The sequence below is a fragment of the Condylura cristata genome, unplaced genomic scaffold (assembly GCF_000260355.1).
Source record: "Condylura cristata isolate star-nosed mole 26May11 unplaced genomic scaffold, ConCri1.0 scaffold00002, whole genome shotgun sequence".
Taxonomy (NCBI): Eukaryota; Metazoa; Chordata; class Mammalia; order Eulipotyphla; family Talpidae; genus Condylura; species Condylura cristata.
In genome coordinates, this window is record NW_004567103.1 from 45,355,891 (window position 1) to 45,420,816 (window position 64,926).

A 64,926-nucleotide genomic window follows, 5' to 3' on the forward strand; every position below is an offset into this window, starting at 1 on the left:
AAGTTTAATGCAACTCAAACTCTCCCTTCTTTGTCAGGTTCCATTTTCCCCTCTGAAAGCACATGGGTTATTTGATGTTCTGAGATCTGAAATTATTTTAATAATTAAACCTACATTAGATCTTTTTAAGTAGTGGATTACGTAAGAGGCTAAAAACCCAAGCTAGTCACAATGCCTAGGCAAAAATTCTAGTTCTGCCACTTAACTAGCTGTGTGACTTAGATAAAATTACCTCCTTAGGCCTCACTTGAGCATAGCATGTGCTTGTAAAAATTGAGATGATTAAATACTTACATAAATGTAAATCCTTAGTAGTTAGCAAATGCTTAATAAGAATTAGTGATGATTTAATCTTGCTCAGCCTTCAATGACTCTTCCAATTTGAAGATTCATTTCTTCAGCTCTGGGGGACTACCCCCCCTTTCTTTGACAATGTCCTGTTTGCTTTGCTTTTCTGAAACAAAGTAAGTTGGTCATCATATTTCCCAGACTGATCCTCTGTTATAGCTTTTTGATATTCTGGGAATTTTCTTTACACACTTTCTGCTACTTGAACTAGAACAATTATTTTTAAATTTCTAAGAACTCTTAGTAACCGATTGCTGTTTTTCATAGTATTTTTTCCACATGCACAATCTTTCCCAGTTTTTTTAAAAAAAAACTTAGATTAAAAGAATTATACAGTAAATACCTGCGTAACCTTCCACTTAGATTCAATAATTTAAAAACACTCACAAATGCTTGCTTGCTGTTTATGTACACATCTTTGTATGTATGCGTGTATGTATGTAGATCTATTCCACCCACACAAATGTTCTTTTATTCCAGACCATTTAAATGTAATTTGCAGATGTTATGACTGCTCCTAAATATTTCAGGATGTGTCTCTTAGGAACAAACAAGTTCCCTTATACAGTTACAACCTTATTATTGCAACTATGGAAATTAACACGCTTCCTTAATATTTAAGTGTCCAAGTAGACATCTGTATTCTCAATGTGTGCAGTGGCAAAACCTACTGAAATGTAAAAAACCCATATGCTTTCTCTCAGAACATCCATCTCTATCTGCATATGTATTCCCACACTTATGAAGTATATATATAAGGTTAGTCACTGCAACAATACTTAAAAGAGCCAATGATAGAAAATAACCTAAATGTCCGTTAGTGTAGGATTCAAACACATTGAAATCAAACACCTGTTTGAAATGAAGCTTACAGGTAAAAGTTTTTACAAACGAAATTTTCATACAAATGAGTTAAATTTAACTGGAAAAAATCTGCATATTGTTTTATTAAAACAAAAAATTGGATATTTGCAGTTAATTGAGAGATAGAGAAACTATTGTAAGCAATTGCCTCTGGAGAAGTGAATTGTGACTAGGTCTAAGGGAGAACAACTCCTCATTGAATACTCTTGAATTTTGTACTATGTGCGTGACACATAATAAAAAAGGTGTTTAGTGTCAGTGAACATTAAATCTCATGGAGCAATGATTCTCAACCCAGCGTAACTTTTGCCTCTTAGGGAACATGTTAGTGTTGTAACTGGAGGTGGGGATAGTGCTACTGGTGTCTAGTGGATAAAAGCCAAGGTTGTGTTAACCTACTGACAATACACAGGTCAGCCCCACACAACAAAGTCTCCTGGCCCAAAATGTCCCTACCCAAATAGTGCTGAGGTTGAGAAAAGCCTGCTGTAGAGCATTTCTTCTGAATGTTAAAATGTGGGAAGTGATAAATAAGGTTAAAGACAAGTCACAGTGCATGTACCTAAGCATTCAATCATTGTGCCTTTACTTCTACCTGTGAAGGGAGGTGGTTGGATAATCCAGTATACTTGGTTTGCCTCCTGGATTTTTGTAGTTTTGTACACTACTGAGTTTCTGCAACCTTAGTTCAAGCTAATAATTTTAATTACTGTAAATTTAGTATAGTCACTGCAGAGCTTTTTTTTTAGATTTATGTAATTTATTTCTAATTTTAAAAGTTTATTTTTTAAAGATTTATTTATTTATTCATATAGAACTGGGGTACAGGCCAGAGATGCGAAGGGTGAGAGGATTCACCAGAGACAGAGTGGGGAGCAGAACAGGCAGATCGACGAAGTACACTGCTGAGGGGAGCAGTGGGCAGGTCAGGAGAGGTCTGCCACGCCCTGTGGTCTCCTCCAGGGCAGGCGGAATCGAACTCATGCGGAAGTGGCCTAAGCTTCTTAGTGCTGTGCTTTAACCCGCTGTGCCACAAGGGAGGGCCTAAAAAAGTTTTTTATATCATTTTGTGTCTTTTTCCATCTCAGTTGTAATCCCTGTAAATTTCCCACCACCAGTTCTCCTGTGTGCCATCATCATAGTCTAGTACACTGCCCCCTCCCCCATTTTTGATCCCATTCTCCACTCCACCCCTGTAATGTCTCTGGTATATAATTGTTCATTATTATTATTCTTTTCTCCCCTGGTCTGAGAGGAGCTTTTTAATGGGTTGGCTCTACCCACAAAGACTTGGCTGGCCTTGATGGATGATGACATGGTACAGTGGAAGTCAGAAGTCTACAGTATAGTTCTGGCTTTGTCACTAACTCATAGTAAGTGAACCTCTCAATCTCTTGTCTATAAAGTATAGACCCCAAAAGGCAAAATTTAAAAAAAATAAAGTGGGTAATTTATGAGGGAAAGTATTTCATAAAAACATGAAAATATTTAGCCTTAGTAAAAAGGAATATAAATTTTGATTTTGTACCTATTATAACAACAAAATGAACAGCCAAATGCCATGAAATATTGTTAAACTAGTATAAACAAACCATTCTGGAAAATATGACATGTTCATGTAACTGAGCCATACGCTCCTACTTTTTGACTTAGTAACTGCATTTCCCAGAAATTTATCTTAAGGAAATTACAGTATAAAAAATACGTATGCATAAAGTTACTTATTCATTTGAATATTGTACACTGAGATAAAACAAAAATATAATTTAGAAGAATTATGGATACATTATTTAGTGCTTGATCTTGTTAAGCTGGCTTTTTTTTTTTTTTTTTAAAGATTTATTTATTCATTCATACAGAACTGGGGTACAGGCCAGAGATGCGAAGGGCGAGAGGATTCACCAGAGACAGAGTGGGGAGCAGAACAGGCAGATCGACGAAGTACACTGCTGAGGGGAGCAGCGGGTGGGTCAGGAGAGGTCTGCCATGCCATGTGGACTCCTCAGGGGCAGGCGGGAATCGAACTCATGAGGAAGTGGCTTTAGCTTCTCAGTGCAGTGCTTTAACCCGCTGCGCCACCAGGGAGGGCCTAAGCTGGCTTTTAAATTCTAAGAAAGAGAACTTGAAGATGAATTTAAGGAATAAAACCAATTGATCTTTAAAGTCTATGATTCTAATAATTCTCTGATATGTATTCAGTGTTCTGCTATTAGCTTTCCTCTATAGGCAAAAATGTGGTAATGGATCAATCTTTGGAATATAGACAATGCTCTGATACATACATATCCCTCTCACACAAACTCACATAGTTTATAAACTATCAATTTTGTGTGATTTATAAAAATTCCTGATTTTAGGCCCTCCCTGGTGGTGCAGCGGGTTAAAGCACAGCACTGAGAATCTAAAGCTGCTTCCGCATGAGTTCGATTCCCGCCTGCCCCGGAGGTGACCACATGGTTTGGCAGACCTCTCCTGACCCGCCCGCTGCTCCCCTCAGCAGTGTACTTCGTCAATCTGCCTGTTCTGCTCCCCACTCTGTCTCTGGTGAAGCCTCTCACCGCCCCTGAGCCTCTGGCCTGTACCCCAGTTCTGTATATACAAATACATCTTTAAAAAAAAAAATTCCTGATTTTAGACATACCCCATATCTATCTTCATATCTGAATATAAGACTTAGAAGATGTAAAAAGGGTAAGCACAGATCTTGGAACAGGGAAATCATTCTAGTACAACCTCATTTTACTGATCAAAAATTGATGCTCAGAAAGTATGGTATTACATGTCGAGAAAATGAAATTTGGAGAGTATGAGAAAAATAAATATGGGGGGGGAAATTGAAAAGGAAGGTAAAAGCAACAAGTAATTATAGTTCATGTATATTTGGGTGATAAGTGGGAGCAAGCTTACTTTATTAGGGACTAGAAAATGGCCACTAAGCCCTAAAGTGTGGCTGTGTTGGGTTCAACACATTGTCCTCCCAACCTGTCCTGTTATTTATCATACACAGGTGTACATCAACTATCATGCCTTTACCATTTTAAGTCTAACTGAAGGTAGAGCCTTTTAAGTCCCTAAGATTAACACTAAACCAGATCTTTATTCACAAATAACAGGGAACATTGTTAACAACAACAAAAAAAAAGTAGAGAAATTGGTGTCATACTGGTTTTTTCTATTTTCCACATAAAATGTATCTTTATTACTCCCTCCCTCCACTTCGAGTTCATCACCTTAGATATTGTTTTCAATAAATCTTTAAAAATTACTAGCTAATTCAGAAGGAAAACAACTGGCTTCCATAGTTTCAGAAAGAATTTTAAATGAAGTAGTTCATTTTATCTGTAATGTGTGTGTGTGTATACTCTCTCAGAAATCAAGTTTTATCTTTATATAAGCTTCTGAGAGGAGATTGTTTGAAAATTTTGAAACACATTTATTTAGAATGAGGGGAGGCTTGGTACCACTGGCATGCTGGTACTCCGATTATTTTGTTCCCAGAGGGTACCAGTTATTTTGTTTCTATGTTGAATAAGTTTTACTGATGGAAAGCTGATCAAGGGCAAGCTAGTACTTGTCTAGATTGGGATTTTGCTTTAAGCATTAAACAAATCAGATTTTAAAAGTAAAGTTTAACTTATATCCCCTTTTTGATGTTATAAAATACCCGATCTACTGGCATACATTATATACAGCAAGCTTTTACTCTTAATAATTGTGTATCAAGCAATTTATATTCTACTTCTATTAAAATAAAATTTATTAAGTAATTTATCATTACTTTGTTTTTTTTCTTTTCTTGTTGGACTTCAACCATCTTGGTAACCTTAGAGCAAATTACATATATATGTGTATACACACACACACACACACACACACATATGTACACACACTTCATTGTACACATTTTATTTCAGTAATAGTAAATAAAATGAATTTTTGTCTTATACTATTATTTATGAAAAGTTTATGCTCATTTCTAAATTATCTGATGCCAAACATTTAGGTTTTAGATTGTATCTAGTTTATCTTCTCTCTTGCCCATCTTGTCTACAATAAGCAGTTAGTAGATAATTTAAAACAAACCTGTACTAGAAGTTCCTATTTAGAAAAATCATATAGGAAAAACAAGATTACAAGAATGTAGTACTTAAAAAGTTCTGGATGTAAAATATTGGGGCAGTGTATGAAAGGAGTAATAAAAGCTTAAAATCTAAGGTTTTGTATAAACCAGACTGGAAGAGTTTATCACAAATATTTAAGAATCATCATCACACATTAACATATCACAACTAAGCATTTATTATAATGTTTAAGAAGGAAAACAATTGCAGTGGCATTTCAGAAGCTATATCTTTTTTAAAATGTTATATATGCTTATAGACTCTAAACATTATTTTAAAATATACAATCTCTCCAAAAGAAAATATTCAACTAAAGATTAGATAACTTTTAATGTAACTGAATTGTTACAAGATTTTAAAATCAAAGTCATCAGATTTTTTCACAACACAGAGTACAGAAATTTGTAAACTTCCTGTACAGAGTAGTATAATCTCTACTCTTGAGCAAGGCGTTCAATAACACGTCGGTAATCTTCCACAAGTTCCTGAAAGCTTTCTTCCAGCTGTTCATGTTGCATGCTTATTTCTATTTGGTTCATCTGGTTTGTCAGTTCTTCTGGTCTGAGACATTTTCTCATTTTAGCAAGATCTCTCTGCTTTTTCTAAACAACAAATACAATTACTGGTTAGACTAAGAAAGCTGATATGCCCAAATCTGTCTCATAGTTTTCTTCAAGGAAGCCTAAACATAATGTTAACCATGAAAGGGCTAACCAAGAGATCTGGTATGCCTATCAATGAACAATAAATACAGAGATGTAATTAACAACCCTCTCTCCAAAGCATAATAATGTACAGGCACTCAAATGTTAGTTTAATAATAAAATGTATTGACTAAGGAAATACAACTAAGATTAAGTGCTATTATGCTTCATTTCAGTACTTAATCAATTTTTAATTCCAAGCTGAATTTTCCTGACACTATGTTCACTTATAGATCCCTTACCCAGTGATATTTTTATGGATCATACATTAATTTTAATGTGAACTGTTAATGAGTTTCAGAAAGAGAAACCAAAAATGGTAACATTTTTATTTATTAGCACATATTAATTATTGAGCTTCAGACTATGTTGTATTATTAAACACTTCCTATTTTACTAAGATGGAAACCACCATGCTGAGGAGTTGTAATGAGGAGTCCAACTTTTAGGCTGGAGATTGTTTTACAACAATACTGTTAGTAATCCTGATGGAACTAAAGGAATATGTTAATCATTACTGTAAGAGTTCAAGTGAGAGATAATGAATACTTAGATCAAGTCAGTTAACAGCAAAGATGGATTGATGGATGGAGGAGGGGACAGGGCAGATATAGGGGAGAAAATATTGGAAGACTGGGGAAGGAAGAATGAAGACAGACTCCAAGGTTCCTTGATGGGTGGCAACACTGCACTATATGAAACTTTCATATGTTTCAGGTAAGCCATTCTAGAATATTATATCAATCCTCTTTTATTAGAGCACATGATAGCTAACCTTACACAGAGATAGGAAATCACATATATTAACTCATATAATCCTAACAATTCTAGGAGATAGGCACCATAATTTTATCAAGTTGATCAATGGAAAATAAGGAATATACGAGTTTACTAACTTATAGTAAACTGAGAAGACAGGATCTAAATTCTAAAGGTTTGAATTGAAGTCTATATTCTTAGTCCCTACATTTAACTTCCTTACAGAAGACAAAAACCCTAAAAAACTAATAAAAAAATGCCTTAAAAGGACCTTTAACAATTTTAGATTATTGGGCGAATATCATGATTGTTCCTTAAAAAGCTCAAAATCAGGCTAAATTTGTAATCACATAAATATTTCTAAAACAAGAAAACAAAATTTGGAGGTTAAGTCCTTACTGAAGTTACGACACTACCAGAAACAAACAAACAAAAAAACAGACCTAAATTCATGGGGCTAAGTAAATGAAACTAATCAGAAAGAAAAATCATTAACCTCATTGATATAAAATGTCCCCATTAAAAACTGTTTTCATTTGGAGGTTCCTCAAGTTGCTTAACATGGAGCTTCCCTATGACCCAGCAATCCCACTCCTAGGTATCTACCCAAAAGACACAAAACCACTGATTTAAAAAGATACCTGCACCCCCATGTTTACTGCTGCTTTATTTACAATTGGAAAAACATGGAAGCAGCCCAAATGCCCAAAAGTAATGACTAGATTAAAAAGATGTGGTACATATACACAATGGAATATTATTCAGCAACAACAAAAAAAAGAAACACATGTCTTTTGCAACAACTTGGATGGAGCTGGAAAAGATCATGCTTATAAGCATGGTGAGATAAGCCAGAAAGAAAAAGAAAAATACCGGATGGCTTTGCTCATAGCAGAAGTATAATGGACCTGGCGAGAAAATAATAATAATGAACAGCCATATACCAGAGACATTTTGTGGGGGTGGAGTGGGGAATGGGATAAAAAATGGGGGGGGAGGGGAAGGAAGTGTACTGGACTATAGTGATGGCATATGGGTGACTTGGTAATGGGAAACTCACGGGGATTACAATTGAGACAAAAAAAGGAACAAAATGATGTAAAAATAAACTATAAAAAAGAAGTTTTCAAATTTGATATGTATACAGATCACCTGGAAATTTTGTTAAAATGCAGGTTCTGGTTCAGTAGGTAGGGATAGGGTGAGATCTGCATTTCCAGCAAGTTACCAGGTGATGTTAACGCTGCTGATCTACTGACCACACTGAACATTAGTCCTAGAGAACTGATGGGAAGGTAGGTGTATTCCTTCTAAGTCCTGGAAGGACTCTTTGATCATGTGGATGATAAACACTTTGTGTTCTAATTTTCCTGCCAAAAGGTATAGTCAAACCTCATGGAAGAGCATCTAACTTGAGTAAACAGTCGAGTGACTAAAGGGTCAAGTATTAAAAACTATTGTGCTGTGTGACAGAAGTATAAACTATTTTTCCTACTACTAGGAGTTGTAACATTTATTAAATAACCCACCGCTTGAAGATGCCTCCAATCATATTCAATTCTTGTATGTTATAGAACTATCATATTAAGTTCTTAAATATTTCTAAACTATCGGCTGCTTCAAATAACCTTAGAATGAATTGTGCCAATACATACTGTTTTGAAATGTACTGTTTTTGTAATCCCTAAGCTTACTGCCCAGTTTACCTCCCATTCCTTACCATCTTGTTTCTTCTTTGTCAACCTTTTTCTGATATGTCAGAATTTATCTCCATTGTATTTTTATTTGCATGACAATAAATCTCTGAATTAAATTTAAAAGCTTGAAGTATACCTAGGAATAAAAATGTAGTAGCTTTATAAAAAATTGAAAACTATATGTGTATATATGTATGTAATATATTTAATGTATGTATGTATGTAGTAAGTTCCTCACAGCAAGTAAATTGTGGCTCAATTTAAAAAATAAGTTGAGGTTTTTGTTTTATTAATCTTCAATCAAGTTATCTTCAAGTAATGGGTTAAGTTACTTAATGAATGTTGTAACTACTAGTAATGTAGAAAAAATAGCTTCTCCTGTCACATAGCACAATAGTTTGTGATGCATAATCCTTTAATTTCTGAACTGTTTCAAGTTAGATGCTCTTCCATAGGGCAGTCATGCCTCTTAGCAGGAAAATTAGAACACAAAGCATTTATCATCTATATGATCAAAGAGTAAGGACTACACTGTCTGTCCTCCCAGGTCTTAGAAGCAATACATATGACTTCCCATCAGTTCTCTAAGACTGATGTTCAATGTGGCCAGTAGATCAGCAACATTAACATCACCTGGCAACTTGATGGAACTGCAGGGCCTCATAGCACCTCATTTCTACGGAATGAGAGAACCTGTATTTTAACAAAGTCCCCAGGTGTTCTGTGTGCACACTCAAGCCTGAGAAGCTGTTCTCTAGAGGGGCATATATGAGTATTATACATTTATCTTTTATAGAATATATTTTTAAAAAAGAACTTAATAAAGGGCCTCCCGTGTAGCTTAGGGATTAAGTCCCAGCACTATCAACACTTCGGCCTGAGTTTGATCCCTGACTAGGGAGCTAACCTCCATGGTGCTGCAGACCTTCTCTATCTCATTTGCTGCTCTCCTTAGCAGTGTATTTCAGAATGTCTACCTGTTCTGTTCCCCACTCTGTTTCTGATGAATTCTTTCAGCCTCCCCCTCCCATCTCTGGCTTATGTCCCACTTCTTACACACACACACACACACATAAATAAATCTCTTAAAAAAACAAGAACAAACAAACAAAAAACACCCAGATTTGGGGTACACCTCTATCCAGCAAATGACATTGAGAATACAAATGAAATACTGAAAGGTAGAACCCCGTAGTATTGTAATGGACATTCTATAGGTTTTAAAATATTTACCCCCTCCAATGTAAAAAAAAACTTAATTACTTCTAGATAAGGGCTTTGATAATTTTTAATGCAGACAAATTAAGATAATATTGTCAATTTATTAATATTAACATTTGGCTTAGATATGATTTTCAAAAAATAATCTTTTATTCATGCCTAGTTCACATTTTCCAAAAGGATTTTCAAATATAATTTCAAAAATGCTATATAACTCTAAGGGCTTATAATTTCCATCTTCTCAAATAGTTTCTTTTGTGAAGTACAGAGATAATGTTCTTTTGTAAGAATTTTAAAATGATGTGGAAATATATGATTCCAAAGACTTCTCCAAAAACATCTTTAATAATATATATACTGAACTGTATTTTTTTCCTGTTCAGTTCCTCTCTATGGAGATATTTTCATTCTATAGATGAGAAGCCTAATATCCAAATGTTAATAAACTATAGAAGCCATACAATTTGTTAAAGGACCTCAAAACTGGGTTTCTTGATTCCAAATGCAGTATTATAACAGTGATTCTAAATTCTATATTTTTAAATAAATTATGAATTTAAAATGCCTGTAAAACAAAATAGAAGCTTTAATGCTAAAACTAAGCAGCAGCATTATTTTTTAGCCAAATTGTTCAGATTTATCTTTTCTTGATGCCCTGAAAATTACTTCTGTACGAGATATACTTCCTTCTTATGCTTTAAAAAATGAGTCCAATAAATACAGGCTATTTTTATCTCTTTTTGGCACTGATACAAATTAACTATCTGTATTTAAAGAATTTTTTCAAGCAAGGTACAAGTGACTTCAATTTCTAACTAAATAATTTCTTAATGGGAGAGTATGTTTAAGTTGATATGTAAACTTGGTTCATCAAATAAATATAGCACAGAATTGGTGAGCTTTACTATCAATAAAAATTATTTCTTTCCTCAGTAGTATCAGTGAAAAAATATAATTTCTTTTTATAAAGTTTGTTAAAGTAATCGTTTTAATTTTACACTCCAAACTTTTCCCTTTGGCATACATTTTAAAGACCTAAAAATTTCTGAGCCACACTCAATATGAAACATGTTTTTTTTTTTTTAAAGATTTATTGGACGACAGGACAGGTCTCTGCACCATGTGGGTTAGCTCCCTGGCTGGTGATAACTTGAAAGGGCTGAGACTTTTAACCCCTATGCCACCAAACAGGTCCTCAAAATTAAAATATTAGTTTATTCTTACATATTTTGTATTTGACAATGCTGTGGGAACACAAAATACATGGATATTAGCTTGGAATGACAAAGTGGAGAAAATCATCTGCATACATTCAACAAAGAAATTGCTGTTATTCCTTCCATGCCTGTAGGAAATTTAACTAATCTTGGGCTTTTTTTTTTTTTTATTCATACAGAACTGGGGTACAGGCCAGAGATGCGGAAGGTAAGAGGCTTCACCAGAGACAGAGTGGGGAGCAGAACAGGCAGATCAACAAAGTACACTGCTGAGAGGAGCAGCAGGCGGGCCAGGAGAGGTCTGCCGCGCCATGTGGATCTCCTCGAGGGCAGGCGGGGATTGAACTCATGCGGAAGTGGCTTAACCTTCTTAGTGCAGTGCTTTAACCCACTGCGCCACCAGGGAGGGCCTTTTTAAAGTCTGTGATAGGTTTCCCATCTGAGGTATTTTAACTATCAATGTAAAATGTACTGGAGACACTCAAGCTTTCTTAGTTTTCTCAATGGAGTAGAATATTGGATAACTAAACTTATTAAAATGTACATTACTATAGATAGAGATTAAGCAAGCATCTGAAGTGTTGTAATGCATATGAGCTTTAGTTTAGTGTAGGGATAGTGATACCCATTTTGGCTCTTAGGGTCTTAAACACTTCAGTACCCAGTTTACAACTGTCTTTCAGATGGATGAACTTACTGGAAAGATAAAAGTAGTAATATAAAAATGTTATCATTCTTTAGGAGTGGAAAATACTTGCTTTACAAGTTATAGAAATTCTCACTATTTGGCATAAGTTGATGACTAGAATTCACATTTAACTATCATTCTCATTTGCTGTATTTGCTGTAAAAATATCATAAGTATCTGAAATGTGTAAGTCAATAAATCACTAAAAGGTTTAATATTTAAATATTGCCATGAAAAAAACTTAATTGTTCTACAAACTCAAATTTTATCATAAAGAAATTTTCTAGTAAACAATTATACTACTATTTAATAGAACTACTTAAGGATCAAAACTTCTGCCAACATTCTGATGTTTCTAAATTGATAAACACTCAGGAATAAAGTAGTACTTTGGATAATTTTTGATAAGAGAAACCATTATAATTTATTACAACCTGTTTGTTAAATACAGGTTTTTTAATGAATTGACATGAATATCCACTAATGAAAATAACACACACTATGAAGGGCTATGTATATAAATTCAAGGTAAAATGATTTATGGTCATAGTTAATTTTTTTTACATTCAGATGTGATATGTTGGCACAGGATTATGATGACAGATTATGTGCACTGAATTATCTGCACACACTATCTGCGCACTGAAAACTGGGTCATTCCTAATGAAATTCAGGTATACTGTAAGATGCAAGATGTTATAAAGGAAAAAAGTTACAATTCAAAAAGGAGTAGTGTGACCCAATGAATCAATCTGAAAAGACTTTTTATAAAATAAACTCAGTGTAAGAAAAACTGAACTATATACTTCATATGTTATTTATGCATTATTTTTCTTTCTCCTTAAATTTTAAAATAAATTCCAATTTGTCATTTATGTTTCCAATTACTGTACTGTATTAGTGTACAGATAATAGTATATATAAACATAAAGCCAGGTTACAAAATCAGAAAAACAATTCCATCTATAATCTTAACAAAAATAATATCTTAAGAATGAATTTCACCAAAGTGATGAAAGATTTGCACACTGAAAACTGGGACACTGGTAAAAGAAATAGAAAACACAAGAAATTTAAAGATTCTGTGCTATAGATTAACACAGAATTAACATAGTAAAAGTGGTTTTATTACCTAAAATAAACAGGTTCAATTCAATCCCTATCAAAATTCCAGAAGCATTTTTCATAGGTATAGTGTGAAAAATCAAATTTGGAATTAAGAAGGATTCCAAGTAGCCAAAACAATCTTATTACAAAGAAACAATAATCAGAACAATCTGGTACTAAATAACACAAAGATCAATGGAATTCAGAGCTAAGAAATAAACCACATAAGTATGGACAGCTAATTTATGACAGAGGATCAAGAGTAAACAATGGAATAAAGAAAATCTCTCCAAATGGTGTTGAGAAAACTGGGCAGCTAGAAGCAAAAGAATTAAGCTACCCAACTATCTTATACCATACACAAAATATATGATTCCAAATAAATTAAAGACTTAACTGTAAGATCTGACACCATAAAATACACAGAAGAAAACAAAAGGCAAAAACCTCCTTCACATTATGGGCCTCCCTGGTGGTACAAGGGTTTTTAAAGCGCAATACTAAGAAGCTATCAACAGCCACCACAGCACAAATTTGACCCCTGGGAGGTGACCCATATGGTACAGTAATCTCTCCTTTCTCACTCACTGCTTCCCTCAGCAGTCTTTTTCAGTCAATCTGCCTGTTCCCCACCCCTATTTCTGATGAATCTTCTCAACCCCCTCCCACCTCTGGCCTGTACCCCAGTTCTTGTATGCATAAATAAATAAATGTTTTTTTTTTTTTAAAACCCTTCACAGAAGCCTTAGAAATGTTTTTGGGCATTTGACTCCAACAGGAAAGGAGACGAAGCAAAATAAACAATGGAAGTGTATCAAACTTCTGCAGAGCTAAAGAAACAATCATTAAAACGAAAAGGCATCCTACTGAATGAAGAAGACATTTGAAAGCCATGTATCTACCAAAGGGTTAACATACAAAGTATACAAAGAAATTCTGCAAATCAACAAGAACCATCACATTAAAAAAATGTGTGAAGGATCTGAATAGACACCTCTCCAAAGACAACATACACAGGGTCAACAGCCAAATGAAACTGTGTCCATCATCTCTTATTATTAGGAAAGGCATGTCAAAATGATGAAATGTCACTTCGCACCTGTGAGAAAGGCTGTTACCCAAAAGATAAGAAATAAGGGTTAGCAAGGATGTGAAGGAAGGGAATCCTTGGTGGGAATGTAAACTGTTACAGCTATTATGGAAAACAATATAAAGAATCCTTAACAGATTAAAAATACAAATACCCTATGATGCAGATACTCACTTTTGGATATTTACCAGAAGAATACAAAAACATGAATACAAAGAGATTTATGTACCACCATTTCACTGTAGCATTGTTCACAATACCCAAGACTTGGAAACAACCTAAATGTCCACCAGTAAGTGACAAGATAAAGAACATATATTAGTAATACACAATGTTAATACAACACTATTCAGCTATAAAAATAAGATGAATTCTTGCCATTTCAACAATATGGATGGACTGGAATGCACTATACTAAGTTAAATAAGGTGAGAAAGAAACTGTATGGTTTCACTCATATGTGAAAGATAAAAAACTAAAATGAGGGCCTCCCTGGTGGCGCAGGGGTTAAAGTCAGCACTAACAAGTTTTCAGCAGCCACTGCAGCATGAATTTGATTCCCCAGCCAGGGAGCTAACTCACATGGCACAGCAGACCACTCTTGTCTTACCAGCTGCTCCCCTCATCAGTATATTCAGCAGATAACACCTACCTGTTTTGCTCCCCACTCTTGTCTTACCCGCCTGTACTTCTGGCCTACACCCCAATTCTTCCATACATAAATAAAATAAATCTTTAAAAAAAAAAATTGGTGCAAGTGTTAAAACACAGCACTGCGAAGCTGGCTGCAGCAGCTTTGGTGAGGTGTGACTTAGTCCTGCCCCAAGGTAACCCACAAGGCACAGCAGACCTCTCCGGTCTCTCCTGCTGCTCCCCTCAGCAGTGTACTTTGTCAATCTGCCTGTTTTGCTCCCCACTCTGTCTCTGGTGAATCCTCTCATTGCCCCTGCACCTCTGGCCTGTACCCCCCCTCTATATGTATAAATATTTTTTTTAAATGAAATGAATAAACAAACAAAATATAAAACTTGGACCATAAGAACAAAATAGTGGTTATAGAAGGGGAATGGGTAAAGAGATAAGTCAGGTAAAAGAGTTTAACTGTATGTTGAGGAATTAAAACTAGACCTAGAAGTGGTAAACATAATAAAATATACAACTGTTGATTTATAATGCAGTATATTTGAAATTTATATAATTAAACTTATATAATCAATGTTACTTCAATAAAAGTATTTTAAATTGTAGCAACCACATGGTAGGTGCTTGATGATGATTTGTTGAATAAATTAGAAATATTCTTCCCCATTGGCTCAAGGTCCAGCTGCAACTATCATAGCAAGTCCTGTGCACACATGTTGGCATGGAATCATCTACCTTATAATGACCAAGTGATGATGATACCAAATCTGATCTGGAAGGGGAAATTTTCTAGTTAGAGGAAAATATAAGGGATTTTAGAGAGGGGGAGTAGAAGGGCAAGAACAATGAATGTTAAAAAGGGGGGAATAAAGAACACTTATGTTGCAACTTCAGCTATGGTAAATTATAGAAGTCACAAATGACAACTAAGACTATATTTAAAAAGAAAAGACTGAAAATACATGATAAATGGGAAGACAAAGAGAAGTGGAAAAAACAAACAAGGTGATTTCTCAGGGAAAACCCCAGGTTTTCAAAAAATTCACACACTAGAAAGGAAAAGCTGACCAGGACAGACTACCCTTGGGGTTAGTTTTGAAATTAATAAAAACAGATGTATAGGTTAGATTGGAAAATGATGACAATGATAATTTTTACAAGTAACTAGAAAATATCTTCACTTTTGTAAAAGTTAACTTAGCAGTGATTGGGACTTTCTCATACAGTGGCATCTGCTCACCTTTCTTCATATTTTAAAGAGTAAAAACAATAAAACACTTAAGACTTTTGAAAGTCCTACCTTATATGGGCTAATTAGTCTTCTTTTAATATCCAGTCGATAGCTTCTGTATTGTTCAGCATCACTCATGTCAGTTACCAGTAGTCGAAGAATTTCATAAACACGTCTAGCATGTTGCTAACAAATAAAACAACAAAATGACTATTTTCAAATCATAAAACATTTTCAACAGAGATACTGTCCAAAAAAAATCCCACAATATTAAGTAATTGTTATGGGCTAGGAATTATACTAGGTACTGCTTTATACTAAAGCAGTAAAATACAGTCTTAATCTCAATTAGCTGGTAGTGAAATGGGTATCAAATGGTTGAGTTATGATTATTTTAGTGATAGAACTATGCATGAGATATTATGGTAACAAAGCCTGGAAGTTAGGGAAATGTTAGAAGGATTCTTGGGGGAGTAAGGAGCACTGTGTGTATGTGCATATATGTGTGTGTGTGAATATGTATACGTGTGTAGAACAGAAGCAGTCTGATATTGTCAGATCATAAAATAAGGAGTAGTAGTGGTGTGAGAATGACGTAAGAGCAGAAAGCCTTATCCATTGAGCTTAACAGCTGGGATTTACCTCATGAGGTGACAATTTAAATCAAGGTGTGAGTCAAATGCACAGATTTGAGGTTTTTTTTTTTTTTTTTTAAGATTTATTATATTTGTGCATACAGAACTGGGGTACAGGCCAGAGGCTCAGGGGCGGCGAGAGGCTTCACCAGAGACAGAGTGGGGAGCAGAACAGGCAGATCGACGAAGTACACTGCTGAGGGGAGCAGCGGGCGGGCCAGGAGAGGTCTGCCACGCCATGTGGTCACTTCCGGGGCAGGTGGGAGTCGAACTCATGCGGAAGCGGCTTTAGATTCTCAATGCTGTGCTTTAACCCGCTGCGCCACAAGGGAGGGCCAGATTTGAGTTTTAAGTAAAACATTTTCTCAGCTACACAGAAATAAATGGTAGCAAAAAAGGACAGTCAAACTGATTATGAAGCTAAGCTACTAAAACAGTCAGAAAATGAGGAGGATATTAACAGCATAAGTAAGAATACCCAGGGAGCAAGGATTCTACAAATAGAAAAAAGGAACGATTGCCTAGGGAGGAGGGTGCAAAATGATAACTGTTCACAGCCAAGAGAGATTTAAGAATCAGGACAATATATACAATTAAGGAAATTCTAGTCTAAGGGTAAGTATTTAAGTACTATCAGTATATAGACAAGAGTTAAAACCGTAAGGTTGGTTAAGATCACCCAGGGAAAGCATACACAGTGAAAAGTGGGGACATTGAAAAATCCTGTAGTACAGTGACAAGTAAAATGACAGACAGAGGACACAGGAAAAAAGTCAAAGAAATATTAGAAACAGGATGTTTTAGTTTCACCGAAGCCAAAGATGTAACCTGAAGTTTTTAGTTTATGTTATTTTACTTACATTTTACTGGGGGGTAGGGAGGAGAGGTCAGTTTTATCTAGGTAGAAATTAAAAGATAATATTTAAACTTTCTTGAGCTAAGCCTGAAATAAATGAGTACTATCTGTCCAGAAGAAGATGGAGAAATGAAAGAGGTATTAGGAGCAAAGGGAATAGTACATATATAGGGAAGCAAAAGGAAGAGATATATGACAGCTGGCATATGTCAAAAGGTTAAATAACGTCAGAACAAATATGAAAATGGTTGGAAGTGGATGCTAGTTAGCAAGGTAGCCAGGGTCCAGATTATGATGGGCTGTGTGTGTCATACTAAGAAGTTTGAGTTCCTTTAAGAAAAAAATGTATTTAAAAATAATATTTTCATAGTCCCATTCTCTTAAAAGCTCAGTTCTTAAAATCTCATTTAATAAAGGTACAATATAATCTGGAAATATGAATTATTTCTAAAATATGTATCTTAAAGGCATGAAAGAGAAGAAACAACTCAAATTGAGTTGTTTATAGAAAACTTTTGATGTATAGTTTTGGAATTAAGAAGGAAAATCCAGATTAGAGATTTAGATGACATTTTCCTAGTAGGAAGGATAAGTAGGATGAAAAGAAATGATGAGGAAATTTGGGAAGAATTGTATTTAGGGAACATATATTAGAGTAGAAGCCCAGTGAAAGTATCTCAAAAAAGATGATCACAGTGATGAATGAAACACCAGGCATTTTTGAAACCTAGGGAGATGTAGTTAACAGTATCAAATGTTAGTGCTTATTACTGGGGTACCATCTAGCTCACATACTTGAATAACCCAAATCCTACCCATTCCTTCAAGGTTTAGATCATGTGAAATACTTTGTTTCCCTTCCTTGCATAATAAATCCACCTCCTTTAAACTCCCATTTTTTTTCTGCACCTAATTAAAGATATTTACTGCTTTACAATTCAAACAGAGACATAAATAAAGTGAAAATTTAAGTATTTTACTCCAACCCTTCTGCCACCGGTAGAGTCAGTTTCAGGGTATTACCTGCTTTACTAGTTAAAATAAATGTTTTCTTAAAAAGCAAAAATAAGATCCTACAATTCAGCTTTGTTCTGTTGTTTTTAATATAGCCATAAAATCTATTATGTAATTAAATCGCCCTAAGTCAGAGAGCAAGTGGTAAAGTTAGATTTGAAGTCAGGCAGTCTGACTTCAGAACTTGTACTTGAAACCACTGCTACTCCCCATGTATGTATTCTTAATGACACAAATAACAGTGTTTTAAGTCATATACTTTAATGGGAAAAAAAAGTTTAAATTTAAAATGTTTTCGACCCTCCCTGGTGGCGCAGCGGGTTAAAGAACAGCACAGAGAAGCTTGAGCCACTTCTGCATGAGTTCGATCCCCGCCTGCCCTGAAGGAGATCCACATGGCGCGGCAGACCTCTCCTGACCCGCCCGCTGCTCCCCTCAGCAGTGTACTACTTCGATCTGCCAGTTCTGCTCCCCACTCTGTCTCCGGAGAATCCTCTCACCTTCCGCATCTCTGGCCTGTATCCCAGTTCTGTACAAATAAATAAATAAATCTTTAAAAAAAAATTTAAAATGTTTTCCTTCTACAAAATAAAATACCTTGTTTATTTTGTATTTCTGTTGTGCCTCTACTGCCATACTTTCATTGAATCCTTGCATTAACTTTTCCCGGGAAAAACAGGGCAAGTCTTGGCAAAGCTTCACAAGCACAAAGTCTCTTAACTTCACATAACTTTTAGAAGGATCTTCCGCTAAAGAAATAAAGCAGAATAACATTTCCTTTACCCAACATAATTTCTTACTCATTTGCAATCTCAATATATGTTGCTAGAAAGACAAATAGTTTAAAAAGATATATACATAAACAAAAGTGTGAAAGGATTATACAATATACAGTTTATATATTATATATACAAAGTGAAAAGATTATTCTTATAAATCAAAGCACTGTTATCTTTGCTAAATAAAAATTATAGCTGCAATTTGTTTGCAAAGATGTTTAAATTATTTCTGTAATTAGTTACCTCTTTCAAATGTAAAACTTCTGACTAGGGTTTTATTTTCAATTAGTTACATAAATGGCAGGTTCAAGTTTGGAAATTAATTCCAAAAGAAAGTGTTTTCTTATAGATAAGCATTCAAGGGTTCAATTTATAACTCTTAGTTTTATCTAAGAATCATTATAAACTGCTAGACTTCTTTCACCCAGTTTTATTTATTTATTTTTTATTAAAAAGTTTATTTTTACATCATTTTGCACATTTTTTTTTCCATCTCAATTGTAATCCCCGCGGGTTTCAGCCAGTTTTATTTTTTAATTTAGAAAATGAGTATATGATTTTGATGCTTTCTTCACTGCTTATGAATATAATAGATCTTTCTTTATGTTGTCTGTTATCTACATCAGCTTAAAGAGAGAATGAGGAAAACATCAAAACTTGATGGGTAAAAAGATTACAGAGAACATGACTTTGAGGTCTTCTTGTATCATTCATAGATGCACAACCTTGAACAAGTAACCTTATTCTCGAAGTCCTTGTTTTTCTGATCAATAGAGGCCTTGAAACAAAGAAATCAAAGTATGAGCTACATCCTAGCTCATAAAACTTAAACTCTTACATCAATACTTTACCAATTACTCAATGTAGTCCCTATAAAATTCTCAGCTCGATTTTTGTCCTTGTAGAAATAAACAAATACTCTAAAAATTTATGGAATCAAGAACAGCCCATGAGTGAGGTTTCCAGTATCTGCCCTTCCCTACTTCATTCATAACCACCTGACCACACCAAGTACCTATTTTTAACTCCACCCAGTGATCATTTCAAGAAACTTGTTTATTCTTCTGCAGAAACTAGGGAAAACATGGTCCACAAATCCAACTTATGTATTTGGCAGATTAACTATGATATTGTTATGGGTGAAAAAAGGCCAACTAAGTAAATAAATCAAGTTACAGTAAACTAATCAAGATAGTGTGGTGTAAGGATAGAACTAAAAATCATTTAAAAATCAGAAATAAACATTTACATTTATGGTCAATGTATTTTTTTTCTTTTTTAAAGACTTATTTATGCATTCATGTATTTTCTTCTTTTTTAAAAGATTTAATTATTTATGCATACAAGAACTGGGGTACAGGACAGAGGTGGGGGGATGGGAGGGAGGTGTGAGGATTCACTATAGACAGAGCGGGGAGCAGAACAGGCAAACTGACTGAAATACATTGCTGAGGCAAGACAGGAAAGGTCTGCAGCACCATGTGGGATACCTCCCTCACTGGGAATCAAACTTGTGCTGCAGTGGCTATGGATAGCTTCATAATGCTGTGCTTTAACTCACTGAGCCACCAGGGAGAGCCTGGTCAACAAAAGGTACCAAAGCAATTCAGTAAGGGAAAGGATAGTCTTTACAACAAATGATACTGGGACAATTGGATAACCACATATAAAAATATGAATTTAGAAACTTATTTCACATCAGACACAAAGATTAAATCATAGAAATCTCAATGTAAGAAAATGGGGATGGAGGCCGACTACAAATGGGCATGAGATTTTTTTTTAAAGATTGATTTATTTTATGTATATAGAACTGGGGTACAGGCCAGAGGTACAGGAACAGTGAGAGGATTCACCAAAGACAGAGTGGGGAGAAGAACAGGCCAACTGACGAAGTACACTGCTGAGGGGAGCAGTGGGCGGGTCAGAAGAGGTCTGCCGCACTAGGTGAGTCACCTCCTGGGCAGAGATCAAACTTATGCTGAAGTGGCTTTAGCTTCTTAGTGCGCCACCAGGAAGAGCCCTAAAAAGATGTTTTAAAGTAATACCAGATGAGGGAAAGCTTGTCAATTTTTCTAAACTGGTCTACAAAAAGAACTATTTTCTTAATGTCAATTTAACATAAAACTTAGTATGAGTTAAATTAAGTAACTAATACACCCTCAGAAAAGTTTAGGGAAAAAAAATTAAGAAAAAAATTAGAACCAAGGTAATCTAAAAACTTATGTCACAGTTGGGCCCTCCCTGGTGGCACAACAGGTTAGGACACAGCACTGCAAGCTAGCCACAGCTGCTTCAGTGAGAGTTCGATCCCCAGTCTTGGAGGTGACCTACATGGCACAGCAGACCTCTCCTATCTTGTCCACTGCTCCCCTCAGCAGTGTACCTTGTCAATCTGCCTGTCCTGCTCCAAACTCTGTCTCTGGTGAAGCCTCTCACCGCCCCTGTACCACTGGCTTATACCCCAGTTCTGTATGCATAAATAAACAAATCTAAAAAAAAAAAAAAACAAACTTATGTCACAGTTATACGTAAAATTTGCACATAAATTGAAAAATATGAAAAAATGTTTCATTTAGCTATATGTATGTGTATGTGTGTGTGATAGATCTCTCTGTGTATACATATATCTCTCTTTCAATGAAGTGCCATTAGTTTACATCCTTGTTAATTTTTTTCCCAATACAGGATTTCTCCCTTTAAGTGTGGTCCCTATAGTTCTTCCACCACCAAATCAAAGCACCCATAAATAAAACTCCGTAATAAGTCCATTGTGTTCCTCCCTTCCTCTTTTCTCCCTCCTCCTGCTTTCCTCCTGGATGCCTCAGATTTGTAGTGAGTTTTCAAATTTAGCTTTAAATAAGCCACTGGAACACTGAAAATATTGTTGATAGCTTTAAAAGGGGCAAAGTCACCACTCAATCTTTAAGCACTTTAATTAAAAGTCTCAGCCTGAAAAAGAACTTAAAATGGTGACATTCAATTATTTCTGACATCCTTCTTTTTTTCCTATGCTGTAAGGATAAGCAGTATACTTACAAGATAACCTGCTGGAATATTAATTTACAATGGTATGTGATATCAAAATTGAGTATTTGCTCATATTAAATATATCTAGCAACATAAATACTCTTAAAACATGAATGAACTGCATTAAAGAAAAATTATATTTTGAAAAGAAATAAGACAGCATAAACTCAGTATAAAAAATTTGCATATAATATTCTAAAAACTATATAACATATTCTAGAACAGTAAGGAAAATTTAAAGGACATATGTAATTAGCATTAAATATACTGCTGATAGATTTAATAATACTGAGATATATACAGATATATCTTAGTAGCCTAAGATCAATTTCTATTGCCAAATGTAATTCTTCTAGAGGAAATAATGTTTGACTATTAATTGAGATATATTCAAATGTTATATACCTTAAGATACTGACATCATAAAAGATGGTACATGATATAAAGAACTATCTTCCAGCATCTTAAAGATATGTGCTAAATAAAAAAGAAAATGGTTGGCAATTACACCACAAAAACATATCCTTTAACCGAGGCCCTCAAAGGAAGTTTAATTACTACTATATCTGACTATATGTCAAGTAAGCAAAAGGGCATCTCAGTAAAATACATCCAAGATTGCAAAGGGACATCAAATGTCTACTAAAAGGCAATAAAAGTTAAATAAATATACAAAATAAATGGAGACTAAAATAACTAAACAGTAGGAAATTCTGTAATTTTTAGAGATATGAAAACCCAAGAGAAATAATGAAGACAGCTGATAAAGCACTTTTAGTAATTTATAATACTGAGATGTTAATGTTAATACTGAAAATAAAGGTCAATACCCAGTTCTAAGATCCTGAAGTCCTTTAGTATGTTTATCCTTTTCTCTTACAGACTTCAGTTTGCAATGAATAGAGACTAACATTATGATGACTCTTTACTAAGATTTAAGAAATAAAATTCTTTATCTGCTAATCGGTACTATGTATCAAGGACTTCACTGGCTGGAGTAGTCAGAAGAAAGTGGCTAAGAGGCTTCATAGAAACAACCCCTGCTGGCACATTACCCACTAGAAAAGACAAAAGACTACTTATATGAACTCTAAATCTCCTGACTCAAATCACCAAAAAGAAAGTTGCTTCATGTAATACTAAGTCCAAGTTCTATAACAGAAGCTTAACAATTTTCAGCTTAACTAAAAAAGTGTTATCATTTGCACTGTTTTAATAATTTTACAAATCACTAAGTGAAGGTGTCACAAATAATTTATAACTTGATAAAAACTAAATTTAACTACTTTATCTCCTGAGTTTTCAAACCATTTGATGGTAGTAGGAAAGTCAGATGAAAAGATAATTCAACTCTAAACCATGAAATTTCCCTTTAAAGACAACACAACATGTTTTCCCTCCAATTAAACTACAGGGCTAGTTCAAAATCTGTTTGGAGTATTTTTATTATCCTAAGCAAGCAAAATCACTACATTCTGAATTACTATCCTATGCATATTACTACACACCCATTCAATATTTTGGGGTTTTGGTATCTTTAAACAAATCGATAAAATTCCACAATAGTACTTTTTAAAACAGTTAAAAATGTATTAAGTAAAACAGTTTTAATGACATATTAAAAATTTTATAGAATAAAATTCAATCTCTGATTTGGTCATAATAACTGGCATTTAAAAAAAAGTGACTTTCAATTTAATCAGCAAACATTAGGAGTAATATATTTGAAACAGGCAGAAGAAAATGACAACATAAATGTCTTTGGGTCACTTTATTCTGTTAATTCCCAAATTTTTTACATGGTATCATCTGTAATTCCTGAAGTGACTTCTCCATTTAAAGAGTAGTCTCCTTTCTTTACTTCAGCACCCCATTCATAATATCACTTTTATGGATAATTCATACTGAAAGACGTTTCTAAAACAAATAGATCTATATTTCATCTTATAACCTACTGACATGAATGCACGACTTTTAGAAATATAAAACACATGCTTCAATAAATGTATATTCTACCTAGGAACTACTTACTTCGGTTATTTTTTTATCAGTAAAGTCCAAACTGTTCTGCTACTATATGAAGAGAGAGCACTAGTAGTCTGCCAAACAAACTGAGGAAATAAGTTATATGGCTATGTAAAGACTTTTATCACAATATATATCCAGTTCACCATCTGCAATTTCTTCACTTTAATAAGCACTTTACACCTAGAAAAACAACCCAATCCACAAAGATTTAGGATATAATATATAACTTCAAGTCATCTTTAGAAAGTTCAAAACAGGCCCAGAACTCAGAAAGCTGCTGTTTATTGAATAGTTATTTGAGAAAAACAAAATCTATCAGGTAAGAGTTTTAGAAAATTTTTCATAACATTGAAACTTACGTACCGGTAATGTCAAGCACAGAAGGAGATGCAATGTAGTATCTGTGAACAGTTTCAAGAAGTTGAGCACCATGGCCTTGACCTTGAAATGGAGTCAATATCAGCATCTGACTATAATAAAGAAGTTATTTGAAAATTAAAATATTATAACATGACTAGCTTAAGAACTGCAAATCATTATAGTATTATGAACATTTTAAAGTTTGTTTTTTATTTCAATCAACCTTCAAGAAATCCAAAAAATTTTGAGATATTCAGAATTGGTTTAATCTTCCACACTTTCAAAGAGAACAATGAAATAAATCAGTACATAGTCAATGAATAATGGTGATTTTTTTTAAACAAATCAACACTATTATAACAAGTATTGGAAACTTCAGCAGTTCCTTCTTCTGAAATAAAAGACAAGGCACGTGTTATACTGCCAATTACCTTACACGTGGCCGGGTTTTGTCTGGGTACACATAGTAATTATAGACTGTCATGTAGCCTACGGTCGCAAAGAGCGTAGCTCCATCCTTATTATACTTCTCAAATCTGCAGATAAAACAGAAAGCCAAGCAGGTCAATTACAGTCGCGCTCCCATGCAGTGTCCATTTTCTTTTCCATTCTCTGACTGAATTTTCAGTGTCAGCAAGCTACTCTGTGAGGGCCCAATGGGTACACCTGCTATGTTCTGAATGTACAATTCACTTAATTGGTGTGCAGCAACTTGGATAAATCAGACCTCTTTACATCACTTCAGTGCACTTGCCTATTATAAAGATGAATAGGTGGCAAGTAAAAGAAAACACAGGCAAAGCTCATTTTACTGTTTAAGCCTACATTCAGGACCCTAACGGACAACAGCATTTAATTCAGCTCTATTCTCAAGGTCCCCCAAAGCATAATGAAGGAAAACTCAAGCCTCATAAACAATAGTTTTTCTTTCCTGGGAAAAATATCATTATACTGTCCCAATAATTGGGCTGCCACAATTAAAATGCTGGCTTTGTGGAGGTAATAAGGTCTACTGTTGCTTTAGAACTGTACTTACACTAGAAAGTAGTGCCATCTTTCATCATCCACGTCAATAAAGCTAGCAGTTTCAATAAACCACATCAAAAAGGTTTGAAGCCTTTCATGATATTCTCGAAAGCCTCTACATGTCATGTCAGCCTAGGGAAAAAGCCAGGAAAAGTCAGGTGAAACTTATCACAGAAGTAAGTTGAAAGTCTGTAAGACAGAAGACTGTCCTGTGGGAAATTGTTTAGAAACCTCAGATTAAGATGTGTACATACAAACACATACACATCTGTTTTTAATGCTGACAAAAACTTGTTTCTTGAAGTTAGAATAAATCACTGCAAATAATACAACAAAATATAAAACCTTTAGGCAAAAGCAATTTTACCTAAGAAATATTTAGATTTATCTTTACCTTGTATATTTGAAAGGTAAAATTTTCTCCTGTTGGGCTGAGAACAGAGTATGTATGGAGTAACATCCCAAATGGCTTGAAATCCACTTCCTTTTCCAGCAAAGAAAGAAAATCAATCGTGTTTGTGCAAAATCCAGATGGAATGATTTGTCTAATTTTGCTCTCAACATCATCTGCCTAAGAAATAGAGGTTAAAGAACATAAGGAAAAAAATAACCATTTTATGTTCAACTATTAGTTGAATATATTTAATTTCTTTAAATTAAACAACCCCATTTTGTAGTTAAACTAAAGATGCAACTAGGAAAAGATGTGTTTCATGTATAAAACATACTGCCACACAAATCTGAGATGAGCATAAGTCAAAACACTATAGAAATTTTAAAAAGGAGGTTGATAGCCTGAAATCAAGTGTAACAGTAAGGGTAGCACCACCAAAATTTCTAAAATCATGTAGAAAAAGCTGACCAGATCCTTTAAGGATAATCAGAACTGGCAAAAACAAAAGGGTACTTATTATTTTTTATGTGTCAAAAGGCCATACTATCCAAGACATGAAAGCATTAGTGAGGTGAGGCTAGAGTCTGATCAAATGAATAAGAACCTCACAATAAATAAGGAGACAGGTCATAACTCCCTTATACACTTAAAAATTAAGGTCATAATTTAAAAAATATACCTACTTAGGAAATACATAAATTATATGAATGGATGTATTATCTACTCATCCTTATAACGGTGACACAGTTTTTATATATTGAATTTGTGACGGTAAAGAGAGACAAGCCTGGACAACAAAATTAAACTCAGAGATTAAAATTACCCTTGTTAAACAACCTCGATGAATGTTAAAACTATCAGCTGAACAGACTTCATAATCCTTTTCAAAATCCCAAAGGCCACTTGATTGAATACATTTACTACTTCTCTTTAACCATGAATATTTGATGAAGTCTTACAATAAAGTATTACTGCTTCTCACCAGGCAATAAAACTTAATGAATTGGTCTCAACTTAACAAAACCTTATCCTTCAATACAGTCCCTAAAAGCCTGACATTACATTCAACAAAATGAGCTTGCATTCTATTCAAACTTTCTCCTGAACAATGGAGCCAGGTTTTTACTTAATGGAGTTTGCCGTGAGTTCAGCTGTAATGTTTGTATTGTATCTATTTCCACAAGGACTGACACAAGAACACTTTGTGTTAACTTACTAAGCAGCTCTTTCATACCGTTTACATGCATGATGGGTATTAGTTCTAAACCAAGACCCTTGCTACTTAGCATTCAAAACAGGGAAATTAAGATGCTTAGGACAAAATATACTACAAAAGGCTAATACAACATGCTACTAATTCCTGTCCTTTCAACCATCTTTTAACTAAGTAGAAGCAATGCACCTGCAGATGAATAGCACTTTATTATTATTCAGTTACATTTCAGAATAGAGAACTAAGGATGGAGTTTATCACAAACAAGTTTAATTTTCAATGCTTTGGTACCACCAACATTTATATATAACTTGTTTATAGCTACAAAAAAAAAAGTGCTATTACTTAAAACATAGCTTTTTGCCCAAAAGCTTATTTCTAATATGTATTCCAATCATTGCAATCCATTCACCATCAAGATCAAATAAAATGCATTTGATGGGACTATTTTTGCTTATTTTTAAGATATTATTTGATATTTTTTCCTAGAAAATGCTATCTAACCATCTTCAGCATATTTTACAGAATCTGTACAATTTCAATAATTACAAGAGGAAATTGTAGTAATACTGTACCATTTTAATAGGACTGCTACATGGCAAATAAAATCCAAAGTAATAATGGGTAAAGCAATCAATTTATTTATAAATGGCAAGAAATCCTATTTTTAAATAAAAAGGTTTAAAATTTATCAGTTTAAAAAACACTTCAAGACATTTATAGTGTTTATTATTTTAACCTTTAAAAACTTGTTTTCTCAACAAGGCATTGCAAAACAATTAACTTCACATATCTTATATCACATGTACTTCAAAGATTTCTTAGAAAATCTAAGTTTCAGGTTTTCAGAAGTAGCAGTTAATGGTAAAACACAGAGCAACCCAAAAATTTGAGCTGAGGCCCTCCCTGGTGGCGCAGAGGGTTAAAGCACAGCACTGAGAAGCTAAGGCCACTTCCGCATGAGCATGAGTTCGATCCTCGCCTGCCCCAGAGGAGATCCACATGGTGTGGCAGACCTCTCCTGGCCCACGTGCTGCTCCCCTCAGCAATATACTTCATCAATCTGCCTGTTCTGCTCCCCTCTCTGTCTCTGGCGAATCCTCTCACCCTCCACATCTCTGGCCTGTACCCCAGTTCCATATGAATAAATAAATCTTAAAAAAATAAAATTGAGCTGAACACTTGAAAGAATGCAAATGTTTAAAATTTTAGCTTTCAAAGGATAGCTATTTATTGTAATAAGTACCTTCAAATAATTATTTTGCACTGAGTAACTTTACATATTAATTTTTAAAAAATACTTATTTATTCATACAGAACTGGGGTACAAGCCAGAAGTGCAGGGGCAGTGAGAGGCTTCACTAGAGATAGAGTGGAGAGCAGAAAAGGTAGATCAACAAAGTACACTGCTGAGGGGAGCAGTGGGCAGGTCAGGAGAGGTCTGCCATGCCATGTGGATCACTTCCCACCTCCGGGGCAGGGGACTGAAATCATACTGAAGCGGTTGCAGCTAGCTTGTAGTGCTGTGTCCTACCCCACTGCACCACCAGGGAGGGCCCTACATTTTAATTTTAAGTGGATTCTTTAAGGGGAAAAGGATCCTATAACTATCATGTCTTAGCATTTGCACTTTTCTCTAAAAGAATAAATATATCGATTTTTTAAAGATTTATTTATTTATGCATACAAGAGCCAGAGGTGTGGAGAGGTGAGAGGATTCACCAGAGACAGAGTAGGGAGCATAACAGGCAGTTGTACCAAAATACACGCTGAGGGAGTCAGCAGGTAAGACAGGAGAGGTCTGCTGTACTTTGTAGGTCTGCTCCCTGGCAGGGGAATCCAACTCATGGTGCAATAGCTGCTGATAGCTTGATAGTGCTGAGACTTAACCCCCTGCGCCATCAGGGAGGCCCCAAGAATAAATAATTTTCTTCAGTTAAACATTGTTCATTTTTTGCACTGGATTACTGGCCAGGTAATAAAATCATCACCACAGAAAAACCAGTCTAATCTTTTTTAATTGAATGTAGAATTAAAGATTAACTGAAACCTTTTAGTTCCAAAGCTTGTGGTTGAAAGTTTGAATTCTATTTCTGAAGAGAAAAAGTTCCTATATTCAAGAGTATTATTCTAAAAGTCAATTAAAATTATATGAATATATAGTTACAGAAAGGATAAGAAATAAACTGATAGATCAAGAATCCAGAATACATGACATATTAACATACCTTGCAGATGCTGTCCTAACATTTGGCAATTTCTTTTTTAAAAAGGAAGGTAAACATAACTATACTGTGCCAGGTGAGTCATAATGAAATGTTTTAGATTATATACTTGTCTCACTATGGTGGCTTCAACTGAAGATGTTTGTATGTGGCAATTTTTGCTTCTCCTTATCACTGCATAAAGCAATATATCTGGGAATAACTTGGTAGTCTGCTGTAAGTATGTTTTCACTTATATTTGTATTTATACACAATTGAAAGCCTAATTACCTCTTTAGTGTCTTACCTTAAATAGCACCACTTGTCTAAATTTGTCTATGGTGAGTTATTTTTGAAGAAGCAATTTTAAAGGTATGTTAAGTAGGTGGTGCATGATGTCCTTTACTTGGCTAAAGTGGCAGGAATGTAGTATTAAAAATAATTCTAAGAATAACTAAAATATGCACAAAAATAAACAAATTCCATGTCTACTTAATCAAGCTATAGAAATTGGAGCACTGGCAGAGAAAATAACTGAACTTTTTCACTGCTGGAAAAGTATGTTTTATATTTACAAGAATTATGTCTTGCTAACTTGAACTCACAAACAAAATTCTATGATAAAATTTCAATATGTAATTTTAAAGCTTAAATTCAATGCATTTACATTCATAAAAAACATTACTCATTAAGAACATTGTCACAATTATCAAAAAGTAGTGAAATATTGCTAGTTTACTGAAGATTATTTTCCAAGACTAAATTTTTTAAGGTGCACAGTATTTTATCTAAGAAGCTAAGGAATTCAGAAAAAAATTCAAATTTGTTTTCATCTACTCTCAAATTCAATGCATAACAATGGGAAACAAGATAGATGACTGAAATTCACATATAAGACAAACCTTTTGTACTTCAAATTCCTCTATCCAACCTTCCCAGAAATGCTAGCAATGAGCAAAACTGAAAAAAACAATGACATTACTTCCCGGAGGGCAGGAGGGACTGCTAAAAGGTCAGTGACAACATGAGATGAACTATCAGCATCTGAATGATCTAGTTTGTATTAAAAATTTCAGAATTATGTTGCCTTTAAAGATGTCTGACTAATAGAGATATTATATAGGCATCTTAACTGTGACTAAATTTTTTAGGCACAATTAGAAAAGAATGAATGGATGTGGTGGCAAAATTCTAAAAAGCAAATTAATTCTAAGCATATTTGCCAAAGCTTCTGATGACTCAAAGGGTATTTTGTCATACACAAAAAACGCTGCAAAGCGTAGCCTACAAAACTCAAATATGACATGATAATCTCAAATCTAATATACCTGAAACAAAAATCGTGATTTTTTTCCCTCTTCTCTAATCTTTCCTATTTTAGTTAGTATTATCACTAATACTTAAGCAATAGGGTCCTCCTTGCGTGCCTTTCCCTTATTCATCACATTTAACTTAATTCAACAGCAAACCATTCAGGACTGTCTCCAAAATATTGTATCTCAATAAAATAAATAATACAGTATTGCCTGTAACTCTACAATGTTCTGTCTTCTTCTTTCACTCCTGCTCCTTATAGTGAATTCTCTGCCTAACAGCTAAGAATCAAATTTTAAAAATGTAAATCATAACACCCCTAACTACTTAAAACACCTAAGGCTATCACCAACTTTACCCCACAAGCTAGAACTTCTAGTTCTGCAAACCCTTTCAACTGTTTACCCTTCTCTCCATCACCTTAAAGATGTAATGACAATGAACTTTCTGCACTACAAAAACACAGTACTCTTAGTTCAGGGCCTTTTGCATATGCTGGTCCTTTCGTTTACTGAACTCTTCCCTCTGACTATTACATGGCTGACTCTTCTTCATTCAGAAACTAATGAAATGTTTCTTCATGACCTTGTCTGAATATAATTTGTTTATTATTTGCTTATTGACTCTTCCTCTTGACTAGAATAAAGCTCATGAGAACATGGACACTGTTGGCAACTATATCCCTGGCATGAAGAACACAGAAGCCATTGTGAAATGAACATTCTCACTGCAAACTGAAGAGTCAAGTCCATTCCCCCGACATCCACTATCCATTCTTCTTTTTTATAAGGGAGTGTAATTTACATAAATGGTCTTCAACCAAGAAATAAATAATCCTTCCAAAAAATCATAGAAGATTGATTATTCACTTCTAATATAGTACTTCTAAATGAAAAAAGCTGGTGTTAAAGAATGGAACAATTAGAAGTCAATGCAAATATGTAGTTATTTTCACTGCATATAGTATATTAATAATTATTTTCACTGCATATAGATTTATCAATAACTAAATCAACAGTTCCTTTAAGATATCAATTCAGCATTATCAGGTAGAATATTAAAAAAAAACCAGACTCTCAAACAACAGTGAATTTTATACAACAGAAGGAAAAACACTGCCTGCAATTTTAATAAGAATAACCAGCTGAGCTTGGATTAGAGAATTTTTTAATTAATAAAAATTCTGATTATGCAAAATTCCCATTTTAATAAATCTGTGATAAATACTAGTTTATCTAAAATTATCTTTTCAAACATCAAATTACCACAACTACAATATCACTGAGAATCACTTTTATATCTTTACTTTTATATACAAGCCACTGATTAAAACAAATATTGACTATAGTTATATATTATTTATCTGAAAAGCTTAGTCTCTCTAAAAGGGTTGGGAACTAGGAACAAAATGAAACAGGTATTCAAAATATTTAAGACACTGAAGTTGAATATCAAATATGAGAGACTACTTCAGACCTCCTTCATGCTATATATAATTCATTCTACAATTCTATGAAGCTTACCAATATGGTATTTTTTTACCTACAAGGGGAAATTGCTTGTCAGAGGAAAGCACCCCACAACAACAGCAGTAAGTTGGTAGATAATAGCATAGACTTATGGGAAGGGGTAAAAAATAGCCATTGAAAAAACAGAAATCAAAACTAACAAATACAAAAGCTGGGATACAAAACAAATCAAAACTAACAAATACAAATGGATACATTGAGAACACATTTAGAACACCTTTAAGTCTTTTATATATAGGGCATATACTACACTTAAGTAATCATCTCCGAGTACAATCTTGATAATTTTTAGTTATGACTTTGAGTAATCCCTTTACAATAAAGTAAAACAAATAATAAAAAGTACCAAATTAACCAGTTCAAGTAATCAGAAGAAGTTGTACAAAAAAGAATGTAGCATTAGGTTGGTAAAAGATGCAAAGTCAAGGACTAAAGTCAGTTTAAAGTTTTGAAAAGTTGGTTACGCTGATAATGCTTCAGGCACTGCTACTTCTAGAAAACAAAGTTATGATAATAGGTATGTAGTAATACTTAAGATCATCATTTCCTTTTTTTTTTTTTGCCTAGTTTTGTGTAGTACAGACTATCAGACTATTAACGACAGATCTGGTAAAACTTCCTGGAATCTTAAACCCCACAGAACAAGAGATTTTACTGTACGAATGCATTTTCCACTTTTATAAATGTTATTTGGTGATAAAAATGCATTCAATTAAAAAATCAACCGAAATAATTCTTGATGAAAAGTTTTATGCCTTTCAAAAGAAGGAAATTATGTGCGCATAAGTCTGAAAAGGGGTTAATTAATATACAGTATCTACAAAGAAATTTACAACTCAAAAAAAAAACCCAACCCAATCAAAAAATGGGCAGGAGCTAAAAAGACACTTCTCAAGGCAAAAAAAAAAAAAAGATACATACAATTGACCAATAGTGTACATATAAACAAAATGGTCATTATCATTTATGATTGGGGAAATGCATATCAAAACCACAAGGAGATACCACCTGACATCATAGATTGGATACTGTTATGTACATATATTTACTTATGGGTTTTCAGTTCTATTCCACTGAGCCATGTATCCACTTTTGTGCCAACAAAATGTTTTTTATTACTGTTTTGATGGAATGACCTCTATCAAACATACACACACATACACAAACCCAAGAAGTATTGGTGAAAATTACGGAGAAAAGGTGGGAATTTAGACTGGTGTAGTCCCTATGGAAAACAGTACAGCAGTTTCTCAAAATAATAAATTTGACTTACCTAATGATAGCGACAAGCAAAGAAAATTAAAGTCTAAAATCCCTGAATATCAAAGCAAAATTTCCAACAAAAATCATATGGCAGGCCCCCCAACCCTTGCCCAAGGGCAGTGGATAAAGTCTCAACACTATCAAACTATCACCAGTCACTGCAACATGAGTTCAATCCCAAGCCAAGGAAACAGCCCACATGGCACAACTGACCTCTCCTGTCTTACCCTCTGCTCCCCTCAGCAGTGTATTTCAGCATACCTGCTTATTCTGCTCCCCACTGTCTCTGGTGAGTCCTCTCACCCTGCACCTCTGGCCTACACCCCAGTTCTTATGTGCATAAAAAATTTTTAAATAGTATGACATTATCAATAGATGTAGAGAAAGTATAAGACTCATATCAATTTACAATAAAAACTCCAAAAAAGGGGAAAGAAACCTACACCTCAGTATAATAAAGGAAATATATAACAAACAGTTAATATAATAATTATGCAAAGATGAAAGCATTCTCTTTAAGGCTAGAAACAAAACAAGGAAGCTCATTGTCACTGCTTCGGTTTAAGTTAGTATTAGAGATTTTGGCCAAACCTCTTAGACAAAAACAAGAAATAAAAGAGAATTCAACTTGGAAAAAATATGAAACCATCAGTATTTGTATTTACATGTAATATATTACACACAGAAATTCCATGTATCTATTTTGGTGCCAATACCACATTGTTTTTATTACTGTTGCTTTATAGTAGAATTTAAAATTATATTCTGTGATACCTCACTTTTTTCTGAGAGCTGATTTTGCAATTTGGCTCAATTTCTTTGAAAAATATTGCTGATATTTTGGTGGGGTTTACATTAAATTTATATATCATTTTAGACAGAATATTCATTTTGATTGATTTTTCTTGTTTATACCTGTAGGATTTTCTTCCATCTCCTTATATGTCCTTTAATAACATCTGTATAGGTCTTTTATCTCTCTAGGTTAATTCCAGAGTATTTATTTCCTTTGGATGCAATTCTAAATTGCAATAATTTTCTTAATACCTATTGCTTTTTTGTTTTTATACAGTGAAAGAAAATACACAATTAAAAAGATACTAATACTACTACTAAATGGGACAAAATTTTCACATTATATTGGGTTGTCAGAAAAGTCATGATGCATACCCTCCCTGGTGGCGCAGCGGGTTAAAGCACAGCACTGAGAAGCTAAAGCCACTTCATTATGAGTTTGATCCCTGCCCCAGAGAAGATCCACATGGCAGACCTCTCCTGACCCACCCACTGCTCCCCTCAGCAGTGTACTTTGTCAGTCAGCCAACATGTTCTGCTCCCCACTCTGTCTCTGGTGAATCATCTCACCACCCCTGCACCTCTGGCCTGTACCCCAGTTCTGTAAATAAAATAGTTAAAAAAAAAGTCATGATGCATTGAAAACAATATGATGACTTTCTGACAACCCAATATGTAGCTGATAAGGGATTAATATCCAAAGTTTAAAAAAAAAAATCACAACCAAAAAAAAGAGAAACAACACAATCAGTGGGCAGCAGATCTGAGATATGAACAATTCCCTGAAGAAGATATCCAGAAGGGCACCTGCATATGTGAAAAAATATTCATCATCACTTTTAGTAAGAGAGATGCAGATTAAAACCACAATGAAATACCATCTCATATCCTTGAAAATGGCACATATCAAAAAGATCCCAGCCCTCCCTCATGGCACCACAGGTTAGAACGCAGCACTGCAAGCTAACCGCAGAAGCTTCAGTGTGAATTCGATCCCCAGTTGGGGAGGCTATCCATATGGCATGGCAGACCTCTCCTGACCAGCCTGCTGCTTGCCTCAGCAGTTTACTTGTTGATCTGCCTGCTCTGCTCCCCACTCTATCTCGGGTGAAGCCTCTCCCCCTCCCATACCTCTGGCCTGTACCCCAGTTCTGTCCACATAAGTAAATAAATCCTTAAAAAAAAAAAAAGATACTTGGCAAAATGAAAAAAAGCAAAACCAAAAATAATCACAGAATAAACCCCAGCATGAAACACTACATATACACAAAGACTAGTATAATAATAGGAATTTTATTTAAGAAAATCTTGTTTATGTATTAGGATGGTTTGAGTTAGCATTTTTCTTTCTTCCCTACTTGCAGCAGATTTTTGAGAATAAAGGATATTTGAAAGAACAAATCAATTTTTCTGTTCTTACCTCTACACAGTCAAAGTTCTCATCAACTTTAGATGCATATTCAACACGGAACATTGTTGACAAACTACCAGCAATGTAGTATAACAGGATCTTCAGACCCTTGTAACCAAAGGCAGTTTCTCTGAAAGGGGAGAAAACAGCAATAATATAAGAGTACAAAACGAGTCTTTGCAAAGTCATTACAAGATATTAATCCTGCATACAAACAGGTTTAACTTGTAGTTTCAAGATATTACAGTAAACTGGTTAAAAATATACAGCTGTAATAAAGCTGTGCCTCAACTTCCTTCATTTATAAAGAAAAAGAATGAAATACTTATCACAGGTATGCTGCTTAGGTTAAAAAGAGCAAAGTAATACAAGTAAAACCCTTTATAATAGTGATTGCTACACTGTACAATTACACAATATTGAACAATTTCTACCACTGCTACTGTTGCTGCTATTATAAAAAAAAAAAAATCATAGACAAATAGTGTTAAAATGGGACCAAGTTAGGCAGGCAACTAAGAAATAACCTTGGCCCAGTCCTTCCAACTTAGTACTCATTTTCATCACCAATATTCAGAGTTGCTAAAAGTGGACAGCACCTGTCTAGTTACAACTCTTTATGAACTCAGACAGCAGAACTGGAGCTACTAATTTTCCAACCTTTGCCCCTGCTATCTGCAGCCACTGCAGCATGAGCTAGATCCCCAGTCAAGGAGGTGACCCACATGGCGTGGCAGACCTTTTTCTGACCTGCTGCTGCTCCCCTCAGCAGTGTACTTCAGCAGATTTGCCTGTTCTACTTCCCACTCTGATTCTGATGAATCCTGTCACTCTCTGCATCGCTGGCCTGTACCCAGTTCTTTTATGTATAAATATTTTTTTCTAAAAAAAAAGAAAGATTAATGATTGCTTGAGACTAAGGATGGTGAGGGGAAAAAAGGAGTGACTGCTAATTAGTAATAGAGATGTTAGTGAGAGTGATGAAAATGGTCTCAAACTGTGATAACTACAGAAGTCTGAATACACTAAAAACCAATGAATTGGGGGCTTTCCTGGTGTCCTAAGGGTTAAGTCTCAGGGTTATCACTGATACACAGCTTGAGTTCAATCCCTGGCCAGGGAGCTAACCCACATATGGTGCTGCAGAACTCTCCTATTGAACTCGCCCCCTGCACCCCTTAGCAGTGTATTTCAATAGATCTGCCTGTTCTGCCCCCCACTCTGCCTCTGGTGAATCCTCTCACTCCCCCGAAACTCTGATCTATACTCCAGTTCTTCTATGCAAGCAAAATTAACAAAAAAAAAAAGAGGGACAACAGACCCAGACCAATGTGATGCTTGGACCCTAAGGTATAGGGCTATCACAATGATTTTACTGTCATCCATCTTAGAAAAGGGTATGCAAGTACAAGCACAGCACTTCAATAATAGGCAAGACAGACAGGTAAACGTCTAACTTGCCATTAACAAACAGTATTTATAAAATTAGATCCTAAAATCCCACTAAAGAATCACATGAGTGGCCTCCTTGGTGGGGCAAGAGGTTAAAATAAAAGGATAAAATAAATATCTCCTTAAAGATATAAACCCAAAGAGAAAACATTAATTTTTATAATAAACTAAAAGTAAAACCGGCTTTAAAATGTAATGTCTAAAATTATTGCCTCAAAAATAAAGGCATGAATCAATATAAAAATTATATTTAAAAGCAAAAAAAAAAAAAAATAGTAAGGTGGGTCCTCCTTGATGGCACAAGTTAAAGTGCAGCACTATAAAGCTATCAGCACAAGCTCCATCCCCAGCAGCCAGGGAAGTTTGATTTGCTCACTGCTCCTCTCTGCAGTGTATTTCAGTAAACCTGCCTGTTCTGTTCCCCACTGTCACTGGTGAATCCTCTCACCCCCCTGCACCTTTGGCCTGTACCCCAGTTCTTGTGTGCATAAATAAACAAATCTTAAAATAAAAAAAAAACCCTCATCTGATATATTAATGAGAAATTATCAGTAAATTTCTTCCATGAAGAGAGATCTGTCAAGTTAAAGCTCATTAAATCAGTGTGTCAGCAATGTTGAAATACTGTGGAAGGAAAGCAGACATGAAGGGAAATAGTCTACATGTCAACTATGTCTAAATACCCTTTTCTACTACAATAAACCAGGGCTCCCAGAGGAAATAGCTACTTAAGAAGTAAAAGAGAAAATACAAGATGAACCTGAACATCTTACTGTATTAGAAAATAAAGTATCCCCAAAATATATCAAAAGGATTCAAATGACAGTTTCGAAGAGTAGCAACTTGTTGAATCTAGAATAACTTAAGGATCAGAATTATAGTTCACTGACTTAGAAAAGACTCTTTGAATTTATTCTGATATAAACAGATATAAAAGAAATATGTAAGTGGCAAAAGAAAAACTCTTTTATAGGAGAACACCAATAGATGTAGAAGGTATGACAGAGTAAGGATAGTACCATGTAACAATCATAGTAAAATGATGTCAAGCAAGAATCAATGGATTTAAAACTACTGAAAGTTTGATGGGAAACAGGATATTTTCAGTTCCAAAAGTATCTTCCCACAGATACATATAAGTTACAAAGAAAAAAATGTAAATCCTACAGTGGAGAAATCTGGCACTCCTCTAAACTAAGAGAACAACAATGGGACAAACTAGCATCATACGTTTTCTGATGTGACAAACCAGAAGGATACATGCAACTTCTATTATGCTAAAAAAAATGTATTCTCTGAATTTAGTCATAAAGAAACAAACTAATACATGATGTTGGTTCATAAAATGAGCCTGCATTCTATAAAAATGGCAACATCATTTTAAAAAAGGCTGAGGAACTGTTTCAAAATCAAGGAGATTAAAAAGACATGATTGCTGGCGTTCCCTGGTGGTTAGGGGGTTAAAGCACAGCACTGTAAGTGAGCCGCAGCTACTTCAGTCCAAGTTCTATCCCTGGCCCTGGAGGTGACCACCTGGTGTAGCAGATCTCTCCTGTCTTGCCCACTACTCCCCTCAGCAGTGTGCTTTGTCGATCTGCCTATTCTGTTCTCCACTGTCTGTGATGAATCCTTTCATTGCCCCTGCACCTCTGAGCCGTACGCCAGTTCTGTATGCATAAATAAATTTTTTTTAAAAAAGGACATGACTGCTAAATGCAGTATGTGTCAAAATTTGAAAAATTAATCACATATTGGAAAACAGTGTGTATCAATGTTAAACTCCTGATTTCTAATTATACTATTATGACTGCCAATTTTTAACAAATACATACTGAAGAATTCAGGAGTAAGGGATCAAATGGTTCAACCACAGCAATATTGTCAACATATTTATAAAAGAGAGAATGATAAAGCAAATATAGTTAGCAACTGTTAATCTAGAAAAAGGGTATAGAGGTAATTGTACTAGAAACAATGCAAATTTGAAATTACAAGTAAAAAGGTAACTATTCTAATAATGTAGTAAAAGTATAGGAAATTAAGGAATTGTATTTAATATCCCAAGAGATAGTTTCAAAGTTGCTTTAAAAAATAAATTGTCCGGCCCTCCCTGGTGGCGCAGCGGGTTAAAGCACTGCACTGAGAAGCTAAAGCCACTTCCGCATGAGTTCGATCCCCGCCTGCCACTTCCGCATGAGTTCGATCCCCGCCTGCCCCGGAGGAGACCACATGGCGTGGCAGAACCTCTCCTGACCCGCCCGCTGCTCCCCTCAGCAGTGTACTTCCTCGATCTGCCTGTTCTGCTCCCCACTCTGTCTCTGGTGAAGTCTCTCACTGCCCCTGAGACTCTGGCCTGTACCCCAGTTCTGTATGTACAAATAAATAAATCTTAAAAAAAATAAAATAAAATAAAATAAATCGTCCTTAATTGTTTTTTATTTGTCACAGAATTAACACTTTGAGCTTTCTAGCTATCAAGAGATTATTCTCCTCTTGCAGCAGCATAACAAAGTGATAGGAAAAAAACACTTAGTTACCAATAAGAATTCTATGAAAAAATGTTCAACATCACTTATAATATAGGAGATGCAAATTAAAACCACAATGAGATACCACCTCACAGCAACATTGGTTCTATAGTCCTATTGCCTGTATCTGAACTTCAGCCATTCATATGTCCTTAGGCAATTATCCAATCCCATTAATCTATAAAATAGCAAATAATACCATCACTTACACTTGTGATGAAAGGTAGTAAGTAGATTGATGTCTATCAAAAAGACCATTCAATATATATTTAAAATTAAATCACATGAAAAACCAAAGTAATTAAAATAAATTATGATTTCTAAATCTTGAAAAAAATGGATTGTTCCCCCATACTAAATCAGTAAGTATCTCTTTTCACCATACTAAATTAGTAAACATCTTACTATGTTAAATTAGTAAACATCTTACTAAATTAGTAAACATCTTACTTACTCATCCCCAAATAGCTGATGGGTATATTCAGGAAAGAAAGTTCTAATGTCATTCTCAAGATCTTCTGGAAAACGAACTGTTAAAAGAATAAGATATATAAATTATTAAAGGTGACATATATTTCCAATTCAAAAATTTCACTATAACTAGGAGACAGTCAACATTTTTCTTACTTAAAATGTGACATTTCCATTATATGATTTATACTGATCTCATGAGACCAGTGAGCAATGAACTAGATTATCACTAAGTGCTTCAGCATGCAAGGAACTAGGGACTATGACAGAGACATCTGACATAGTTTTTCCTTTTCTTCTGTATTTATACAGAATGCAGAGTAAAAGAAAACACAAAACTGAAAAAGACATTTTGAAATAAGAAAAGCTATAAAATTAGGGCCCTCCCTAGTAGCGAAGCTATCGCAGCCACTACAGCACCAGTTTGACCTCTAGCTAGGGAGGTGACCCACATGGCATGGCAAACCTCTCCTGTCCTGCCTGCTGCTATACTCAGCAGTGTATTTCAGAACATTTGCCTTTTCTTCTCCCCACTCTGTCTCTGGTGGGTCCTCCCATCCCCTACCCCCGCACCTCTGGCCTGTATGACAGTTCTTGTGTGCATAAATAAATAAATAAATCTTAAAAAAAGAAAAGCTATAGCATCAAAGAAACAAAAACAATAAGGAAATATTCTGAGACCAAAAATAATCTGTTTGATGAAACTCTTAACTCTTAATACCACATCCAAAATATTTATATCACTCCATGTTTTTTCTGCTATTAAAACTAATGCTGCAATGACATGCATCTATATACCTACTGTACTTTTACAAATAAATTCCTGATAGTAGAAATGTTGAGTAAAAGTACTGAAATATTTTTATAAATATTGCTCCTTCAAAAATATTAAAGCTTTACCCATTAGCAGTGACTCAAATTTCTATTTCCCACATCTTTGACCCTCAACTTTAATATCTAAAATGGAAATGGACACTGTTATTTTTATTTGCATTTATTATGATGCTGTTATTATTTTCCCAGTATAATTTATCTTATGAAGAAATATTTGACAAAAAAAATCCCTATGCAATCCAGATAAGACAACCTGCAGATAAAAACGTTTTAATACTGTCCTCGCACAGCAGGTCACTCACATATAGCAGATTTTCAGAAGAAAAATATCTTTACACTGTAGAGGTTTGGCAGTAACACACCTCTCCAAGTTTTCTAATTCGGAACTATTCGCTAGGGGATAGACAGCACTATGCTGTTTCTAGTTCAATGCAATATGACCCAGACATCACCTGTGATGTTATCATACCAAAAATGTTTATTCTAGATCTAATTCATCTTTCTATCTTAAGATTTACACAAAGGAGGGAGGGCATAGGAACAAGTTAAATATTACCAAAAGAAAAGAGACACATATAGAATGTGGATTTGTCTAATAATTCTACACAATGACTTTACAGTTTTCCATATAAATCAATGGCAGAGAGAGAGGAAAAGCTCCATGCAGAGAAGGAACTGTTCCAGATTAAGAGGGAAGAAAATATTACCACCAAATATAACTGCAATCCTTGATTGGTTCTGGCTTAAATGATTTGTTTTTTAAAGCTATTGAAGACTTTTGAGGACAACCAAGAAAACCAGAAGACTACCTGACATCAATGAACTACCATTTACATTTTTAGGTGTGGTAATAGCATTATGGTTATTTATGTGAGTATCCATACAGCAGACCTATGCTATAAGGGGAAATGTCAGGATGTTCAGAAATCTACGTTTACACACATTACAATAAATATGGTAAAATGTTAATTGTTGAATTTAGGAGTCAGGCGAATATTGTTATTCTCTCAACTTTCTTATTATTAAAGATTTACTTTTGCATATAAGAACTGGGGTATAGGCCAGAGGTTGGGGTGGTGGTGAGAGGATTCCCCAGAGACAGAGGGGGCAGCAGAACAGGTAGATCTAATGAAACACACTGCTAAGGGGAGCAGCACACAGAGAGGTCTGCATGCCATGTGGGTTGACTCCCAGGCTCTGGATCAACTCAGGTTGCTGTAGTGGGCCCTCCCAGTAATAACACTGAGACTTAACCCCTAGATCACCAGGGAGGCCCCTCTCTTAGCTTTTTTATTTATTTGAAATTGTTCAAGGAAAAAGAGACTTGGGAGTATACAGCAAAAGTTAAGATTTGCAAAAACTAATGGGATCACAGATATTCACTAGTTTGCTCTGTTCTTCTGCATGCCTAGAGTGTCAAAAAATTAAGTATTCCTGTGTATGGAGACTCATTCATCTGAAAATCCCCATCAATTATCTTTAATATTTTCAAATGGCCCTTCCTAGTGGTACAACAGGTTAAGGCACAGCACTGTAAGCTAGCAGCAGCCACTTAACTGTGAGTTTGATCCCCGACCCCAGAGGTGACCCACATGGTGCAGCAGACCTCTCCTGACTCACCTGCTGCTCCCTTCAGCAGTGTATTTCACTGATCTGCCCGTTCTGTTTCCTGCTCTGTCTCTGGTGAATCCTCTCACTGCCCCTGCACCTTTGGCCTGTGCCCCAGTGCTGTATGTGTAACTACATAAATCTTAAAAAAAAAAAAAAAAGTCTAGCTATCCTTAACAATTTCAAACTCTCCTTCTAATATTTAGCATTCTGGTAGTGAGTAGAGATATGCAAGATATGCACAGAGAAAAAGACAATAAATAACAAAAGTGTCATAAGCCTAGTTAATGATAGGTCTGTAATTTAGACTGATCTTCACCTAATGCTCCTATCATCCAAATTAGTTAGGTTATTACTAGTGTAGCCTACAATTGAACTAAAAGAAAAAGTTAAGTGGGGAGATGACTCTTTCAGTTAACATAAAATGAAAAACTTAAAGCAAATATATTTTTAGTTATTGTTTGGACCTGATTAGATTTTACATAAGATAATCTAAGACAAACTCCTTGAAACCAAGGTTATGTACTTTAAAAAGGACTCTTTTAATAGCCAAATAAGTTTTTATATTAGTCATTATTTACATAAAAACATGTTCACTGTAGGGCCCCCTGGTGGCCCAGGGGTTAAAGATAGCACTATCAAGTTATCTTGAGCCACTGCAACTTGAGTTCCATCCCTGCTAGGGAAATAACCCACATGGTATGCAGACCTCTCCTGTCTCTCCTATTGCTCCCCTCAGCAGTATATTTCAGTAAAATCTGCCTGCTCTGTTTATCACTGTCTCTGGTAAATCCTCTCACCAACCACCCAAACTTGATGAACATTAATTAATCCAGTCACTACATTTCTTTATTCCTCCTCTAAGAATCTTGACTTCATTGTATCTCAGCCTCTTAATCTTGTAACATATACTTATTTATCACTAACAATAACCACACACCTCCTTAATCTGTTTCAAATATTGCAGTCTTCCTAGTTCACTCTTCCTAGTTCACTCCCTGCAATAATAATTCTAACAATTCTTCAACCCCTACTAGGACTTACAAGGCATTAAATAGAATACATTTGCACTGTTCTTCACCACCTTTCTATCCTTGAGTGTAGATTTCCATGGCCAGTAATTATCATTCCCTTGTAAAATTCTCAACTCCTTTGCTCCCATCTTCATCATACTAGTCTGCTATAACCCCCAACTCTAGTTAAATATGACTATATGTCCACTCTTTCCCTCACTTTTGCATTATATATGGTTAACCACACATTCTGTTCATGAGTACTAACTTGAAATGTGTGAGTGCTAATGCTATCTACCAATCAAAGCATAGTTCTTAAGTACACTCACCCCATTATTCTTGACAAGATTAACTTTTCCTCAAACCTTCAATACCAATTAGAAAACAGAAGCATTCTACACTTATTAATTTTTTGCAATCACTGACACATACCCTGTCTTCTTGTAATGGTAGAGAAATGTTCCAAGCTTCCTTCTAAGACTTACCCATCTACAGATGGGTAAATAGAGTATGTTCATCTCCTTTTGACCTAGCACAAATGTTCTCAAACAACAGCATTATTCACTCCTACAGAGGAGATTTGACAGCGTCAGAAGACAGTTTTGGTTAGGGAGAATGTTACTGGCATCTAGTGAGTATAGACCAGGGATGCTGCTAAACATTCTAAATTGCTTAGGACAGCACTCTGCATCAAAGAATTACCTAATCCAAAATGTCCAAAATCCAATAGTGTTGAAGTTGAGAAACTGATCTAGCATTTCAATTTCTAGTTACACAGTCTATTGGTAAAACAAGTTGCTAAAAGATATACACAAGAATATTTATCAGAGAACTATTTTTTACAGCAAAAGGAGAAGCAACCTAAAAAGCCCCAATAGAGTACATACCTAGTAAGGTATGATGTGGTCATGCTATTTTGAAAGAACTTCAATTTAAGATGGAACTAGAGACTATAAAATGGAAAACCTTAACCATGTGCCCTCAAGAAAATAGGAGAACTCCCATAAATCATTGATTTACAAACAAATTTTTCCAAAGGCATAAACAAGGGATGACCCAGGTTGGGTTGGTCTTATTTTTTTGTCAAGATTTATTCACTTGTGCATATAGAACTGGGGTACGGGCCAGAGGTGCAGAGGATTTACCAGAGACAGAGTAGGGAGTAGAAAAGGCAGATGTGCTGAAGTACACTGCTGAGTGTAGGAGTGGGTGTGGCAGGAGAGGTATGCTCCCTAGCCTAGGATCAAACTCGCAATGAAGAGGCTGTGGCTAGCTTCTTAGTGCTGCACTTTAACCCGTTGTGCCCCCAGGAAGGGCCCTGTGTTGGTCTTATAACATGAGCTACATTGGGCTGTGTTTCTAAGCAGGGCTAGTTTTGTCTGCTCAGGGAATTTTCAGGGCTATTATTCCCCATTGGTTTTTTACTGAACTCTTCCCTATTTACATTTTCTGACCATAAATACAGCCTATCACCTATAGCTTGCTAGTTTGAATGTACTGAATTATAATTGCTCTTATCTTCTGAAATAAACTCATTTTTGACAATTTTGAATGTGTCTTAATTATTTCTTTATTTAACACTTTATTACATAACTTGAAAGAATAAAGTAGGCCTATAGGGAGATACAGGGGATGATAGTCAATAATTAAGTTAAATAACAAAACCTTCTCAACAGGATCCCAGTTTTAGAAAAATCAATATATACATTAGAAAAAAAATCTAGTTCAGTATTACCTTTGTAGTGAGAGAGTTCTAGAGACTGTTACTTTCTTTGTCACCTTCTCTATATTTCCAACAATATACTTGTTTTAAGTGCATTGCTGTGTTTAAGATTTATTTATTAATGCATACAAGAACTGGGGTACTGGCCAGGGATGCAGGGGGTGAGAGGACTCACCAGAGACAGAGTGGCGAGCAGAACTGGCAGAGCTACTGAAATACACTGCTAAAGTGAGCAGTGAGCAAGACAGAGGAGGTCTGCTGTGCCATGTGGGTCACCTCCCTGACTGGGGCTCGAACTCATGCTGCAGTGGCTGTGGATAGCTTTATAGTGCTGCACTTTAACCCCTTGAACCTTAAGTGCATTGTTTTATAAAAATAATAGTAGCTAATATAGTGAGATTTCCTATGTCACTGTTTAAGCAACTCATCTGTATTCAACCTCACACTTAATTTTTAAAATCACGAAGAAATACTGTTAATTACATCTTAAAGATGAGGAAGCTGAAGCAAGAAAAGCGATAGGATCAAGATTCATGAGCATGTAATTCTTCTTTAAACAGTTTTATTGAGGCATACTTTACAAACCAAAAAATGCACTTGTTTTAACTGTGTAGCTCAATGATTTTTAGTAAATTTAGGGTTGTGCAACCACTGCCACAATCTAATTTTAAAACACTACCATCATCCCTCCAATAATCTCATGCCCATGTACAATCCCTTTCTGTTCCCACACTCAGCCCCAGGCAACCACTAATCCATTTTTCATCTCCACGTAATTATGTTTTCCAAACATTTTCATTGTGTACAAATGAATACGTACAACATGTGGAGTTATTTCATCTGGTTTGTTTCAGTTAATGTTTTTAGAGTTTCACCTATCTTGTAGAAAATGTCAGATCTTCATTCCTTTTTACTGTCAAATAATATTTCATCATGTGCATATACATACACATATACATGTATGTATACATATACAAAATTGGTACACCTACAAGTTGATAGAATGCAGTTGTCTCCATTTGAGGCTATTGTGAAGAATGTTATCAACATTCATTACAAGTTTTGTATAAATATACATTTTTATTTTCTAGGTGTAGACTCATTGAGTTATACAATAAATGCGTGTTTAAAGAACTTGCTAAAATACTTCTTAAAGTTTTACACTCACATCAGTAATATGATTATTTTCCCATATCCTCAGCAACATTTATTGTCTATTATTTTTATAAGCAAAAAAGGAAAGGTAGAGGCTATAACTTTTGCCATGGTGTACTTATATAGGTAAACTCTACCACTTTCAAACACACACCTACTCAACGACATAAATCAAGAGTGAATAAATGTCATGTTTTATAAGTACAGAACACCATACATTTATATAAACAACTACTCTTACATATGATTCTACTTTAAAGTTATAAAGATTATATAAACAGTATATATGTATGTATACACACATATATAAAATATCACTTAGAAATGACATACATACCTAATTTTAGTTCAATTGCTGTGTTCGTGTTACATTTGTACTCTGCCAATTTCTTCTCTACTGCACTCTTGTATTCAACCAAAAATTTCTCCATAGCACCAAATCCTAAGAGAAAAGGTTTTTAAAAGATATGTTGAAGGTGGTTGAAATAGTCAAACTTACAAGTAAAGTTCTTATTAGAAAAGAATTAAATTAAGATTCAAAACAATATGGATATACTAAGTAAACACCTCGCTACAAATCACAAAACATCACTTTTGAGAGGCTTAGAATTAGACCTACTTTATATAAACTAGTAAATCTGAAAATTAAGCAACAGGCTGACTTTTCCAAATATTTAATACTAATATAAAATTGACTGGTAGGATGTGTAGCTAAGTAGCCTTTTTAAAAGACATAAAAAGGATGCCACTATTTCATTAAGAAACAAAGTGAAAATATTCTTTCATAATTACAACAGCATTTTACTTCTACTACTGGAAAAATTCTACACATCAACTATTAAAAAATCATCAGCTGATTGCATATATTTTATCTCAGGAAGAATACACAAGAACTATTAACTATGGTCACCTGTCATCTCTAAGCTAAGAAGCAGCAATAGGGACAAGGACAGGAATGGGAACAGAAAATTTCTCTGCAGTAAAATTATTTACCTGTGTGTGTGTAAAGCCAAACTATGGGCAACTGGAATGACCAACTGGTTTTACTTTATGTGGCTACCATACATAACTAACAACAGAATTAGTCATATATCAAGATAAACTTTCAAGTAAAGATGATAGTAAAACACCTGACAAAAATGAGCATAAATATTAATAAAAATTTGGGGGGGAGAGGGAGTGATGAGCAGAAACAAAAGGGGTATTGTCATACCATAAATTTAGTAAGTGATTATAACAGAGAAATGGGAAACACAAGTTGTATAAATTAATGGCCTGGAGCGAGAACTCTTGGATTAAAATACAGGTGTTGCCATTTATTTACTACATTTGTAAACTAGAGCACATTACTTTATTCTCTGACCACAGTATACAAAATTGGGATAATAGAATCTACCTCAAGAAATTTATATATAACACTACCAATCAAACTTCACTTGTGAAATTATAATTTAGTTTAACCCCCACAATGTATAAATAGGTATCATCTGTACAATTTCATATTCAAAATCACATGTTTAGAAAGAGGTGTAGTTGCTTAAAGGCATCCCACAACGAAGTGGTGACGCTGCAAGTGTTAGGTGTTAAGTTCTTACATTATGTACATATACAAAACTCGTGTATCTTCCCCCTCTCACCGTACCCTCCTCCCCCGCCCTTTTCTAGTACCAGAGTCTCCCAAGATTCTACATCTATCTGGTGAAACATCTTTTCCTTAAACATCGGTTGTAACCTGGATATCCAGTACGTCTATAAAAATGTAATTAAGACTAGTATGAAGACATTTTAAAAAAAAAAAGTAGAATCTATCCATCACTTCAAAAGCTACGCAACTGGGGGGGAAAAACATCCACCAAAACCATCTTAATACACGTACAAAAGAATTATTGTAAAATGAAAGCGAACTCAAGAAAAGGGCAGAATAGAACGGACATCAGAGAATTATAGCTGACAGATTCTCAAAGTTTAGACGAATAAAGGATGCGAGAACCGATTTTCCAAAGGAAATGTAAACAGAGCCAAGGAAAGTTCATGTGTGAGAGATTGAGGAGGTAATTACGAAGTCAGTGGAGATTCAAGAGTCCTAGTGCAGGCAAGGCAAGGCAGCAATGCGCTAGCTCCAAAGTTGACTGTAGTGGAAGGTGGAGGGAAACCTGGAGGAGGAGGACCTGACTGAGCATTACAATCAGCTGGCGGGAAGTGGACCAGAGTAGCGTCGCTGAGGCAGTGGTGGGCAAAGGAGTGCGACGAGAAGCCTCCCGGCACCTGGCACCTCACCAGCCCAAACTGAGGCGCTTCCTCCAACCTCACTGGCCCTGGGTAAGGGCCGAATTCCTCGCAAAAGGCTCAAAACCCCAGGCAGTTGGGGGCGGGGGCGCGAACCACCGCAGACAAGAAGCTGGGTTCGGAGTTCAGGGCTCCCAGGCTGAAGCAGGCCTTCTGGAACCCAGGCCAGAGCCGGAAAGTTCCAGGCGGGCACTGTCACCACCGTCTCAGCGTTCTTTCCCGGACCTGCACGCCCCCTCCCCTCGGTAAACTTTTCCCGGGAACTTACCCGCCATTTCCGAGCTGCAAGCACCAGCGGCTGAGGAAGGACGAATCAACCCGCGCGTTCCCTGGCCGGAAGTGAGCGCACTGACTGACGCATTTCCCCCGCCCACCCCTCGCCTGTGGTTGGCCAATGAGAAGAGGAAGTTCGAGGCGCGGGGAGGCGGAAGGACCCTGAGAGGTGGGGCTAGCGCCGCTGAGATACTCAGGCTGGAGCGTAGGCTCGGCTGGTGCTGTTGGCATCTTTTAGGCCCGAGAGAGAGTGGGAGGCCACAAATGGGATTTTGTATATTGAGGCGCACGGTGGCGGGAGGAGAGTTTCTTTGGAATTGGTTTGAATATTATAGATCTGTTATGGCTGTTTTCTCTCCTGACACTCAGCCGTCTCTTGGAAACTGGTGGAAAAACTTTCCCCTTAGCCTTGGATTTACGTAGGTAAAATGTAAGGATTGATGGCAACTACAGGAGAAATGTTCACTTCTTTCATTTGTTTCAATTTTTGCAGAACGCACTTTTTAAACATTGCTTTCGTTTTCTCATTTTTAACAGTATAGAGTGATATGTTTAGGTCCTCTTTCACTCTCAGGGTTACTTGACAGTGACTCAGGGAACCACTTAGTGCACTGAAATTGCTACCTAATAATACGTCACATGACCTGACAGCCCCACAGGTCTAAGAGCTGATGATTTGAACCACATTACCAGATGCTGCCTGATTTGGATCCGTGATTGTTTGTTGTAACTGCCCTAGCTGATAAACCATTATTTAGGTGTCCCCACACTCCCACAGTATTGTCTGTACACTAGAATCTTAACAAATGTTAAGAGGTTTTACAATGATGAGCTAGAGCGAAAGTGAATGAACCTTTAGAATGATAATCTAGAATTAGTATATCCCGACCCCTTGTTTTATGGATGAGGAAAGGAAAGCCCAACAAAAAGGAATTGCTCAAGCTCACACTCTGTATCATCTGTACAAGAGCCCAGTTCTCCTCAGATACCCAACCAAGTATTTTTTTCAACTGCATTGAGATGCCCTCTTGAAGATCAGAAAAGGTATTGAGAATGCTCAGATTCTTTCTCTTTTGACCTTAGTGGAAGGTTTAATGTTCAAAATACTAAAATCAAGGCTACTAAAACATCGTGGGTCTGAAAAAGAAAACTTTTTAAAATTAAATACTTTTTACATCAAAAAAATTAAATATTTTTTTTCAAAATGGCAAGACCTTTTTTTTCACAAATCACCTTATCTGTAGATCAACCAGCAGCTGGCCAGCAGTTATGATCCTTTTAATAAGAGATACAGAGGAATTTGTCTTATCTGCAACAAATCTAAAACAGATTATGACCTTATAATTAGTAGTAGAGAAGAAATAAGATGAAGATTTTATATGATAAATATGAAAAAGAACTAAGATGAATATGAATAATATGAAACCTATATATCATGGGACAAACATTTAACTTGATTTGCTTGCAGAAGTGAGGTTACGATTTTAAATTTCCTTGTCTTAGAACTGTTCCCACATATTTGTTAAAATATCACAGATTGTCTGTGTAGGTGCAGTTTAAGTGATAAAAAGATATTTTCTTTCAGAAAGAAAATGGTAAATTTATTAAAAAGAAAATGTTATACTTTTTAAAGATTTAATTTTTTTTTATTTATGCACACAAGAACTGAGGTATAGGCCAGAGGTGCAGAGGGGTGAGAGGTTTTACCAGGGACAGAGTGGGGAGCAGAACAGGCAGATCCACTGAAGTACACTGCTGAGGGGAGCTGCGCCACGTGGGCCAGCTCCCTGGCAGGGAATTGAACTCAGGCCACAGCAGGGGTAGCACAGAGACTTAACCCCTAGACCACTAGCGAGGCCCCCATGACCATCTTTTTATTATATTTTAGATTTTTTATTTATTTATGCATACAGAACTGGAGTACAAGCCAGGGGTCCAGGGGCAATGAGAGTATTCACTAGAGATAGAGTGGGGAGCAGAGCAGGCAGATTGATGAAGTATACTACTGAGGGGGGCAGCAGAGTTGACAGGGGAGGTCTGCTGCGCCATGCAGATCACCTCCAGGGCCTGGAATCAAACTTGTGCTGAAGCTGCTACAGTGCTGCGTTCCAAACAGCTGCCCCACCAGGGAAGGACCTGACCATATTAATAGTGTGTTTAAAAAAAATGCTTTCTGGAGGTTTCAAGACAGGACAGCAAAATTTTACAAGTCCACACACAATTGAACCTGTAGCAAACATTACCTGCCATTGTAGTGCTAGTTAATTCCTAACAGTGCAATATAGCCTTTTTCTCTGGGGGAGGGGAGGGGAACTTTTTCCATATTTTCTAATGCAGAACAAATACCATATTAATACCACCCTCACTGGGTTTATTATCTCCATTTAATAGATGAAACAAGGTCACACAATCATGAAGTAAAAGAACTGAGACAAACAGAGCACTGAGCTTTCCACACTACTGTCTCTTCCATATCTATCTGAATAGCATATTCCTCTTGTAGAACTTTTTTCCCAAGGTGATACTATTCACTTCCTAAATCCCTTTTAAAACAAAGTAAAATATAAATTTAGATAAAAGGGGAAACCCTACAAAATAACATTTTAAAATAATACCGTATTATATCATAAGTTTCGGGTACTCATGATTACAACAGCTGTAGCTGAAAGGAGCTGGTCTGTGATGATTTTTATGCTATCTAGTTCATATGTATTTTCTGATGAGATTATATAGAGTTAATATTAAAAAGAAAAAGAAGAAGAAGATTGTCATCATAAACTTACCAGAAGTGGATTAAGAAGAGGTTGGTACACCTGACCTATACCCCAGTCTTGTATGCATGTATAAATAAAAATAAATCTTAAAAAAGGAAGAGGTTGGTGCATTCCTATGTATGAGATTATTGTACCACAAATAATTCCAGAAGGTTCTTACCCTATCCTAAAATATTCCAATATGAGAGGAAGACTTCATTAATTAGAGTCCGCAGACCAATGATGCTATAGGAATTTGAGCTAGAGATAGAATATGTTGAGGTAGTTGATTTGACATCAGGTGGGCCTAAAGGAATCCCTGCTTGAGAGAGAGCTCAAAGCTATGTTTTCAGAAATATCTGCACTATTAACAATTATATGTATGGACTCCCTACAAACTGGAATGACAGCAAGTAATGGAAAATACACCGTTTTTAATGGAAATGGGAGGAACTGACAGATCACACTCAGTTTGTTTTCATCTTTGAGCTATTGTGGCATTAATATCCAAAAAACAAAAATAACCAACTGCCCCCCAATACCATAATTTGTAAGTCCACAGAAGGTGGTAAATTATCCATCATTCAAAAAGGATTACTGAAAAGCAATCCTACTAAATAAATTTATTTATACATCTTAAATGGCAAAAGAAGTATAATAGTAGACTTAGTTAGTTATATAGTCTTTGCTGATGTGATGCAAAATTGTGATTTATAGAAAATTAAGTTACCTGCTCCAGGCTTTGTTTAATGTATTCAGATTACTCAGAATTGTATTTGTCATAGTCATACAATTTCAAGTTCCACTTGAAATTATTTATATAATTTAACTTTTTTATAAGCTACATACTAGCTGTTTCTACTTTTGTTTTATCAAGTTACTAAGGAACCTGAAGTTGGTGGGAATATAAACATAAAATATTTTATTTTTTTCTTTAGTCTACTTTACTTCTTTTGATATCTTTTCTCCAATCCCCCTTTCACATAACAACTCTCAGGAAGATTCCTTAGCTTTTTGGTCTTTTAAATTGTTCAAAGTCTAGCATAGCCTAGATTAAAATTTTCAGTGTTTTAAAACATTTTTCATAGCTGGTCACCCTTGTAGCCACTGAGGAATAGTTACAATTCTGTAAAATATAGTCAGTTTCTCATATATTCTCCCTTTCCAAGACCTGTAAGACTGGGCTTGGCAAAATATCTAATTCTAGGATATTTCTTCCTCCTTCCTTTTCAAGGCTAACTCCTCTGGTATTGGAGAATTAAATGGAATAGAGGGGAGATCAGCTTACCACTTAACTACTTTGTTTTCATCATCTCTGTTTCTCTAGCTGATATTGATAGGCATCAATGGTTTTCCATGTATGATTAATTTCTTTGGTGAGCTGACACAGGTTCTCCATTTTGTACCAATTCCCTGACAAAGAAACTGGATCCTTGCTCTTATTGTCTCCTTTATCAGAGGCCTCCTTATTTATCTTTTCTTCTTGGTTTGTAGATCTATGCATTCTGGCTACAGGAGATACTCTTTTTATCTCCAATGTTTTAATAGTCCATAATGTGCCTTGGAATTGAGACTTTTTTCATTCATTGTTCTGAGTACTCAGAAAACTTTGAAACTCAAACCTTTGTTTTATATGAAAATTGTTTGTATTTCTTTGAGAATTTCTTTTTTAAAAAGATTTATTCATTTATGCATACAAGAACTGGGATACAAGCCAGAGGTGTGGGGTGTGAGAGGATTCACTAGAGACAGACTAGGGAGCAGAACAGGAATAAATATTGAAATACATTGCTGAGGGGAGCAGTGGGCAAGACAGGAGAGGTCTGCTTTGCCATGTGAGTCACCTTCTTGGCCCTGGAATGAACCTGTGCTGCAGTGGCTGTGGACAACTTCATAATGCAGCACTTTAAAAACTCTTGCACCACCAGGGAGGCCCCTGTTATCATTTTTTAATTTCTTATATTGAGCAGCTACATATTTGAGAATCTATGTGAGTTCACAATTTATTGCTATATTTTTAAATTACAGCTTGTAAAATTTAGCTCAGCAATTTGAAACCAGAATTAGAAAGAAATAGAATGGTACAGAGTAGAAAATGCCAGAGTATATGCATATAGTAACATCCAATATTGCTTCATGAAATTTTTATTTTAGTGCGGACTAAAGTGATTTCAAAAATATGTGTTTTTACCACTATCTATTTTTGAGTCCATAGGTTTGAAAGCTACCACTGGAAAAGGACAAAAAGCAAGTAGTTAATTAAAATCTATACACAGAGTGGGGCATTCTCCAGGTGGAGAAAGGGCAGTAGGTTTGTTTTTTTGGAGATTCTTGAACTCTGCCACAAAGGAGAGATAACTTAGAGTAGCAAAATATTCCCAGCAAAGAAAATATCACAAAGATTCTAAAATACTTATGCCTAAAGGAACAAATGTAGTGTGTAAGATATGAGATAAAAGTTAAAGGAAAGGACAGATCCAAAAGCTTCTGCTCTACTTCACTAAGGAGTGTGGACTTTATAATTGTGTCAGTGGAGAAACACGAAAGTATGGAGAAGTAACAAAATTTAATTTCTTTCTGTCTTAGATGGAACACTTGACAGCACTGTGGAGAATATGTGCGAAGATAGTGACAGGAGGCAGAAAGTGGAGAACTGGAGACTTGGAGAACAATTAGGAGGCATAATGAAGGTTATTATAATCAAAGAATAGAAAATATAGAACTAGGTGGCTCCTTCATGTGAGGGTCAAGGAAGAGCCTTGATACTAAACTTTCTAGCTTGAGCAACACTCTGACAACAGTAATAGTCTTCACTTAGGGAATATAAGGAGACTTATGATTATTAATGGTGGAAAGATTAGCTAGGAATATTCAATAAGCACTTAGTAGTACCTACATAACTAATGTCAGTCCCTGAGATAAGTTTTAGTTCAGGGTGTAGAGGAAAGAGGAAGGATATTGATAAAACACACTCCAGAATAAACAAGAGAGGTAGTGAATTCAAGGAATGGTAAATTATCATTTCTTTGATCCAGTTTATATTGATTTTTTCTTTTCCTAACCCTGTATTGCACACATTTATCACACAATTAAATGTCTTAATGTATACACTGTCATAGTGGTTTTGCTTAAGTTTTCTCTATCCAACACATTACAAGATTTTTATAGAGAAGGATAATTGTTTTATTCCTATTTCTTACTAAAGATAGCAGTCATAAGGCAAGAAATGAATTAGAACTTCAAAACTACATATAATTCTAAAATGAAATGCCCGATATCCCTCTAAGGTGATGTCATAAGTTTAAGCAAAGGGGAATTTGCTCCAGCTGTTCCTGTACAGTTGCTTCTCCGTGACCCATGTCCATCATAACCATGGGTTACACTCATTTTGCTTGCTGTTTCACCTACAACTCTGAGCCTACATTTTGGATGAAATGATGTTGCTTCTGTGCCACATGGATTTCAGTGAAGGGGTAGAGTGAGGAAGGCTACACTTCCTACTGTTTCTCCCATACCATAAACACAAAACTTGTTTACATATAATCCTTTATTGAAGGATTGGGGATGATTAAAGGAAGATAATTGCTGATGCCCTATTTATGCCCCATCTGTGTCCCGAAGTATCCCAGCTAACGTATCAATCAAGGGTTATAGAGGAGCAAAATAAGCAAACAATGACTGTCTGGGACTACAGAGGAAACCATGTAGATTTTTTACTTCATAATTTATGATCCATGCTGACTTGACCAAAGCCAGGGAAGAAGTGGCAGATCAGCATTACCCAGAAGTTTCCTCAAAAGCTGATGATGATAATTGACTGCTTTGTATATGTTTGTTTTTAAATACACACACACACATGCAATAACAGAAGAGAGGGATGATTGGACAGGAAAGATTGGATAGGATAGATTGGATAGGGTAGATTGCTTTCATAGCAAGACCCACTTGTACTTTTCTGAATCCAAGGTTACCAACTCCTTACTACTGGAGAAGCTCTCCCTCATTTCAGAGGGGAAAACAACATTGGATCTTGTAGTTTGATGATTTATACATGAATAAGCACCTTCTTTCCGGCCTACTGACCTAATTTGGGTAGGATTCTAAATATTGTTCACAATTTACACACTAAGTGCATGTAAGCAGGAGAATTTCACAGTCAGCTTCAAGGTTCTAAATCTGGTAGTTTCTATGAGTTCTGTCAGTATCTTTTTAATTTTTTTAAAATTTATTTATTTATGCATACAGAACTGGGGTATAGTCCAGAGGTGCAGGGGTGGTGAGAGGATTCACCAGAGACAGAGTGGGGAGCAGAACAGGCGGACAGAGGAAGTATACTGCTGAGGGGAGCAGCGGGCAGGTCAGGAGAGGTCTGCTGTGCCATGCTCACCTCTGGGGCGGGATAGAACTCATGCTGAAGTGGCTTTAGCTTCTCAGTGCTGTGCTTTAACCCGCTGCGCCACCAGGGAGTATCTGTCAGTATCTTTAGCAAGTGTACTTTCACATCCTTTGTCTAGTTTTTCCTGAGGTAACTATTAGACCAAATAAACACACAAATGAACATAACTCTCAGGGATATTTAATTACTGTCTAAATCCATATAGAGGAGATTCCATGCAAATCCTTTGTTTCTTCCATGCAATAATGTTTTCACAGATTCCCCTGTTCAAAAGAGATACATTATTTTCATTTTCTTTTCCCTTAGTCTGAAAAAAAGGCAGAGATTTATTAGTTTTTAAGAAACATGTCCCATTATAATTTCTAACTAAACAATAGAACAACACAGCTGAAATTACATTTAGTATCACAAAATCCCAGCATAATTTCCCCAATTTTTAATATAAGATTTCAAATATAGAAGAAATTTGAATTTGTACAATGAATTTCCTTATTGGGTCAGTTAGGTACTACAATTTTTTTTTTAAAAAATGATTCAGGTCATAGGGTTTTTTTTTTTTAAGATCTATTTATTTATGCTTACAGAACCTGGGTATAGGCCTGACATTCAGGGGCGGTAAGACAGAGTAGGGAGAAGAAAGGTAGGCCTATGAACTAGAGAGCATGCTAGACAGGCGAGGTCTGCTGCATCATGTGGGTCACCCCCAGGCCAGGGTTTGAATTTGGACTGAAGTAACTGCGGCTAGCTTGCAGTACTGTGCCTTAACCTCTGCGTCACCAGGAAGGGCTAGTTACTACATTTTCAATCTCTCTCAACTTTTCCCTTCTTCCTTTTCTTTCTCCCTCTCTCTTTCCATCCATTCATCTATCCATCAAATATTTTTATTCCTTTGATGCATTTCAAGGTAAATTTAAAATACCAAAACTCTTCTTAAACAATGTAATTTCTTGTGTTCACAATTTTACTTTTTTATTTTGAAAAAATTTATTACTGAGGAAAAATTTATATACAATGTTATGTGTTTACCCTAAATGTACTTTTCCTAAGTTTAAAAAAATGCTTACAGGCCCTCCCTGGTGGCACAGCGAGTTAAAACACAGCACTGTGAAGCTAAAGCCACTTTCGCATGAGTTCGATTCCCACCTGTCCCGGAGGTGACCACATGGCGTGGCAGACCTCTCCTGACCTGCCCGCTGCTCCCCTCAGCTGTGTACTTTGTCTATCTGCCTGTTCTGCTCCCCACTCTCTCTCTGATGAAGCCTCTCGCCCCCCCGAGCCTCTGTCCTGTACCTCCAGTTCTGTATGCACCAAATAAATAAATAAATAAATCTTTTTAAAAAAGAGCTTCTGGATCTTTCCACAAAATGATTGTACCATTTTATACTTTGATTACATGCGTATGTGAGAGCTCTGGCTACTTTACATCCTTGCCAGCATCTGGTGTTCTCACTTTTTTAATTTTAACCATTCCAGAAGGTATGTAGGTATGTAGTACTGTGATTCTTCTACTGTGATTTAATTTGCATTCCCTGATAATTAATAATGTACAGTTTTTCATGTGCTTATTGGCCATTTGTATATGTCTTCTTTTGTGAAGTATTTGTTTAAGTCATTTGCTCATTTTGAAACTAGGTAGCTTATTGTTAAATTTTGGAGCCCCCTATATTCTAATGCATATGTGTTTTATGCTAAATTTTCTCCCATGTGATTTGTCATTCATTTTCCTTTTTTTTTTTACGATTTATTTATTATTCATACACAACTGGGATACAGGCCAGAGATGCAGGGGCAGTGAGAGGACTCACCAGAGACAGAATGGGGACCAGAACAGACAGACTGATGAAGTACATTGCTAAGGGGAGCAGCAGGCAAGACAGAAGAAGTCTGCTTCACTATGTGGGTCACCTCCCTGGCTGGGAATCAAACTCCTGCTGCAGTGGCTGAGGCTAGCTTCATAGTGCTGCGCTTTAACCTGTTGCAACATCGGGGGGGGAGGGCCCTCTCCATTCATTTTCTTAATGCTATATTTTGATATGTAGAAATTTTAAATTTCAATAAAATCTGGTTAATTTCTTAATTTATGGTTATTGTTTTTCATTTCCTAAAAATCCTACTCCTACTTTGAGTCCTGAACATTTTTGTTTTCTACTAAAAGTGTTGTAATTTTTAACTTTTGTGTTGAGGTGAGGTCTATGTTTCATCTTAAATTAATGTTACTATATTAAAATTTTTTTTCTATTTACACATATAAGAACTGGGGTATAGGCGAGAGTGGAGGGGTACAGACTTAGTGGGGCACAGACAGGTGGATCTACTGAGATACACTGCTCTGGGAAGCAGTGGGTGAAACAGGAGAGGTCTGTTGGGCCATGTGGGTCAGCTCTCTGGCCAAGAATGGAACTCATACTGTAGTGGCTGCAATGGCTTCATAGGGCTGACACTTAGCCTCTATCCTACCAGGGGGCCCCTGAAATGTCATTCTTCAGAGATTTTTCTTTATTATTAAGTTTTGGACTTTAGATTGTTCTACAATTTTAAAATATTTCTTGTTTACAAATATCCTTTTAAAAATTTTGAGTTTTGTCTTGTACATTTTATTTTACAAATATCATTTGCAACTTAAAGAGTTATAAATTACTATTTGGCTTGTAATTTTTTAAAATGTAAAGTGTTTGAATTATTTCCTCTGCCTTATCCCAAATATATTAGGATAAGTTTTCCCTTAATCCTGATTATCTTCCATCAAGGCAAAAGTAAGATTTAGTTTGTCTTAACTTCTGGTAACTATTAACTAATAATAACAGAATGAGAGATTGCAAAAATTTTTAGGGCAGGAGCTCTAACTCATATGTGTTTATATTCCTTCATTTTTAGCTTATTTCCTATAGTACATACTTTTAATAACTTTGTGCACTTTATTGTTGTATTTGATAGATGCAAAAGCTAGCAAAATTCACATTTAGGGAATTAAGCTCTTCTATCTACATCTCCCATGGCAGTCTTATTTTGTTTTAAGTTATATTATTTTCACTGAGACTAGATTGGCACCAGTGAGAACCTTGAACTTGCTCAAACATCAGATATTTTACAAGATTTTCATTGCAGCTTCATGCTTACATGTAAGAATTATTGTGGTAGGCTTTGTTTAACTCAGTTTTTCTTCCTTTCTAAGGTTGATCAGACTGGCACTAACTGCTCACCTCAACAATATGGATTTAGTCAGTACCAACATTTTTAAAGGAAAATAATCTTTTCGTTTTATTTATTTATTTAAATATTTATTTATTTATGCATACAGAACTGGGGTATAGGCCAGAGGTGCAGGGGTGGTGGAAGGATTTACCAGAGATAGAGTGGGGAGAAGACAGGCTGACTGATGAAGTTCACTGCTGAGGGGAGCAGCAGGCAGGTCAGGAGAGGTCTGCAGCACCATGTGGATCACCTCCTGGGCGGGGATACGACTTAAGCTGAAGTGACTTTAGCTTCTTAGTGCTGTGTTTTAACCCACTGCACCACTAGGGAGGGCTGGAGCTTGGACTCTTTAGCCCAAAAGGAGGGCCCTAATCTCTTCATTTTAAGTAAGTGCCTTTCTTTCCCTTAAATACTTTATTCAAATAGAGAGAACTTGGGTTACTGAATTGACACCCTTCCCTTGAAAAGTAACATAAACATCTTGATGACTACTTAGAGAAACTTCTAAAATAAGAGAGCGCAGAGTATCAGGGACATAAAGTGCTAATAGAAAAAAAAAGAATTTGTAAATCTTTATGTCCAATTATATTGTCAAAAGAACTTTGAATATACTGAAGAAGAATGGTGGTAGATAGTTAAATGAAACAGAAAAGTTCATTTTAGGTAGTGCAGCATTCCTCATCAATAATTTCTATACCATTTTACACCAGTGAGGATGACATATATCAAAACAAAACAAAAAAAAACAAAACAAAACCCAAAAAAGACCTCAAAACAACAAATGTTGGCAAGGATGTGGTGAAAAAGGAACTCTCCTACATTGCTGGTGGGAAAGCAAACTGCTGCGACCACTATGGAAAGCTGTATGGAGATTCCCTGGACTACTAAAAATGGAGCTACCGTAAGACCCAACATTTCCATTCCGAGGGATCTACCCAAAGGACATGAAAACATTAATGCAAAAAGATACCTGCACCCCTATGTTTATCACAGCACTACTTACAACAGGTAAATCCTGGAAACAACCAAATGCCCAAACTAGATGATTGGCTCAAGAAGATGTGGTGTATAGATAGATAGATAGATAGATGTAACATATATATTATATATATAATGGAATACTAATCAAAAAAGCAACATGGATGGAATTGGAAGGGATTATGCTCAGTGAAATAAGTCAGAAGGAAAAAGAAAAATATCGAATGGTTTCACTTATAGGAGGAATTTAAGAGAACCAAATAAGACAGGGGAACAAAAGTGTATTGTTATTACAATAAAAAACACAACAAAACCATAAAAAACAAACAGATAATTATAAAGCAAAGAGATCCTAAGGGGAGGAGGACAGAGAGGGATCACTAGGAGGGAGGAATGGGGGGTCTATGGTGATGATGGGAGGGGGAAGTAAACATTGTTATAAAATGAACAATAATGTAAATAGATATATAAAAAATTTCTATTTTCCATTTTTATTAATTTGGATTAACACAATATTATGATTAAAGAAAGGAATAAAGACACTACAGAAAAGGAAATTGGTGAGTTTCAGCATTGTAAGCTAAGTGAGACTGACTTTAAATATTGGAGTTTTAGCCTTTCTGAAAAAGAAAAAAGAAACAGTATTATACTTGGTTTAAACATACAAACAAACAAACAGAAACACTAAGGGTTTGTGGGCAGCGTTGACTATCTTTATGTTCCTAGAGGGTAGGGCCTTAGATAATGTCTGTATAGAAATGTCTCTAGCATATAGTATGTGCCCTGTAAAATGTCTGCTAAATGAATCATATGTGGCTCAACATAGTCATAATGGCAAGATACAGTTTTAGAGGCATTATTTTTGTTCAATCTTGAGCTACTATTTCTTAGGTATTGCTAGAAATGTTTTTGTAGGGGCAAATTGGGCTAGGATTCAGTGCAAGCCTTGCAGGAGATAAATAGATCTCGCCTTCCACCCAGACATTGGTGCCACACCTCATTGCCAAAGCAGGCAATGGTGATTAGGAATGTGGAGTGAGTCTACAAAATATAGCTGTATATTAATCATGAAGCAAAACCATATTAAGAATAAACATGCCAATTAGGGACATTATTTTCAAGTGATTTTTATTTAGGTTTCTCCCAGAGTAGGTGGCTCTCAACCTTTATTATTCACCATTAGCTGCTATTAATTCCGCCTTGCATTAATGGGTATGTTCTTTGATCCTGCGAAATCTTGCCCAATCTAGGCCGCTAGTGTTCCTTTAAGTCACAAGGGAAAAAGATTAGCCCTTAGTCGGTGCCCAAAGCCACACCCACTAAGAGGCCTTATGAAATCTGGGGCTTTCTTGGCGGTGACCGAGTAGTCAGCCTCCAGGCAGCCGTCGGAATCCCACGGCGGGCACTTTAGTCTTCCCCGAGGGAGACGCATCTCCCGCCTCCCCACGGCCAGCTGGCTGGTCCACCCGCCCCTAGCTCCAGGGCCAGCTCCCAGTCTAGCCGCCGACGTCCGGCCCCCTTTCCCCACTGCCCGCCCCAAGCTTATTTGCATAGAGACGCGCGCAGCGCCGGCGAACGGGAGGGCGGGCGCGGCTGGGGGGAGGCGCGCGCGCGCTGACAGCTCGGCCCTGCTCGCTCACTTGCTCGTCCCCGGCTTCCGAGCACAGCATGGCGGTCAAGGTGACTCCAACTCTCTGCTGCTGTCTTTATTGCATAGGAGACGTTCTGGGGACCCTGCCTGCAGCCCCCTCACCTCTTCCCATTTCTTTCTTTGCCTCGTACTTAGATAGAGCTTCCTAGGGCTCCAGCTCGCGGGTGGGATTGCTGTGCGGTGCTTGGACCGGAGGGAGAGGATGCCCGACGGGGGGGAGGGGAAGAAGGGATGGTGAGTTTGAGGGGCTGGTGAGGATCCCAGGTCAGTGAAGAAAGAGTAATGGGCTGCTTTAGGTGTATGGGGTTGCGAGCTGGGAGTTGGAGGGCGTCGGAAAGCGAGTGGAGGAAGTGGCATGTAAAGCCGGGGATACCTAAGACATCTGTATATTGTGGTGGGGGAGGGGGTGAGTAATTGGGTAGTTTGGGGCCTCTCTGGGTCGGGGGTGGGGGGCAATCGTTGGCATTTGTGCTGCAGGTGGAAGGATGTCGAAAGTATTTGGAAACGTTATAGCCGTTTTCATATTTTAGTCTGGGTGGATAAAGAAGGGCGCAGAGATAATCATATTCAGTATCGCTTTGCTTTGGGAAGAAAGGCTGCTAGGCCATGTGATTAATTTTAGTGTTGTCAACTTTCCTGTTGCTCTATTCTTTGGGCCTCTGGATTTGAAGGTGGGTGTTTGCCACAGTGTTGCTAGTAGATCTGGAATAAAGAGATTGATTCTCACTCCCTTCCCTTTACAGTCCAGAGGAAATCTTTCTGATACATTTGCTCTATTTTGGGTTATTCACACTAGTCTTTCCATTCTGTAGTTACAGATTTCCAGTTTGACAGGTGTTATCAGTATTAGTGCTTTTGGTTTGTTTTGAACTAAATGCCCCTATGTTATCTATGATAGCAGCATAGATTGCTAGCTTCTGAACTCTAACCTGAGAGATTATGTGGACTATAGTGAAGCATTAACTGGCTTTTTTTTTTTTTTTCCTTACAGGTGCAGACGACTAGGCGAGGTGATCCTCATGAATTAAGAAACATATTCCTACAGGTAAATTAACTTTAGTTGTTTGCTCTTTCACTGCATGGGGATGGAAGGGAGTGTAAGTCTTGAATTTTTCAGCCCTTAATTTTGGGGATTTTCATTTTTCATGTATTATAAATTTGGCTAGTGACATCATAGTTATTTTATTAAGGTTTGACAGAATATTTTCTTTATGTGACTTAAAACACGTGAAAGAACACCAAAGAAGAATTTCCAATTTCCCTTAAGCACTGTGACCAAGATAAAAATTTCAAAATGTATTGTCTTGTATAATTAGTAGATTTGGTATGATTCTTTCTTGAACTTGCATGCTTTGTTTTTCTAGGTGTAAGTGATTCCCTACATAATTTGTTACAGAGATAAGAATATTGTAGTTTTCTTAATTTGTGCATCTTTTTTCTATCTCTGCTTATTTCTATCCTATCTGTAGCTTTTTGTTATAAAATGTTACTGTTTGTGATTCTTGCAAGGATCCACTTAACTTTTGTTAAGTTTTTAGGATTAGTGACTTGGCTGTAGACTTTTAAACAAAGTTGGCTTAGCTTTTTGTTCTTTTTCCCTTAAATTTCAAAAGTTTCTCATGCAGGAAGTCGTGTTCAAGAAGTAATTGTAAAGGGAAACAAACTAAGATGTCACTGAATACTGTTTTTCTGAGAAATTGTCTTTTGTGAACTTTCTATTCTGAAGCTGGGTTTTTATATAGAAACTGACCTTGGGCAGGTCCCTGCTGGGTATTAGTTTCCTCTGTAAAATGAGAGGTGATCTGCAAGGTTCCTTCCAACTCCAAAAGTCTGAGTCTATATTAGGAACAGATTCTAACATATGCTGATGAGCCTGGAATAGATGACATTTTTATCAGAGACATGTGGATTTCTTAAATTATTCTTAGGGAGGAGGCTGCATAGACGACCATATAAATGTGTGGTTCATGAACAAAATCAGTAAAAGTTTAAGTCCTAAGTTTTAAAAAATCTGCTAAGTGAAGCATCATTTCCACAGAAATAATTGTGAAAAAAGGCTCTATTTCTGACTTGAAACCTTTATTCCTCACAAATGTTCCTTAAAACAGCCAAAAGTATGTCAGTATTAATCAAACCATAGGATTAACTCAGTTCTTTTATAGAAGTTCAAGTGATACAGTTAATTTTATTTTCTTGATTAAGTAGGCATGGAATAAATCAGTGGAGATGAAAAATAATACAGTGGAAGAGAGCACTGACCTGGGTGTCAGGAACACTGGCTTCAATTTCCAATCCTGCCTCTAACTGGCTGTTGTATCCTTAGACTTCTTATCTGTCCTTTGTAAACATCACATTCTTGGGTAGACTTAGCAGGACGTAAAGCAATGTGAATTGAATTACTTCCATCTTTAAAAATCCTATGAAAATTACCCCAAATCAACAGACTAGAATAAATTATACAAAGTCAACATACCTCCCATATTAATAAAGTCATTAACTTTAAATTAAAAAACAATCCTATGAAATATCTGAATCTCTGGGAAGGAGGACAATGAGACAACTTAGAATAAGTCTAGCTTTTGACCACTTTTAAATCTTACTCTCTTCTTACATGTTATTTTGCTGCCTTTATATTTATTTTGGAAATCTGTGGAATTCATAGTCTATCACTAACTACATATATAATATTACTGATAGATAAGAATTATTGATAGATGAGAAAGAGAGCATAAATACCTTCAGGAATGCATAGAGCAGCTAGAAAGATACAAAAGAGCTAGTTGAATCAGTTTGAGGACAGTTACCAAGTCATAGGTTACATTTTTTATTCCTGTCTTGAGTATTTCAAACTGTAGTTACTTGAAGCTAATAAAACATTGCTAAGAGGGCCCTCCCTTCATAAAGTGCATAATATGAAGTTTTCCAAAGTCATTGCAGCACAAGTTCGATCCCCAGCCAGGGAGGTGACCCACATGGCAAGGCAGACCTCTCCTGACACACCCGCTGCTCCCCTCAACAGTGTATTTCAGTAGATCTACCTGTTCTGCTCCCCACTCTGTCTCTGGTGAATCCT

The 64,926-nt window shown here is 35.9% G+C and overlaps 2 protein-coding genes across 2 annotated transcripts in view; one reads left to right on the forward strand and one right to left on the reverse strand.

The window, feature by feature from the left end:
• Nucleotides 1-5,498: 5,498 nt before the first annotated feature.
• On the reverse strand, nucleotides 5,499-48,953 carry HAT1 (histone acetyltransferase 1). Its single transcript, XM_004674543.2, has 11 exons — nucleotides 48,879-48,953; nucleotides 46,662-46,766; nucleotides 39,975-40,050; nucleotides 35,550-35,670; nucleotides 25,812-25,988; nucleotides 25,428-25,549; nucleotides 24,823-24,927; nucleotides 24,395-24,501; nucleotides 18,792-18,943; nucleotides 15,759-15,875; nucleotides 5,499-5,935 (listed from the first exon to the last, which is right to left on the reverse strand). Exons 1-11 carry the CDS (start codon nucleotides 48,883-48,885, stop codon nucleotides 5,768-5,770), a joined length of 1,257 nt encoding a protein of 418 aa, XP_004674600.1. The 5' UTR covers nucleotides 48,886-48,953; the 3' UTR covers nucleotides 5,499-5,767.
• Nucleotides 48,954-61,787: 12,834 nt separating this feature from the next.
• SLC25A12 (solute carrier family 25 (aspartate/glutamate carrier), member 12) overlaps nucleotides 61,788-64,926 on the forward strand; it is a 65,509-nt gene continuing 62,370 nt past the window's right edge. Inside the window, exons 1-2 of the mRNA XM_004674544.2 lie at nucleotides 61,788-61,882; nucleotides 62,845-62,898. Of these exons, the coding sequence (XP_004674601.1) occupies nucleotides 61,871-61,882; nucleotides 62,845-62,898 (66 nt within the window). The 5' untranslated portion in view covers nucleotides 61,788-61,870. The remainder of the gene's footprint in view (nucleotides 61,883-62,844; nucleotides 62,899-64,926) is intronic.

What these genes read in the sequence shown, in the direction of transcription:
- HAT1 (XM_004674543.2), bottom strand. An exon ending in AGCAATTGAACTAAAATTAG is followed by an intron (nt 40,051 to 46,661) that starts GTATGTATGTCA and finishes TTCTTTTAACAG; the next exon opens with TTCGTTTTCCAGAAGATCTT. An exon ending in GACTAATTAGCCCATATAAG is followed by an intron (nt 5,936 to 15,758) that starts GTAGGACTTTCA and finishes TTTGTTGTTTAG; the next exon opens with AAAAAGCAGAGAGATCTTGC.